Source organism: Borostomias antarcticus, assembly GCF_949987555.1.
Source record: "Borostomias antarcticus genome assembly, chromosome: 10".
Lineage (NCBI taxonomy): Eukaryota > Metazoa > Chordata > Actinopteri > Stomiiformes > Stomiidae > Borostomias > Borostomias antarcticus.
In genome coordinates, this window is record NC_140243.1 from 16,121,025 (window position 1) to 16,193,113 (window position 72,089).

General features: G+C 43.5%; 3 protein-coding genes across 3 annotated transcripts in view; 1 reads left to right on the plus strand and 2 right to left on the minus strand.

Annotated features, from left to right (window-relative positions):
- LOC311314425 (TGF-beta receptor type-2-like) overlaps nucleotides 1–4,835 on the plus strand; it is a 25,360-nt gene extending 20,525 nt beyond the window's left edge. Inside the window, exons 7-8 of the mRNA XM_084444776.1 lie at nucleotides 3,598–3,725; nucleotides 4,256–4,835. Coding sequence (XP_084300902.1) covers nucleotides 3,598–3,725; nucleotides 4,256–4,558 — 431 coding nt within the window. The 3' untranslated portion in view covers nucleotides 4,559–4,835. The remainder of the gene's footprint in view (nucleotides 1–3,597; nucleotides 3,726–4,255) is intronic.
- Nucleotides 4,836–7,056: 2,221 nt separating this feature from the next.
- Nucleotides 7,057–31,731, minus strand: LOC311314194 (acidic amino acid decarboxylase GADL1-like; the record flags this gene model as incomplete). Its single annotated transcript, XM_084444530.1, has 17 exons — nucleotides 7,057–7,230; nucleotides 7,403–7,492; nucleotides 7,578–7,629; nucleotides 8,295–8,494; nucleotides 8,766–8,847; nucleotides 9,044–9,108; nucleotides 9,412–9,528; nucleotides 9,635–9,689; nucleotides 10,055–10,134; nucleotides 10,869–10,984; nucleotides 11,297–11,406; nucleotides 11,811–11,901; nucleotides 13,236–13,362; nucleotides 13,712–13,890; nucleotides 30,895–31,063; nucleotides 31,197–31,324; nucleotides 31,632–31,731. The coding sequence occupies 17 exons, from the start codon at nucleotides 31,729–31,731 to the stop codon at nucleotides 7,057–7,059; spliced, it is 1,935 nt and encodes a 644-aa protein (XP_084300656.1).
- Nucleotides 31,732–53,630: 21,899 nt separating this feature from the next.
- On the minus strand, nucleotides 53,631–65,942 carry ncam3 (neural cell adhesion molecule 3; the record flags this gene model as incomplete). Its single annotated transcript, XM_084444531.1, has 15 exons — nucleotides 53,631–53,730; nucleotides 54,263–54,376; nucleotides 54,619–54,817; nucleotides 55,055–55,226; nucleotides 55,650–55,774; nucleotides 56,586–56,705; nucleotides 56,968–57,135; nucleotides 57,615–57,753; nucleotides 59,512–59,648; nucleotides 59,842–59,996; nucleotides 60,245–60,347; nucleotides 60,948–61,091; nucleotides 61,704–61,841; nucleotides 62,373–62,564; nucleotides 65,882–65,942. The coding sequence occupies 15 exons, from the start codon at nucleotides 65,940–65,942 to the stop codon at nucleotides 53,691–53,693; spliced, it is 2,007 nt and encodes a 668-aa protein (XP_084300657.1). The 3' UTR covers nucleotides 53,631–53,690.
- Nucleotides 65,943–72,089: the final 6,147 nt, after the last annotated feature.

Here is a 72,089-nt window from a genome sequence, read left to right on the forward strand (position 1 = left end):
GCACGCATGCGCACAGGCCAGCGCGCAGACTGGCTATTCTCCGGCTCACATTCTCTGCGCTACGATCGTTGTTGGTGTCGAGAATATTGTCGTCGTCATTCGTCAGCAACAATCCGATCGTAGCGCAGAGAATGTGAGCCGGAGAATAGCCAGTCTGCGCGCTGGCCTGTGCGCATGCGTGCTGGAGCAAGTGGGGGAGAGGCGTGTAAAGATCATATTACAGAGGCTAAAGACCTCGTATTTGAAAACCACTACAATGCCTCGCGTTGAGGAATCTCAACTGTCGATTCATCCAATCTGATTGATGAAAACAACCGTTTAGCGGCCGAAAATGGATTTTGAGAAACTGCATTCCCGTTGCCCCGTCCGACGCCATTACATGGATATACTGGCTCGCGCTGGATTTTAAATTTCTTCTACAGGCCTCCGAACAACACAAAAGTGATCTCGGTGAGTCAAACTTCTTATAATATGTCGTAAATAAGGTCCAGGTTGTCAAAAACGAGCATTTTCCTTTAAAGCTGGAGCTGGGGCTGGGGTTGAGATCTGCAGGTTGTGGTTGCAGTGGCACCATCCATTTCCACCGGGGTTGGATTGCCTACTGACTGGAGCCCCAAACTCTATTGTGACCTAGACTGACCTCTGACCTCTATGGGCAGCGGGAGAACCTCCCGTCACATAGCCACTGCTTCATCTCAACGGCGTCTCAATGTCTTCTGTCCAATGACAACCCACCTAACGCAAATCACTCCCACCACCTCACTCCTTCCTGAATCTTGCACCTGCTCCATCAGTGTCTATATTGTCCTGTACCATGTAGTAGTTGTAGTAGTAGTAGTAGTAGTAGTAGTAGTTGTTGTAGTAGTAGTAGTAGTAGTAGTAGTAGTAGTAGTAGTAGTAGTAGTAGTAGTAGTTGTAGTGGTAGTTGTAGTAGTAGTAGTAGTAGTAGTAGTAGTAGTAGTAGTAGTGGTAGTGGTAGTAGTAATAGTAGTAGTAGTAGTAGTGGTAGTAGTAATAGTAGTAGTAGTAGTAGTAGTAGTAGTAGTAGTTGTAGTAGTAGTTGTAGTAGTAGTAGTAGTAGTAGTAGTAGTAGTAGTAGTAGTAGTAGTAGTAGTAGTAGTAGTTGTTGTAGTAGTAGTAGTAGTAGTGGTAGTAGTAGTAGTAGTAGTAGTAGTAGTAGTAGTAGTAGTAGTTGTAGTAGTAGTGGTAGTGGTAGTAGTAATAGTAGTAGTAGTAGTAGTAGTAGTAGTAGTAGTGGTAGTAGTAGTAGTAGTAGTAGTAGTTGTAGTAGTAGTAGTAGTAGTAGTAGTAGTAGTAGTAGTACTTTATTGATCCCCGGGGGGAAATTGTACTGTCACAGCATCAAAGGTCAACACAGTAACACAACCCAGACTAGATACACATTTACATTTACAGTAGATACAAAATATACAGAAATCCAAAATACAGAAGTGCAATAGATAAATATACAGCATATGCTATATGTGTTTCGCACTGACGCCCCACCCACTTTAAGGTCAGTAGAGGGTAGTGTGGAGCGGACAGCGGTCCGTGCCCCTTTTCTGTCGGAGCCGTCTGCTGTAAGCGTTACTCCTGACAGACGTCAGGCCCGGGCAGGTCTGCTATCGCCAGCATACCGCAGCCTTGCTCGGTAAACATGGCCTCTCTGCAGGTCTGCGCTGTTTCAACAATGCCACTATATAATGCTAAAGTTAAATGTTAGCTAACTGGGTCATTATGCGTTAGCCGCAATGCAACCTCAAGAATTTGTTCATAACTTTCTCCCGAGAGGGAGGAAGTGTGTGTGTGTGTGTGTGTGTGTGTGTGTGTGTGTGTGTGTGTGTGTGTGTGTGTGTGTGTGTGTGTGTGCGTGTGTGTGTGCGTGAGTGTGTGTGCGTGTGTGTGCTTGTGTGCATGCTTGCATGTGTGTGTGCGTGCATGTGAGAGAGAGAGACAGAGAGAGAGAGAGAGAGAGAGAGTTGGGAGGCATACAGGCACGGGGGAGGCTGTAGACAGCAGAGACAGGGAGGGTTCAGACACATACTCCAAAAGGAAAACTAGAGTAACTGCTCCCTTCCTCTGTCCTCGGAGGGGTAGAACTGGTTTCTGCCCCAGCGAGTAAACGCTGTGACATCTGTTCCCTAAAACCATGGCATTCTTGACATACTGTAGCTAACTAGAGGCCCAGTTTGTGTCAGAGACAGACAGAGAGATAGAGATATATGACAGATAAACTGACAGAGACAGAGATAAAGACGTGGACTGATAAACTGCCAGAGACAGACAGTTAATTTAGGCACACCACGTTTCACCACATCTACATGTATGCCGACATCAAAGTCAGTTCAACATGTGTGGGGTTCATTCCAACTCTGCAGAAGTTAGCCAGAGCTGTAAACAGCGGAGAATGAGGGACAGTCCCAGTCCTAGAAGTATAAATACCACCCCAGGGGGTGCAGGGCGGGTTCTGTTTAAAATCTGAAACAGGGGAAGTCCACTTGTCAAAAACAGGAAGTGTGGACTTGTGGAGTCAGCTTCTCCACAGGGTCCCAGATCCCGGCCTTGGACTTCCTGTCCGGGGGTTCCATGCTGGCCTTGCCACCTCCTGTGGGTCAGTAAAACTAGGCAGGACGTCTGAACACTCCGAAAGCACAGCTGAGGAGGGTTTCGATAGAACTGACCAATGTTAACTGACAACGCAATTCACCACTGCAGCAATACGCTGTGAACCGTGACACTTCTATTCAAAAAGTTTAGGACTTAATAGCCAATACTGAATCATCAAAAGTCAATAGTATTGCTGACTTTTGAGTACTTCTGGTGGTAGAACATTAATTAATGGAAACATCACAATGTGTGCAGTAGAATTGGTGTTATTAATCTAAAGAGTAAAGTTTCTGTTTATTTGGATTGTCTCATATTTGGAGACTGCTTGTCTGTGCTGGGTGGTGATACTGTTTTCTCCTCTGCTCTGTCTGCACTGCTCTTAGACCAGTTGCTAGATGAGAGGACCCGCAGCTTTGGGCTGGACAAAGTTTGCAGCTGTTGTGAGTTCAGTTTCATGAGGTCTGGACAACATCCCAGAACTGTGTTTTTTATGCTCTTTGGCTCAGTGCTGTGATCATTCCATTTCCTCGACAGGTTTTTGAAAATGAAAAAAAGAAAGCAAATTACAACTTCAGTGTTTTGATCGGTCTTGGACTTAATTTGGAACTAATTGCTTGTTAGTGCCGCTTGATTTGTTGATTTTAAAACAACCAGGAGCTCACTGCCAGAGCAAGCATTCTTCCCTCGGAGGCATCGTAAAACTTATCATATTTTCCATATTCAGCACTACTTGCGCCAACACATAAACTCTAGCTGCTCTGAAAATATGCGTTCTGGGGGGATGAAGTCCATCTTTCTCTTTTGAACACGGAGATGGACTCTCTTTGTACCTAGTTATTGTGGTAACTTGCATTCAATTCACCAACACGAGAGAACCAGAGTCCACTTAATATGTACTTGGAGAGTTAAGGGGATATGATTGAGATACAAATGTAGGGAGCTGTAGTTCAGAACTGTGGTCTGACCCATTGGTTGTGTGTGTGTTTGCAGAGGTGAAGGACTACGAGCCTCCGTTTGGCTCCAAGGTGCGTGAACACCCCTGTGTGGAGAGCATGAAAGACAACGTCCTGAGAGACCGAGGTCGACCCGAGATCCCCAGCAGCTGGATCCACCACCAGGTACTGTACTTACTGTATGGGATACTGTACATGCATGGACGGGGGGTGAACACAGTCTGCTTGATTTAGTTTACCCACTACTATCATTTTCATTTATCTATTGATTGACCAGGGACAGTACACATTAATCAACCAAATAGAAGTACAAAAACATATACATATACAGTACATGATAAATGTGCCAGTGTTAGCGGAATGGCTAATTTTCAACAGTTGTCCCTGCAGGCAGATGTAATAAGCCATACACTAAAACAAAAGAAAGAAATCATTATCTATTTACAAACAGTTATCACAACAATGACTTAACAATATGTCATCAAACCAATGGATGTCTGAGGTAAATGAATCCTAGTCCTTGGGTGAATATAGACAGATATACTATTTGATATGTAAAGATAAATATACTAATCATATATATTTGTGCATTACATAAAAAACACGTAAATACATGTACTCTTTTGAGAACTATTTACTAAGCTCTCTGCGCCCATTTTGGCCGTCTTATTGACACTCTTTGGCGCCACCTACAGGGCGTGGCGGTGGTGTGCGCCACCATCAACGAGTGCTGGGACCACGACCCCGAGGCACGCCTCACGGCCCAGTGCGTGGCCGAGCGCTTCGGCGACATGGAGGAGGAGCTGGACAAGCTCTCCAGCCGCTGCAGCTCCCAGGAGAAGATCCCCAACGAGCTGAAGATACCGACGGAGGAGCTGAAGATCATGGAGGAGGAGGTGAAAGACCCGGAGGAGGAGAGCGGAGTGGAGAACAGCACGGAGGAGAACAGCGCGGAGGAGAAGATCCCAGAGGACTGCTCTGTGAGTGAGGAGAAGTGAGAGAGCGAGCGAAGGAGAGAGAGAGAGAGCACCCTGGCTACTTGGGCTCTGAGGGAGAATGTCACCGAGAGCACTTTTTTTCACTGCTCTGGGATTTACACAGCAGCGTCCTTGTAGCCCCAAAACAACTGGAAGATTTGGAGATGTGTGTCTCCTCTGAAGGAGAGGACTGGACATGGCAATGTAAGCGTTTTATAACCAAAGACATTTGATTTGCACTTTAATGGAAATACTTACGCATAGCAGATGGGTGTGTTTATGTCATATTGTAACATGTAAGGGATTGGTTGTAAACAGGTTTTCCCAATGTATGTGTAATGAGCCAAATCGGAGCAGAAATGTTGCTTTAACACTAATGATGTTGTGGCCATATGCAGGTATTCATAGGTGTGTGTGTATGTGTGTGTGTGTGTATGTGTGTGCGTGTGTGTGAGTGTGTATAAGTGTGTGCCTGTGTGTGTTTGTGTATGTGTGAGAGTGTGCACGTGTGTGTTTGCTTGTCCATACTTGTGAGTTAATGGTTGCTTGTGTGTGTGTGTGTGTGTTTGTTATTTTTACATGGTGATAGTCTTTACTTGTTTGACAAATAAACAAGCACAATGTAAATACGAAACTGTACATAAAAGAAAGGAGTTCATCAAAGGGATAATTATCCTCTTTTAACAGTGTGTTGGACTAAAGACAGACCCACACTGTCTGACTGCATATACCCACCAACAGATCAGGAATCTTGCCAAAGATCTTGTACCCAGGCACCGATGTATATAAGATATTGTAAATCTGTTATGAATAAAAGATTTCTGCATTTACTCAGTTACTAAATCTTGTTGCATCTTTGTTCTCACTCCTAACTTGCAAGAGGGATGAGAGAGAGAGAGAGACAGAGAGAGAGAGAGAGAGAGAGGAATAGAGTGTGTGTGTTGTGTGTGTGTGTGTGTGTGGGGGGGGATGGGGGCTAAGGTAACCAGGCAGTCAATGGATAGAGCGCTAAGAGTCAACTGACAAAGAAACTCGATCGAAATCCACTTCACGAATACAGTGTCTTCCCATTCAGTGGAATGTCTGTTCCATTAACAGTGCACTGTCTTGTGTGATACTGGGTATTTGCATGTCTAGGCAGCACTGTAAGCGCCAACTACTCTCAACACCAGACCCATGAGATTTCTTTCGCTGATACACTATGTAAGCTACGCTAACTACGTTACTGCAGGTCTCTCTATGGGTCTGGAACACTTCATGCAAAAATCTGGTGCTCAAATCCTGGCAATTCATTGGTTTCGCAGGAATCCCTGTGACACCAATCAGTAATGACTCGCGATCAGGTGTTCCCACCCATAGATATGCCCCGCCCATCTAACCTGGGCTAGCATCTCTCATTTGCTGCTACAAACTGTCACTCTTTCAATTTTGAACTGTCGATACGCCCTCAGAACACCAGCTTGAGTGGCGAGGTGGCACAGACTCTATTATGTAGTATGCGGAGCGCAGTGATTCAACGTAATACTGTATTTGAGTCTGAGTCTAGAGAGAGACTAAGTGCCAACTAACTCTCTTATTGGATGAACTTGAATTGCTGCTGTATTGCTACAGACCAGAGTCAGAGTTTGACAGGTGAAACTCCCTGGGCGTCTCTGGTGAGGCTGTCCACTGCTCCTAGCTTGGATGGGTAGCCATCAGGACACTTTACACTTTTGAAAGTGATGATAAGAAAGCAAAATCGGATTTTGGTAAACAATACCTCTGTTTTCATCAAATCAATCAAGTATCAGTGTATATTGTCACATTCTTACAGTACTCAGTACAAAACATGAAAAAGTCTGGTCATATACAGTATACCTATTGACCCCACTTCACTTATCAGTGTGTTTCTTTATCGAGGTCTAAAACAGAGAGCAGTAGCCTAAGAAAAGGCTATGTATGAATATGAATATGAATAACATTGTGCACAGAGAATATAAAGTGCTGTTCAACACAGTATGCAATCCTAGTGTTAGTGAACAAAAATACGTAGCTCTTTCAGTAAATAAGTAGCAGTACACTGGATGGAAAGACTGGATGAATTATCATAATGGAATGCCAATGAAGACTGGGTGGGTTTCATACAGTAGTAGCCCAGTGCACTACACAAGAGTGTCATTCCTCAAGAAAACGTTGCTGACTGGAAATCTACTGGCCGACGTGGTCCCACAGTAGAGGAATATAGGCTGCTACTCGAACACTGTGCATCATATAGGAGATCTGTCCCTGTCTCCACTGCTTGGTGGAGGTTGATGATGATAATTCAGGGGTGGGGCGTCCACTAGTCAATATAAATTAAAACAGCTCCGGTGGAATATCTTTTTATATGGGCCCAAAATTCCCGGTGACGCCAGCGTGAATAATATAATATTATCCAGGTACCATTGAAACACTGTCCTGTCATGGTGATGAGAGTCAGTCAGCCCGCCAGCCAGGAGGCTCATGGGAGGACGGCTGAGTCTGGGCATGGCGCGCTGAGCTCACAGGTCCTTCCCCAGGCGGTGGATCTCATCCAACAGCGAGTCCATGTCTTCCCTGCTGACCTGCGGGCTGATGATGATCTGCCTGAAGAAGTTGGCCTTGTTCCCGAGTGGCTGGTAGCCCACCATCATAGACCCCCTCTTCATCATGCGCTCCTTCACCACTGGCGCCACCTGCAGGCGTAGAAGAGGACATGTGGGTTAAAGCTCCAACCCTCAACCCTGCTCCTCACCATCAGCCGGTGCCAGTAAACAGGGCTGTGTGTGTGTGTGTGTGTGTGTGTGTGTGTGTGTGTGTGTGTGTGTGTGTGTGTGTGTGTGTGTGTGAACGCCCTGTTTTGCTCACCGCATGGACCTTGTCCCAGAACTCCGGGCCATCTTGCATGGTTCGCAGACTTGGCGGAATGTACCAGAAGCAGACGTTGGCATATTCGGGCTGAAGAGTGAGAGAGTACGCTTGTATCAGTCTGCACAGTGCGATGCAAGTATTCAGTTGACAATAACGTGTGAGGAAGTTTTACCTCCATCAGAAGACGGAACCCTTCTCTTTTCTTGACCTCCTGTGAGAGATACCTACAACTCAGAAGAGATTATTTCATTTAGTACCACTAGAGGGCACTGCCTACCAACCAGACAGCCAACATAGTGTGAGTGAGTGAGTGAGTGAGTGAGTGAGTGAGTGAGTGAGTGAGTGAGTGAGTGAGTGAGTGAGTGAGTGAGTGAGTGAGTGAGTGAGTGAGTGGGTGAGTGAGTGAGTGAGTGAGTGAGTGAACGCTAAGACAAAACATGACTTGAAAATTAATAGAAATAAGGAGAGATTGATAACTATCCATCCCAGAAAACTGTAAATCTCTCTCTCTCTCTCTCTCGTTCTCTCTCTAAGGATATTTCTAGATAGCCTAATTCTGGACAACCTTCTTCAGTATTTTTATTTTTTGTTTATTTTATGTCTATTTTTATGTGAAGCACTCCGTGCATGCACACTCTCTGTTGTAAAGCACTTTGAGCTGCATTTAATTTTATGAAAGGTGCTATACAAATAAAGTATATTATTATTATTATTATTATCATCACCATTATTATTATTATTATTATTATCATCATCATCACCATTATTATTATTATTATTATTATTCAGTACTTAAACCCCTGGGCTCCCGCTCCCTTTGATCTTTAGCGAGAGACAGCCAGGGTGGCGGGCCAGCCCTGCCCCCGGGGGGCGAGTCCACGGGACTGACCTGGCCATGGCGAGGGCTCTGTCCACCCGCTCTTCCAGCCCGCTGGTCCCCAGAGCCTTCCACATCAGCCAGAACTTGAAAGCGTCCGGCTTGCGACTGCACTGGATGGACTTGTCCCCCGTGTCGTAGCTGATGTCATAGAACTTATCCTGCTGGAACAGATAGGAAGCCTTGGCCGAGTGGCACCTCTGGAGGAGACCCTGGAAGACAGGAGAGGAGAGGAGGAGGGGAGAGGATGAGAGGAACCTCAAGCCACAATCATCCCCTAGAGGCCTTGCCTTGCCTTGCCTATAGCCCATCGGTAACTGAATGGGATGTCTCTTTGTAACCGAATTGAAGGAACGTTATCAGAAACCCACCTCGGTGTCAACTGATGGGACAGATTACTGAGCAAATCTAACACCACAGCACTGGTCAGACTGAACCAGGCAGACAGGGGCTTTGAAACAGGCAGACAGGGGCTTTGCTTACTGTTTTGTCACGGACCATGAAGGCACAGCACTGCAGACCTGCCATTAGCATCTTGTGAGGATTCCATGCTACAGAGTTAGCCCTGACACACACACACACACACACACACACACACACACACACACACACACACACACACAACAAGAAAGGAGAGAGGAATAGGCATCAGTGTAGCTATAGTCCATGTTCAGGATGCATGTAAGCCTGCATATGGGTCTTCTACAGTACATTCCAATGGACAGGAGCTCTGACTGTGCTTTATGCCCCTGGTGACTCACCTATGGATGCCCTGGAGAAGGTGTCTGTGCTTCTTGGACATCAGTGCTCCTCCGCCCCAGCATGCCTGAAGGGAGGACAGGTGGAAGATGGAGAGGAGGGAAATGAACGACCGATAGGGTTAATGATTCATCTTCTATTCAATTCCCAGACTGTGGGATCTCAAGTTAGAATTTGGCCCCTTGTGACAAATAGAATGACAGGATGAGTGAAAAACTGGATGGATTGATGGACAGATTGAGGAATTGACGGATGGACGACTGTGTGACTGACCAACCGAATGAATGAATGAATGAATGAATGAATGAATGAATGAATGAATGAATGAATGCAAATGATTGTTCAAAATGAAGGAAACCTGTAGACTCACGTCCACATGCAGCCATAGCTGATGTCTCTCACAGATGTCTGCTATCTCCTCCAGAGGGTCAAAAGCTCCTAAAACGGTGGTCCCTGAGGTGGCACTCACCATAAACGGTAGCGCCCCCTGTAGGCAGCAACAAAGCAGCAGTATATCACCACAGATCATGGTAAGAAAGACCCCTCAACTTACTGCTCTCCACCCCTTGTTCAAGTAACATCCTCCTCCTCACCTCGTCCTTGGCTCTCCTCACTTCTTTCTCCAGCTCCGCAGGGATCATCTTCCCTCTGAAGTGGGTGAAAAATGAATGAATGAATGAATGAATGAATGAATGAATGAATGAATGAATGAAGGAATGAATGAATGGATGAATGGATGAATGGATGAATGGATGAATGGATGAATGAATGTGGAGGAAACAATGCATGCATGAACAAATTCACTTTTAGGACATTTCTTTTATCCAGAGATAATGGGGAGAGGAATGATGGATCACAAACAAGTGTCAAATATCAGACTGGTTTTCGGTCAATTTCTGGACACTAAGTGAGGTTCAAGTAGAAGTGGCCTTGCTTCAAGTGTCCACACAATTTGTAATGTTTGTTTTTTTGTGTTTGTTTTTTTTAGGCACAGGTGGACGTAAACAGCGTACCTTTTGTCTGAAGGGATCACATAAACATTATTAGTGCCGATTCCCAGGAAAGCTGCTGCTTTGGAAACAGAGTAGTGACACTAAAAAGAACAGAGGCAGTGATTGATGAAAACAAGAAACATGAAGAACAGTCCACAGGTTTGATGGGATTAACAACGCCATGCATGATCTAGGTATTACACAGCATTGAATGATACTTAAGGTGGCATAAAAAATAATAAATAAAAAATAATTATGAAGCCACTTTTATGTTTTATCTCTAGCAAATCAAATCATTGATAGGTTATTCATACATATGGCAGTATACAAAGTGCAGTAGGCAGGTCTAATCACCACACCCACTGGGAGCTTACTCTGTAAATACTGTTTGTTCCTGAAATTAACCTGTTGGTCATGTTGCAGTGCCTGGGGTTGACAGGAGTAATTATAAAAGTAATTGGTACAGTAGGTGTGAAGCCCCAAGTTTACCAGGGTTTGCCAGTCTGAGCTGATTGGCGCCCGACTGACATCACACTCTTTTCAGAATCAACCCTTCAAACGTATCAGTAAAGATTTGCAGCATACTATATTATACTGTAGTTACAGTACACCGATGATTGCTGTGTAAAAACACTGTTCTTGATCTGACCTGACCAATTATTTACTTCAACAGGAGGAGTCAGCCTTGTTGAGATACTGGAGTAACACATAAGCTATTATAGATTAAAGAATATAATTATATATAGAATATTGGTGATGTATGGGCTAGTGCTGTATTGTCTCTCGGACTAATGCTAAATCAGTAACAGGTGACCTGATTGGTTTATCTGCCTACCTCCTGTGAGGTGAACATGACGAGGCGTGGCATGCCAGACAGACCCAGCTGTTTGACGTCAGGACTGTGGTGGTGCCGGGCCACATTGACGGCATACATGTTGGACACAGAGCCGCCTGAGGAAACACACAACACAGAAGCTCCCTCAGCTCTACAACAACTTTGCTTAGAGTTAAGTCACAAAGACTGTATATGTAGGACAGTAATGGGTTATGTGCACCACAAACTGCGGTGTACAGTGGTGGAGACTTTTATTAAACAACAAAAACAAACAGAAAAGACTGGACACAGTAGATTTTTCAATGTGGTTCAATATAATGCATAGTCTTTCAGAAATGGGTCCGACACTTTATCCAACCACCCCAGACTGGTATTAATCCACACCCTTATTGTTACAAGACAGAAATAGTCACGGTTGACATAAATACCTGGACTGAAGATGCCGTCCCCTCCCTCCTCCCAACCAATGATCTCAATCATCTTCCCCAGGACCACCTCCTCAGTCAGAATAAACACTGGTGCTACTTCGTAGGTATACCTGTACAACCAACCAAACACACACACACACACACACACACACACCCACACACACACATACACACAGCATGACTCATCTGGACTGGCCAGGCAGATCTCTACCGTATATCCCGACTCGATCAATCATCTTTGAAAGTACACTTTACATTACATTACAGTCATTCAGCAGACGCTTTTATCGAACTCATTAGTGCATCTCTTTCTAAACAAAACATCTTTCTAACAAAAATGTGATATGTTGTTAATATATGTTTTTGAGATGAATAGTGCTGATTACCTAATACCTTGTTTTCTGTTTCAAAAGTAAATTACCTTATGTCTTTTAAAAAATTGTATGCAGTCTTTGAAACCAAGTCTTTCATGAGAATAACCCACTTGAGACCATTCTGAAATAAAGGGACTCACAGACTGGGGTTGAGGGCCTCCGTGATGAATCGTCCCACCAGAGAGTAGGGGTCCATACCTGCATACAGCTGGTTGAAGAAACGAGGGTGACCTACACACACAGGAACACACACAAGGGTTGTTAGATACGGAAACACATAAAGTAGTCAGAGGCAGTAAAGTGAATGATAGAAGCTGCATCTTCTGCAAAACTATTGTTTTTCCACCTGTCTCTTACAAGCCAAGTAACCACTTTAACCAGGGAAGACCTGCGGACAGGCTGGTAACACATGGGTCTGGATAGTTTTACATTTAGGGTGGTGATGAAAGTGGCCTTTACAGAGAAATGTCTTGGTTTAACCTGATCCTGTTAGCTGTTTCTAATAATGATGTTAGGCCCTGAGTGTGTGGCTGTCGGAGGGGTTCTTGGAAGAGAAGGTCACAGCGGGGGGGTCACCCAGTTGATCCCACAGGGGGGTCCATGCAGGGAAAGTGTCTCCCGATCAATAGATTTACATCCCATATAGGTTAAAGGTGACATTCTTAGGGTTTGAACACACTATGAAAAACACCAACTGTTGTGGTTTAAGATAGAGACCTGGGCACAGAGGCATCGGCCCGGCTATCTTGACCTCAAGGCCATAAGCGGCAGAAGAGACCAGAAAACAGCCTTATCGGGGAGGGGACGACGACACCCGAAAAACTTAAGAATCTTGCTCGAACTCAAGTGCCTTGATTTTGGGGCCAGACACGATGCAGGCAGGGAAGCTGACATTAGACTAAATGCCATTGTCTTTTGTATGCTTTAACCTCCTGTAATAAACATATTTTGATTGTCGCTCAAATCCCGTGTTAGAGAGACTCATTTTTGGAATACACCTGGAGTAAAGGGACACTGAAACTGTGGGTATTGTGAGAGATAGGCTGCAGTCTTTTATTGAAAACAAAACACAACACAGAGCTCAATAAGGACATTTTAAAAGACAACGAAAGTCAACAGTGGGTGGGTGGGTAGGTACTGTACAGTAGGTAGATAGGTAGGTAGGTATGTAGGTAGATTTAATAATCTGTTTTAGTGACTTCCATTAGCCCCTTGTTAATGCCATGACTTTATCGTAGTAATGCAGTCCAGTAAACAACATAAGACCTGAGTACAGTATGAAGCCTGCTTGTCGGACGGATACAATATTACCATTATTTCTCCATATGTTCCTAACCCCCTTGAATAGATGCTACATGGAGGGAATGTGCCAGATCTGTATGCCAAGTCACAGTTTCTATTTCAGGCTGGGATGATTAGGTTAACTAGAACTGGGCAGCTCTGGTATCAGCCAGGACTGGCTTGGTTCACAGTGTAATAAAGATTTGGATACAATGACCACAACATGGACCATAAAGGTTATATGTACATGTGTTGCAAAGCTATGGAGTGGTTCTGGGTCCTACCGGTCTTGACGCTGTATCGGATGGTGTCTCGGCAGCGTTGCAGGACCTTGGCCTGGGTCTCACCTGCCTCTCTCAGCTCCAGGTCCAGCAGCTCCTTCAGCTGCTCTGGGGAGTGCCACTCACACACCTGCTCACCGGCAGAGACAGGGACAGAGAGTTTGTTTTGAATTGTTTTAAATTAGCGGTAGGAAGGACAAAGCTACTTTGATCTCAAGCTTCCCTGTGTACAGCATAAATCAGAAAACAATAACGCCTGGCTTCGTGTAAGAAGAGAGAACAATTAGATGAATGCTAATACTAATACTACCTGAACACACTGCTGCTACAGATCCCTTCAACGAGAAAAAAAGTCTTTCACTGACTGGATTTATTTTTTTCTTTTCTTTCTTTCTTTCTTTCTTTCTTTCTTTCTTTCTTTCTTACTTTCTTTCTTTCTTTCTTTCTTTCTTTCTTTCTTTCTTTCTTTCTTTCTTTACCTTCTCCTTTATGTCAGTGGTCTTCTTCACTGCCCCCTCCATGATGATGGACATGGCGTCCGCCAGGAAGGCCTCAGTGGCCCGCAGGTCTAGTGTGGGGCAGTTCAGGGTCACCCCGTTCACCTGCACCGGGAACCGTTTACCCCCGGCATGGCTCTGGCCCTCAGAAGCGGTCTCCCCTGCACACACACACAGAGTCAAACAACCACTTTAAAAAATATGTGAAACATGTTTTTGATTTGAATCATCCAACAGTACATCTGCCACTTCTCCACTGATGTGAAGGTGGTTGTGCACTTACTGTTTCAATCTAAGGCAGTGATTCTCAACCTTTTTTGGGCCAGTGCACCCCTATCCATTATCCAGGTCCCCTACCGCCCCCCACCATTAAAATGTAGCCTAGGCTACATTTTATATAATACTGAATATTAGGCCTAATGTTGATTATTCTGTGTTATATCATTAAAAAAAACCTGCATTGAAACTAATACCATGATAATAGAAATTGTATATGCAATGCTTAGCAGTATAAAAATCAAACTTTAATTAATTACCTTACTTACTTAAATTAATTAATGAATGTTATTATTAATGTAAATGCCTGTCTTTGATAATTTGTGATTGGATGTTGTGAATATTTATTACATTTTGATTAGTCTGGGGCCTTTCTCGTTCGGTGTTGTTTCGCCGGTCTAGAGCGGAAGCGCGATGACGCATCGCATAATCATCCAGTCTGGACCGGAAGACGAACAGTTGTTGTAATGTTTTTACTGTAGGATGCACATGGTGAAGTTTCGAGTAGATAACATTCGCGATGGCATCACCAGGAATAACACCGACGAAAATTGTAAAAGAAGATGTGAGGAGAACTACCGGTTAAGGAAAAATAAATCAAGCGGATTTTGGAGGCGGGCTCTACAGGCTCGAGCCGGATGATGGGGCGGGCTTAAGGCAGTGAAGTAAATAGATACCAGGCTCTCCTCCCCGAGGAGAGACTGGTGACGCGAGGCTACATTTTGATTGGACGTTGTGAATATTTATTCATTTTCATTTCATTCAAAAGTAGCGGCATACAGGTCGGGTTTTAAATGTAGCGTAGTGAAAAACGTCCACCCGTTACCCCTTGGGGGAAAGTCCCCAGTTCCCTTCCATTAGATGGGATCAACCAGCAAGCCAGCGACACTGAAAAAAAAAAAAAAACTGATCTCAGATATTCACCTAGTCAGCCACCTTGCTTCGGGCCGCTGCTACATGTATGTATGGCCTTTGTGGTTGGCTCTTAATGACGCAATACCGGTCTGATGACAGTGTTGCCAGGTTGGTTTGATGTTTTCCAGCCCAAGAAGTGCTCAAAGTCTGCCCGAATGGATACAAACCTGCCCAAATAATTATAGTATATATATCATAATATAGGCCTATATTTACAGATAAACTACCAAAGCATATGCTTTATGGGTTTTAACTAATAGGCCTATGGTAAACTGCAACACAAGCCTACACACACACTTGCATAATCCCATCAAAGAGCCAAATAAGCATGCAACACAACTAAAGTGGTTTCTCTTACAATGAAAATAAGCAATAGCCTACCGTGCTATCATGGATATCATAGGCACAAGAAGATAACAAGCTATGCACCAGTTACAAAGCTCTGGGCAACTGACCAACATTAGCCTAATGGTAGCGGTCAGTGGCTAAAGCAGTTACACTGATGATAACATAAAGTCATCCCCAGGTCTGGTACCCCAGTCTCCTGGGTGGGAGTCCAATGCTCTCACCACTACTCTACTTGTGCAGTGGAGATCAGCAGGTTGATTTTGGTGTCCTTCTTGATTTTGGTGTACTGGGACTACTGTCTCCTGTGGTTAATTACATAGCGTTTCACTTCACATTATACATGATTCTGTGTATAGTTTTTGTATTTTGCTATTCTGTATATATTTAGACACTATTATTGTACTTACATTTTCATAAGCGACTTACATAAATGTTTTCTTCAATTATTGCTCTTTATTGCTACAATGTAACAAATAAACTGCTTTGTATTTGTAAACTCTGTGTATGTTTTTTGTAATTTTATATTCTGTAGGCTATATGTTTAGAATTTAGTAGGAAAGGAAGGAAGACACCATTAGGGCTTTTGATTTGTATTTTTAGACTTTACCCTGCCTTGGAGAATAGCCTACTCTCACATAGGAGAGGTAGGGGTACACAGGCTTCCCGTTTGTGCCAGTAGCCAAGCGGAACCTCCGATCTGCACTTGTGTGAGATGAAATAACTTCACACCACCAGGTGGTACAGTAGTAGTCTAAAACGTAAACAACAGTGTTTGCTTAGCTACATAGACTAGAGGAGTTTCGCTCAGCATAGACGGTAATCTCTGAGAATGTCCCGCATGGGAGTCCAATGCTCTGACCACTACTCTACGTGTGGAATTTAGGTAAGGGATAAAAAGGTTGGAGTGAAAGGATGAACGTGTGGAGGTTTGGGGTATAGTCCCATAACGTCATCCCCACCAGGTCTTGAACCCCTGTCTCCCAGGTGGGAGGCCAATGGTCTGATCACTACTCTACTTGTGCAGTGGAGATAGGTGATTTGGTTTTGGTGTCCTTCTTCCAGTCCCTAGTGTGGGTTGGGGTTAGAATAAGGTTGGGGTTGGAACAGGATCTGGGCCCGTATTTATTAAACTTCTCAAAATTACTCCTAAGATCACTGCTAAGAACTGACTTGAGAGTTTAAAAAAACCTTGGCTTAAAGCTGCGCTTAAAAGTTAGTTATCAAGCATCTAGCTCTCACTTTAAGCGAAGTGTAGGACTAAATCTTAAGCGTCAGTCTCAGAGCTGATTTACGACATTTGGTGTGCCGCAAAGGGGATCCTGGATGACATATTTGGAAAACCCCAGGCAAGGACCAATCACTGAATCGGATTTCTTATCTAAGAGTATTCTCAAAGAAATGCCAAAATTCATTGTGAGAAACTTCTTAAGATACGTTCACATTCAACACAATAAAGAATAAAGAATGTTAAATAAGGAACTTTCGAAATAAACAATTATATTCACTTAGTAAATACCACTGTTTCCCATTTGTTTCGACCATTTCCTGATGACAAATTTGAAACTGGTGTGTTAACTGACTTGTGTATATAAAGCCTACATTCAATGATGTAATCACAGACACCATGGATTCTAAAAGAAAGGCGAACTGGAGAGAGGAAGAAGCGCTGCAACTTGTGGAGTTAGTGGAGCAAAGGGCACATATTATAAAAGGCAAGTTCAGTCCCACATTAACGAATGCTGACAAGAAAAAGGCATGGGAGGACATCTCCACACTTTTGCGTCACAGATCTCCTGCATTCGCTCACCATCTGACTGTGAGAAGAAGTGGTATAACATTCTTTCCAAAAGCCACGCTGAAATAGCCTCCTTTAACCCTAACCCTCCTCTCCTAGAAGTTTCATGCACGCCTCTGTCTTCTCAGTGCCATCACAGGCCTCTAGTGGCAACTCCTAACCAGTTGAGAGACCTCTGGAGCCGTCTTAAATAACTGGGAGAGTAAGAGTGATTCTTAGTCTTAAGAAATTTGATATCTTGCTTTTATACTTAAATTTGAGAGTAGGAGGAAATTTCTGAAATTCTCAGCACTTAATATAAAATTCTCAGCACTTAAGACTAAAATGGCACTTTAAGAAGCTTGATAAATATGGGACCTGACCTATAAGGCAAGGGGTAAAGGTTGGAGTGAAAGGATGAACATGTAGAGGTTTGGGGTATAGTCCCATAAAATCATCCCCACCGGGTCTTGAATCCTGGTCTCCCGGGTGGGAGTCCAATGCTCTGACCACTAATCTACTTGTGCAGCGGTGATCAGGGATTATTACGATAATTACGATTTTGGTGTCCTTCTTGATTTTGGTGTGCTGGGACTACTGCCTCTAGTGGTGCCAACAGAGAGATGCAGGCCAACATTGTCCGGAGTAAGAGAGGGAGTGATAACCGGACAAACGCTACAGTATACTAGATGTGCTGGCTTCCAACCAAGCTCAAATAAAAAGAAGCGAGGCAGCCTATCTCGGCTCGCACGCAAGCAATTCGAATCCTTATGGGACAAAGCCTTGTCGGAAAATAATATTATTTTAATAATTATTTTAATGCAATATTCCATTTGCATTAAAATAATGTCAGGAAAACTGCGTAATGTCAGGAAAACGGCATGGGAATGCAATTTCATTTAGAATGAACATTTTGAATGAATATTTAGAATGAACATTTGATTTTTTTCAGCTCCAAAGTGGATGTGTTTACTAGAACATGGAAATGCAAATGCTAATCACATTATTGCATTACAATTTTGTCTCAAATAATGGAGGCAAAAGTAGAAAATGAAAATGCTATTGTGGGATTTCATTTTAGAATGAACATTTGAATTTTGTCAGCTACAAAGCCTGGCATTACCATTACCAAACTGGCAATATTGACAGCGAATGTGCATACCACGTACATGAAAAGGCAAATGCAAATCACACAATTGCATTTGAATTTGAATATAGGGAGGGAAAGTGAAAACATGCGCCCCTAGCGGATTTGTTCCTATCGGAGAGGAGTTTCAATGTAAACTCCCATAGACCAGATTTTCTAATAATTACTAGGAAGCCATTTCGGTGAAGTTCTCAAAACAAAAACTTGTGAGTGGCTTTACAGTAATAACCTACTAACCGTGAGAATTTCAAACAGTATTTCGCCTTCTTTCAAATTTTCGAAATTGCCCCATTGCTCCAGTCAAAGTCAATGGAATTTAAGAAAAATATTTTCTTAATTCGGATTGTGATTGAAAATCAACTATGATCACCAGAATCAATAAAGTTAGTCTCCAAGTATTTGCCGTTTAAGGCATTCTACTAACTTTTCGATGTCGACCAAGATAGACCCTTTTCTGTGCAACGTCATCATGTTTCAAAATTGCGCACGCATCGATGTAATGACACCTGCCAATAGCATCTATGCGCATCCGTAGTTCATTCTTTTGTTCCAAAAATGTGCGCGCACACTTAATTGTTTACCATTACCCCCTAGTGGTAGCGTTCCTAATGCCGAGAGATTAATGGAATTTCTCATAGACACGTCTTTTGAAAAATTATAGACCCTTCTACTGTTCAACAGTAGAAGACACGTAGACACGTCTTTTGAAAAATTATAGACCCATTTACTGTTCAACAGTAGAAGGGTCTATAATTTTTCAAAAGACGTGTCTATGAGAAATCCCATTCATCTCTCGGCATTAGGAACGCTACCACTAGGGGGCGATGAGATTACTTTCCCTCCCTATTGAGAATGCATGCAAAAGTGGAAAATGAAAATGCAATCCCAATTTGCATTACATTTGATTAGGCTAAGTCAACTATATGCTTCCATATAGCCTATATAGGCATAGGGCCTATTCTAAAAAAGCTTGCCAGTATTCTGTGCAGCAGTGTTAATTTCGTTGACGAGAACTATGACGAAAACTATTCGTCAACGACATTTTTTGGGTTATCGTCACGAGACGATAACTAAATAAAAATGAATGTATGATGACAAAAACTATGACTATATCTATTCACATTTTCGTCAACAAATAAAAGTCTAGACTAAAATGGTTATGGAGGGACGTATGGGAAAAGTTCAAATCAGAATGTCGAGGTTCGGGATGTGCGCAGTTGGATCATGGATGTATTAATAGACGAGTTGGATGCAACCTACAGGTAGCCTGTTGTGTGTAAGCCTACATTTGAATAGTACCGTTGCTACACCGGCCGGCGGGAAGTCAACTAACAGCATACGACTGCTGCGCCTGAACTGTTCAGTAAATTACAACAGTTCAGAAATGTCTTTGTCAACGTTCGCACACACCGGGAGAAAGAGGAGAGCAGACATCTGGATAAACTTCATATTTGATGCAAAGGAAAACAAAACCATTTGTAAACCGTGTGGGGTGAAAATGACTGGCAAAAATACAACAAACTTAAAGCGACATTTGGAGAACAGTCATCCCGAAATTCACGAGAAGGTAAGCACCCCCCCACCCCCGGCTAACGTTACTGTATTAGCTAAAACCAAGCTGGTGTGTTTCTGAAATACTTCAAATACAAAACAAGCTAAAAGAAACCAGTGTTTCACGTAGGTTTGTGGCGGGGGAGAACTGAAGTGTCTGATCATTGCAACGCTAACGTTAGTGGCTAGCTAATGTTAGGCACAGGTTAGCTAGCAACAAGTGGGGCTATGCTTGTGGCGGCTGGCGGGGGAATCTAGCGTTAGCTAATCTGGGTAAGATAGCTAAGCAACTACTGCTGCTGTCTCATGTTATACTGTAGCTAGATGGATAAGACACGAACAGTTAGCTACCTCTGGCGCCGCCATAGCCCCTCTCCTCCGGTGTGACGTTAGCTAGCCTGTGCCTGATGTTAGCTAGCCTGACTAGCCAACTAGTGCTGACATGATAATGTTATAGCTTGCTATATCAGGCACAAATACAGTTAGCATCAGACTGGGGGAGAGGAATGCTTCATTATGAAACTGTCTGACAGAAGCAGCCACGCTTCTGTCAGTCTGCCCCAGGGCAGCTGTGGCTACAGATGTAGCTTACCACCACCGGTATGTGTCTGAATGAATACTGGACTCTGTAAAGGAAGGGCGCTATATAAATCCAACTTGATTGATTGATTGAACTAAGCCTGTTAAATTTGAGTTGTCTAAATCTATGGTAGATTTTGTCGACTAAAATCGTTATGATATTTAGTCAACTAAAACTAGACTAAAACTAAAACAAGTCAGATGACTAAAATAAGACTAAAACTAAATGGCATTTTAGTCAAAAGACTATGACTAAAACAAAATCATAATTTGCTGTCAAAATTAACACTGCTGTGCAGAAAGATTTAAAATTCGGGATTCATGCTTGACCAATACCCTTTTTAGCCAGCCTGTCTGTGCCTGCGCACACATCCGTTACGAATGGTGATAAGCAAAATGACCTACCGTTTACATGTCTGTCCATCGTCGATGCCATAGTTTAATTTGATTAACTTAAGTTAGTCTCGATCATCCGTTCTTCCACAATATCATTATATGAATGAAGTTGCAAAAGAATCAAAGGTCTCATTTATAAACTGAAGGACGTACCGGCGTGACGTGCCTCATAGGGAAGTTGGACGAGATCCATTACCAGAATTCGACACAATTCCGAAAGGGCACCTGTTACGTCACGGAAGAACACTAGCAGATATGTGAAACCTGAATGGGTGAGGTTACATTTTTGAGTTAGACTACATGTGATGAGTGTCAGTGGTGACTAATCATATCCGCTGTTTCAGTCAAGCCTAATACTGAATCATTTATGAATCCCAGCAAACACATGGTTCCCAGAGAGTTACATTTTCTTCACATTCTACGAACGTATAGGCTGCGGAACTCTGGTTGCATTTGGCAACGTTCTAGGGCAGAGGATATGGCATGCGCACCCAAATTCTTAACGGGCGCGGATTCTAAAACATGCAGAATCAAATAGGGTGAAATCCGCACTCACGAATACGTTTACATGCTTAGTTTAATGCATAGGCGATAACACCAAATAACGAGCCCGTTTCAGCGCCGAGGCTGTAGGGGTGAAACGCTTTAATCAAGTAGGATCATTTTTAGCCTACAGCGATAGACTACTCTAAACAACGTGGGCCTACACGCCTAGATTGTGCAATCATGATTGTGCAAGATGGGACATTTATATATCGTCATATAAGTAGACTAGTCATAATTCAAGACATCAGGTGATTTTCCACCTTTTGAATATATTTTATAAGCTATGGAAATATCCTCGACAGGGCACATATTCTCCCAACTTATTTGATGGCTTTACAGAACTACTGTCTATTTCCACTGACTTTGACTGTCTAGTTAATAGATGACTTTAATATTGTAGAGAAGGACGGGGGTCCTAATTGGTGGAACGGTTACGTTTGGATTTTCTTTAAGCTTAAAACCGGGATAACCACTCATTTACTGTATTTCTCCGTCCAGCTTTCAACTGATTCACACATGCGCAGTCAACCCATTTACCCACTTTACCCAATCAGATTTGCATAGGTTCATCCTGAATATTACATCGTTCTTTTAAATGAGAATTTAGATAGTCACATAAACTAAAATAAACGCTTAAATGAACACTATGTTTCAGCCCCGCCCACCACTCGGCCTTTCTGACCATTTTGGTAGGCCCTATTTTGGAAGCATGCTGCTTCCAAAATGCAGACAAAAATTGAAAACAGACAACATACAAATAAAAACCATTCAAGTATGGAACAAGGACTCTGTGGAAGCATAAGGGGCTGCATGGAGATCACAGACTGGGGACTATTTTTCCAAAGCTGTGAGGGGGACCTAAACCTGCTGATAGTCACTATCTCCTCCTACGTGACCTTCTGTGTTCTCACTGTTTAACAGGTCAAGCTGTATCCTAACAACACACCTTGGGTCACCAAGGACCTGAAACACTGCCTGAACAACAAGAACGCAGGGTCCCTACAGGGAGACACACACAGAGTCAGAGAGTTAAATAGTGAGTTGAGGAGAAAGACCAGGCTGGCCAAACTCCACTATAACCAGGCCAGGTCCAACCTGGCTTATGTGCGTGGCTGGCTTGTTTCTGTTCAGGACTGGTAGGACGGAAGCTAGTCATGCCACTGAAATAGCTGTGAATTGAAATGACACAAAATAATAAAGCATTATGGAACGAGAAGCAGTGGGATGTCACGGATATCGCCACGGCTAGTGGGAGTGGTTAGGCACGACGCGCAGCACATCTTTGTAAACATTGATCTGGACACTGCCACCGCTACTAATAAGAGGTGGATTGATATTGACACATTTTAGTGTGGGGATATGACGGCTAGAATGCAAACTGACCAGTAGAGACAATGGACCGGATCTATACCGTTGTATAATGTCTGATAAATTAAGATAGGTCTTGTCGCCTGGACACATCATTTCCAATGTTTCCAATGCTAATCCAGCACAATAAGAGTGGGATAGCCAGTTAGCTCATGAGCTCACAACAACTAGCAGCAGTTTCCATAACATTAATGGTAGCGGTCAGTGGCTAAAGCAGTTACACTGATGATTCCTGTAACGTTAGCTATTTTGCTGCAATTGGTTCAACTTCTGTTTCTGGACAAAGGTAAGGGATAAACCCAGAAAACACAAGGCTAGCGGACCTACAGCGGGTCCCCGACAGACGAGCTGGCGGACCTCTGGCCGAATCCGCTGGCCGGTTCCTGGCCATTTGCACATCATATGGCAAGCGGACCTCTGGCGGATTATTAGCGTCAGGGACAGCGGTCCACTAGTAATCCGAAATGCTCCCGCTATTGCTCCACCACCATTCCACCGGTAGTTTATTGTCTATATCCTATGTCCATTGGCCATAGGATTATGGATTATATTGCTAAATTAACTTACTCTGAACATTTTTTGGGTAACCCTTCCTTTCATAGTCCCCCAATTACTAAACCTTTACCTGGTATGTATAGCCTAATACAGTATATGTGACTGCCACCAGAGGTTTGGTCCTGATGTCTGTTTTTTTCTTTTTTTTAACAGATTATGAAAGTGTAAATTGTAAGCTTTCAGATGATGTGCCATGTATTGAAATCTGAAAATATTTGAAGAAGATATGCTTCTGTGAATGCTGGTACACCTGAATTCACTAAGCAGAGAAAAATGGCTTCAAAGATTCAGAGCTGTTCACACTTCTCACAGCCAGGTAATGGGTGGGAACAGGAGCTGGTTAACCCCGCCCCAAACCACTCCCCCACTGGACTAGCTGTCATTATCTGTCAGTGGCTGTCAGTGGTGGTTTGATGGGCTTTTCAGTGACAATGTTGGCTAGAAAGCTTACTAAATAGTAATACATTAAATTGATTAAAGGCAGCATTCATAATTCTTTTCTATATGGTTATATATGCACAATGCCCATGTATTATTCTATGAATTGTTCCAAAATGACAAACCATGATTCTACCAACAGTCCTCCAGCAACCCAATTTTTTTACAGGCCATTCTGCCCGAACCTGTAGAGCCCCCGTAGCGGGGAAGATGAATGTCAATAAACATTATCAAATTGGACATTTCTATTAGGGCTGGGTTAAAAAAATCAAACGAATCCCAGAATCGATCTTTTATTTGATGAATGAATGAATAATTAAAGGAATGAATAGTTCATTCATTCATTCATTCATTTTTGGAAATCAGTATCGATACCCAGCCCTAGTATTGATGTGTTGCATAACTTGGCAGTCATGTAATTAAGGTTACAGCAAAAAAAAAAGAAGAAGTTTTTAGTAACACTAACCGAATCGATATTGAATCGAATCGAATCGAATTTCATCGTGATAATCGTTTCTGAACCTTGTGAATCGGAATCGAATCGATTCTTGAAATTCGAATCGATACCCAGTGTAAGGGGGCTGGTTGGCTAGCTGACCCAAACGCAGGACCACGGACACAGACGGACAGTTCCAAGCCCAGAGGGCGGTTTAATACAATAGCGACGGTACAGAGGGCAAGGCAAAGGGTAGTCAAGTTCAGGCAGGGGTCAATCGATCAACAAACAATGTCCAGAAAACGTAATCCAAGCCGTGGTCGAGGTCCGGGGAGAATGGGTCGGGGAAGCCATGTGTCAGTCCAGGGAAAGAGCAGCAAACAAACCGGAATCTGGAGGAGTGGAGAGTAGAATGAGTAACACAGAAAAAAACAACTATAATAACCACTAGCACAGGAACTTAGAAAACCACAACTTGCCACAAGGAATCTTAGGGAAGAACTGGCGACGAACGTTGGGAAGACCGGGTTCTTATAGGGGAGGTGATTGGATGATTAGTGGCAGCAGGTGAGCCGCGCCCTCGGAGCTGGTTAGCAGAACCGTCTTCAGGTGTGCGGGGGTGATTACGTCGGAGGGCGCGCAGAGCGCGCACTGAAGTGGAAGGCCGTGGCGTGCGCGCTGCGGGAACGGTGGTGGGAGCTGGAGAGCGCCGAGGCGGAGGCGGAGCCGTAACACCCAGCCCTAATTTCTATTGGCCGGACTACGATAGGCCTCAATGGGGTTTGGGACTGCAGTTTGAAAGCAAGCTGGAGGGTTGGCCATTATAACAGGTAAGCCTACTATGAATATGAATACAAGATGAAGTTTCAAGTTTTTTTATTGTGACATAGGTTACCTAGGTTACATGATGCAAACATAAGTTGTAAAGGTATATACAATATTACAATATGCATAGCGAACAGGTACATTGGAATTCTTGTCTTCTCTTGTCCTCAGTATCAGTGCTGACCAGTTCAGTATCAGTGTTGATCAGTTCCTCATTCCAGTCCTAGACATTTAAAGGCTATTTACTGGCAATAGCATTCTATCAGTATCACACTCATCTACTCATCCCATCTGATCATGGATGGCTGTGACCGTGTCCATGATACAGGCAGTGCAATTACATAACGTCAAGTATACTGTACAGTAGTATACAGTAGTGCAGAGTCAGTTGTCTATTGTATAGACAAGGTGTTCAATTGCTCAAGTATTGTCAGGTGTTGGTTCGAGTGATAGAGTGTACAGTAGTGCAGAGTCAGTTGTCTATTCTATAGACAAGGTGTTCAATTGCTCAAGTGTTGTCAGGTGTTGGTTCGAGTGTACAGTGGTGCAGAGTCAGTTGTCTATTAGACAAGGTGTCAAGTGTTCACTTGTTGGTCCAGGGGGTGGCAAGTGTGCCATTGTGATAATGAGAGTGAGGGCCTATGTATGGCACAACCAGAGTAGCCTACTAGACACAGACAGTCTTCTTCTGAGCTGCTGGTTGACAATTATAACTGGATCCACTCAGGAATCTGGGAGTGGGACAGAGAACAGGAGGAGCAGAAAACAAAACACAGAGTTGCATACACAGAGAAACATAACAGTAAGCACAAGTCTAATATATCAATGGTACTTGTAATTGGTCACTTAATTGGTCACCCAGTTTCTGCAATCGGTTTGACACAGTTAATTCATCTGCAAAACAGACTGTACACTTCCTTAAAAATAAAATCTTTCCCACCTTGAACCTCTGATCTCCCGCATGGGAGTATATACACACCTGTGCTCTTTTTTAATCTATTCTATGTAAATCACTTTGAATTGCCTCGATGTATGAAATGTGCTATACAAATAAACTTCCCTTGCCCCCCTTCCGTTACCTAGTCTGTATATTTCTCAGAAGAATGTATTTTCTTGAGGACTGCTCTGTCTTTGGCCAGCATTTCCATGAACTCCTGGCAAGGAAGGTTGATGTTTGTCTTCACAATAAGCATGGCCTTGATGGTAGTAACAGTGAACCTATTTATGGCTTCTGTCCATATATCATTCCAGGGCTGCCAAGTTTGACCAAAGGTTTGCGTGAGACTTGGCAGCCCTGATCATTCTTTTGGGAAACACCCTCTCTACTGGTGCATTACTTCCTGGTAAGCATGTCACAACAGACACTAATCTAGCCAGGTTAGTATGTGGGGTGTCATTCTCTTGGAAGTGGGTAAACACTGCTCCATCTCTGACTAAGCGGTGTCTCTTTCCGCTTCCATTCTTCAAGCGATCCTCCTTTTAGGAACTCTTGCAGAAGAGTCATGGCTCTTTCAAAGAAGCGGAAAATGCCAGAAAATGCAGAAACGAAAATACTCAAACTAGGCTACTGATGCCACAAATTAGTGTACCGACAATTTGTGACATGCTTACCAGGAAATAATGCACCAGTAGAGAGAGTCTCTACTGGTGCATTACTTCCTGGTAAGCATGTCACAACAGACACTAATCTAGCCAGGTTAGTATAGGGGTGTCATTCTCTTGGAAGTGGGTAAACACTGCTCCATCTCTGACTAAGCGGTGTCTCTTTTCGCTTACATTCTTCAAGCGATCCCCCTTTTAGGAACTCTTGCAGAAGAGTGTCGCAGGCTGATTTTACTGCCTCACAGGAATAGTTTGCGGCGGCGTGGGCGAATGCTAATCTGCTGCGACAGACGATGCTAACGCGTTAGCTGGCTAGTACTCTTGGCTCATGGTAACGTTAAAGGAGTAGCAGGAAAAGCATGTTTAGCCCTGTTTTAAGGTTACTTAAATATATATATATATATAACTATGATATATACACTACATATACAATGGTTCAGATCCAAAAGTTGACAAAACTAGCACTTTTGAGAAAGTCTGATAATTGCTCTACCACCGTTTTGGTCATACAATGGATGTGGGTGGGCACTGGAAAAATCTTTCAAAAAACATATTAAACTCTCAATTCAGTTTGACAGCACAATCAGTTTGACAGTTAATTCATCTGCAAAACAGACATGAGAGATGTACTTTTCTCAAAAAAATGTTTTGTTCCCATGGGATCTCTCCCGTCTCTTACCTGGTAAATACATGCAAAGTAAAGCATAATATATAATGGGTAATTACTGAGACACCTATGCTGTAGGTATAATTTAAAAACGGGTATTTCAAATGTTCAATTGCTGCACATAAATTCAATAACTGACAGCACCACCAGATAACCACACTTTTACATAACTTCTATAACATCCAGTGACAAAACATTGTCCACATCAAGGATTGAACCCACAACCTTTGGCATGGAAGGCAGACACCCTAACCACTAGGCCACCAGGAATCTGGAAAAACTGTGGTGTCATAATGTTTTTGTTTTGACTTTCTGGACCACTGCCTCTTGTGGTAGCAACATAGAACTGCAGGTCAACAACACAACGAAGGAAGGGAGGGAGGGAGTGACAACCAGACATTTGCTGTCTTTGGTGCGCTGGTTTACAGCCACGTAAAAAAAACAAAAACGATTCACCCCTCCCGACAATCGGAGGAGAAATCTGATCTGGAACGTTGGTCGGGGCCGATGATCAGCCCAGATTATCTTGTAATGTGAGGGGTTTACAGATCCAATCTTACACCTCCCGATCGGCTCGCAGAACCATCGGGGCGGCCCCGATAATATCAAACATGTTTGATATTTAAGATTATTACGTCCCGACTTTACAAGTGAGACGGCGAGACCAGTGGTTCGTTGCTCCCTCGGGCATGATAAGATCCTGTAGTGTGTGATGAGCCGTTATTTTCAAATCTTGCTGTATCTGTTAAGATTCTCCTTATGTGCGTGATGTAACCCGATTTCGAAATTGGTTAGGATTTTAAATATCCTGTAGTGTGAGCCCGGCATTAGGTCAAGCCTTTTCTTTCTTATAAGGATTTTGAGAGTCTCATTCATCCTTTTATCTACTCAACTTGACTACTGCAATCCCCTGTATATTGGTGTTACACAAGAGCACATTATTCCTGTTCTGACCTCCCTCCATTGGCTCCCTGTGCACTTTAGTATTCATCTCAAGATTTTAATGTTTGCCTTTAAAGCCTTGAATGGGTAAGCTCCTTCCCACCTCTCTGACCTTCTTCACCCACATGTCCCTCTTCTGTCTCTGAGGTCGGCTGACCAGTCATTTCTAATTGTCCCCAAATGTAGACTAAAGCAAAGAGGGGACAGAGTCTTTGCTGTAGCAGCCACATTATTTCTCCCTGGTGTTTTAATACCAAGTATTGAGCCACATGGTTTTCACATACATGTATTGTCTTATTGTTCTTTCTTATTTGACCTGTATTTGCTAGTGTTTCTGTGTTTGATTGATGTAAAGCACTTTGGTCAACCCTGTTGTTTTTAAATATATATATATAAACTCTATAAATGTTGGATTGGATTGGAAGAGGCTGTTGCCTGGGTGGTCGGTGTCCTTCCAGATTCTCTTGGCCCGAGTTCTGGCCCACCTTTTGTAGATGTCCTGGAGATGAGTCCTACTAAGATAACCCTTAGCAATGGGGTGAGGTGCAAGTGGTACAAGTGAAATACAGTTGGCACACAAGACACAGGGGTGCTGCTTGTAATTGAATAGTTTAAATGAAAAAAATACAATGTAAACACAACACATTACACTACATCTTAATTTCTATTTCCCATTCATGTTATATAATATTACTGGTAATTAAATAAAGGCACTTTACACAATTACTACTATTATAAACATAACTCTTTCATGAAAAACACATTGCCATTCACAGAACTGCATGTCGGCTACGGCTCTGTCTCCAAGTAAGCTACTCTTTTCAGTGCAAACAAACTACTCCTGGCAACACTATGCCAGCCCTCACAGGAAGTTAAACTGCTGGTTAGCTTCATCAGCTTAGCATAAGTGCAATTCGCTATTTGTACTGTATATGCTATTTGTACCTCTATTCGAGTTAATATAATATCTATATCATTTCCGTTACCCAGGTTTCCCCAAATGGGCATAGCAAATACACATAAACACTTTTTGTAATCGCTGGAGTTCACTCCAAAGCAGCTTTCTCAAGAACCGCAGACATACTGTACATTTTAGGCCTAATACATGTTTTCTGAACAAACATATTTGACGTGTCTTCATTTGACTGTTTTTTGCTTTGCCTAATCAGTGAACAAGTTTATTGCAATGCCACCTCAAATCCATTCAATGGCCTGTCAGTGGCCCCAACTTGCAATTTTGTAACCAGTTCCACAGCTCGATTTAGTTGAGGTGCCCAATGTGTTATTTCGAGTAGACTGAACTTATGAGACAAGTTGGGCCAACTTTAATTATGAGTCAGAAGAAGTAGATTAAACTTTAGCTCAACAAGTTAAAATTTTGGCTAACTTGTCTAGTTGAGATGAAGCTAGTTTGGCAGACCTACTGTAAAATGTGTTGTTAATGCAAAACTTCTCCCAAAAGTTGAGTAAACAAAAAAGGCTGTGGAACTGAAGGATCTTTAGTTTGGAGTTGTTGTTTTTTACAGTTTGGTTTCATCCATCTGTTCCAGGGTCCTAAGGCCAAAGAAACGGACTGACAGGAACATGAGCAGACCGTTGTGGTTGGTATAGCAACAGGCGACGTCCACTGCCAGCAACAGCATCAGGAACATCAACATGGCGATGCCAACCCCTGTACCCATTATGATTGCCTTGGTAACTAGGAGAGGGAGAGAGAGAAAGGGAGAGAGAGACATGAATACAAGCCAATATATATATAGACTATCCCTATGGGCCTAGGCTATGCTGTTTTGCCAGCTGCAGTCTCCTGCATCCGGTAAATCTATTGATGACTTTCGTTGTCTTTTATTGTTGTCCTTATTTCAGCTCTGCGTTGTGTTTTGATTTCAATAAAAGACGGCCCCCAATCTCACACAATACCACACAGTCCAGTGTCTCCTTTTCAGGTGTATTCCAAATGAATCTCTCCATCACGGGATTTGAGCCTCAAGCAAAAGCGGTTTATTACAGAAGGTTTGACATACAAAAGACGATGGCATGGCCTAATGTACAGTTGACCTCTCTGTATGCTGTCTGGACCCAAATCAAAGTATTGGTCTCGTTGCAACGTTCTTATGTGGTTTGAGTGTCCCCCCTCCCTCGTCTCTTCTCCGATAAGACTGTCTCTCTGGTGTCTTCTGTGGCCTTGTTTTGTCACGTTAACCTACGCCGCCTCGGCGCCCAGGCCTTTATTTCTAACCACAACAATGGTGTTTGGCACAGAGTGTACCAGCCATGTAATGTCTTTATCTCATAAGTCTATGGAAGAGGGACACCGTTTCTTACCGAAAACTCAAGCCGACAGCCATACTCAGAGGTCAATCATCATAATTAGAAAATAGCTAACAAGATCATATTAAAAGGCATTTATCTGAAAATCAACCATATTCAACACTATATTGTATAAATAAATACATATATTTAATTAAAATAATTAAAAAGAAAAGTTCCTATTTGTAAAGTTGCGATAGCCTATAGGAATTTTAACAACACCAGCATGTAAAATTCTATGAAATAGTCAGGGAGCCAGAGGGGCTGAGCTTTAGCTACCATTTGCATTCCTAATGCTAAATTTGCTTGTCTTCCAGCGGTGGTCTTCCAACATATCTCCAGGCTCTCCACATACTGTGTGACGTCACGTGATAAGCTATCAGGTCGGGGTAACGTGGAGGCTGGGAGAGGCCAGGTGAATCATACCAGGAGGAGACTAGGGGAGATACCGTAGAGGCTGAGGAGATGGGGGGTACTGGGTGATACCTACCATGTACATGCCGGGGGGTGCTGAAGTCCAGTGTGGTGGGGATGGAGAAGCCATTGGCGTTGACAGCCAGCAGTTCCAGATGATAGCCAGTGTTGTACTGCAGATCCTGCAGCTGCAGAGCTCTTGAGTCGGAGGGCAACTTCTTCTCCATCCACCCCTCGCCCTCCTCCTGTGCATGACAGCATAGAGAGGTCAATCATAAGTCTTAAGTAACTAGCTAACTACTTATATGCGAAGAGTAATCTCGGTTACACAGACACATGCTCATCAGTCTTCTGGCAGACAGACAGGTGCAGACTCACCGGTCGGTAGAGGAGGATGTAGTGTGTGATGGGGGAGCCACCATCGTCCAGCTGTTGGAATGGGACGGAGACGGAGTTGCCGTCCACCCTGGCCTTACTGGCAAACAGCTCTGGGCGGTCTGGCTCACCTGGGGATTTGGGGAGGCAGGGGGTAGAGACAGAGACACAATGATGAGGTGTATATCAGACAGACAGGCACATAGACAGACAGATAAAACTGACGGGAGCATAGTCTCAGGGTCCTATGTTCCCCATCTCTATGTTCCCAGGGTCCTATGTTGCACATCTCTTTGTTCCCAGGGGCCTATGTTCCCCAGCTCAGACATGGACACAGGAGTCCAACATGGACACAGGGGTGAGGCAGATTTTGTAGGCTGGACCCAGGAGTGGAGCAACTCAGATGGCGCCGAGTGGGCGCGCTCCGCATATCGCAACCCTGGCTGGACACGCTCGCCTGGTGGCCTGCGGGCGGGCAGGGGGATTTCTTAATGCTCGCTACCCGCACGCCTCTACGCTGGACACAGGCACCATCCATGTGGACACATCGGTCAGACGTGGACACAGGTGTCAAATGAGTCCCTGACAACATAAAACCTTTTGAAAAGTTTACTTAATATTGAACTGGGGAACATAGGACCCTGGGGAACGTAGAGCCATGAGAACATCAGACCCTGGGAACATAGGAATGACACCAAACTGACAGATCAACTGTCAGACAGGCAGGCAAACAAGCAGACAGACAGACAGACAGACAGACAGACAGACAGACAGACAGAGACAGAAAGATAAACTGACAGGCAGACAAATAGGCAGACAGACAGAAAAAGTTGTATCTTTACCTTCTGGATGGGTGGATGCCAATGGGATGTAATGATGTCATCATGGTTGGGGTGGTAGAGGAGGATGAATACAGGTGATGATGTCATGATGATGGAATGAATGAAAGGAAGATGAGCATGTGAAGCCAGAAGAAACATATAGCTACACAGGATCTGATGAAGTTAATGAAAGAATAATGATTGATGGAATATCTGGAATATGTAGGGGTGGGTCGTATGCCCACCTCCCTTGTTCTCTGTAAAGCGCATTGTGTTGCCTCTTGGTAAGAAATGCGCCTTACAAATAAAGCTTTGATTGATTGATTGATTGATTGATTGATGGTGTGTGTGTGTGTGGGTGTGCACAAGTGATACTCACGAATGGCTTGTGTTTGTACGGTGCTTTGGGTTGAGAAGCTCCCCTTACCAAGATGGTTCTTGAGGGCGAGGCGTACGGAGTAGGATGTGTAGGGTTGCAAGGAGGTGATTGCCACATGGTCTACACACAGTACACACACACAATCCATACACATTAAATATTAAGTACACTGAACTCAGATCAATATTGCATAGACAGTAATGTGAAGCTTCTTCTTCGTTTGGGTGTGATGTGTCCTCTCCCCCTCCCCCCCAGAGTGAATGTGAAGCTGTAAAACAGTGAGGTTTGCACTCAAAAATCTTTTCGATTTATGCTCTTTTCACATTTATTTGAGACGACAAGACAGAACAGACACACACACACACAGTTCGAGTACAAAAACACATGCAATTAAAAATGGCAGTAACGTTACCAGTCCTGAGTTTCTGTGGCATGTGTGTATGTGTGAATGTGTGTAGACATTGACACGGTGGGGAGGCTAGTGTTTACTCAAGGAACCCGAGAGCGATGCCGTCTGGAGCTGTGCTCCTGTGCGCCACCCTTGGCGATAAGGCCGAGGGGAGGGTACAGACAAAGCGCAATCCAACCAAGTCCTCAACGGCGGGACTGATGAACGATGTGGCTGTGAGGAGCACTACAATGGCAGCAAAGGCGGAAGAAGGCTGCAGCAAAGAAGGCTCCCCAAATGTCTTGGTCTCCATGTCATAGGATCCTGGCCCTCTCTAGGCCAAGGACTGTGTGGAGGCTGCCACCAGTCTCCCCATATCAAAAGATTTTTTGATACACAGGCATTCTCCTGAAGGACCCACCAACTCTACAGTAGGAACCCCCCTTCCCACAAGTTCTATGGCGATCAGGAAATGGTGACGGGAGCAGGACAGTGAAGTCTCGGGGCTTCTAGCCATGTACTGGCACATACTGTAGGCGGTGGGTGCTTGATTCAAGAGCCTTGCTATCGGACGGTTCATTAGGGCGATATGGGCGGTGCACCGCCAAAGGGAAAAGAGAGAAGGATTTTTTTCTATCCCGTTTTACTGGTAGCTTCTATTTTGTCCCGCTTCTGAATATCTGTCCAATCAGCATTAAGTTGTGTTCTCTGGAGTACCGCCCATTTTGGACGATTTCAGGGTGGCTGAAAATCGTCCGGATTGTTCTGATAGACTTACATGGATTTTTTTTCTTTTTTTTCTGTAAGGCCTGTAATGCAAACTATGGCTTCCGGAGGGGCTTGCACTAGCGTGTTTACGTTATACAGTACGTACAATCACACAGCTGGCGCCAAGCTAGAGTTACATTCAACATGGCTAACATTAAGAGCAACTCAAACTCAGTCAATAATTATTTGGATTAAATGTCGGCGGACACTGCATGAACACCTACAGGTACAGTAGGTTATCATAGACATGCATCATTTCTCAGAGAAAGTGAAAAAGCATGAAACATCAAAGATGCATATGGTCAGTTGACACTATGCAGCAGTAGAAGGTTGTCAAATCAAATGAAATAGAAAGTAACCTACACAACAAACACTCCCACTTTTAGATGTAAATGTAATAATGTTTTATCCATTGCACATTCAGCCCCAGTGCCACTGCTCTTTGTTCCGGATTTGCTGCCTCTAAATAAAATGTAGGTCTATGTGATAACTGAAACAGATAATTGTGAGAGTCCATTTATTTTTCATTGATGCTTAAGTAGTTGCCTTTACATTCAAAGGTGTATTTGAAGGTGAACTGATAAATGGCAGCAACCCATATTGTTGATGATCACTGTGGAATGTTCATTCATTTTTCATTCATAGCCATTCGTTGTAGAGCCACACTTTTCAAAACTGACAATGAACTAGCTGTCCACAAATACTGTAGGCTATGTAAAACTAAGGAGCAATCCTTGTCTTATATTGCCATCTGGTGGTATTGCTATGTGAGATGACCAGAGAAAAAAAGTTCAATGCAATGTGACAATCTCAAGTTACTGTAGATGATTTAAGTTAATTTACAGGTCACCTTAACCATAATCACAATTGCCTCTCCTGGAAGATTTGGCAGGAACCGTGCTCACCCCAAGGGCTAGAAAAAGTGACCTAAAAATAGCCTGCATCAAAACCTGACTGGAATTCTGCATCCAGTGGGTTCACCTCATAGCTTTCAAAAACAAAAAACAATGAATTTTAGAGCCTGAAACTTATGGACAGTGCCTCCAGTGATCGACCTGACAGAAGATCTGCAATCATTGCCAGGGAGCTGAAAAGGTTTAATATCGATATTGCTGCCCTGTCCAAAACCCTCCTGGCCGAGGGAGGGCAACTGATTTTTTTTTTGATTTGCCATAAAAAACCAGCTCCTCACCCAATCAGCTCCTCACCCAATCACCCAATCTCCAGTAGGCATCAGTGAGTGCCTCATGACTCTTCGCCCGAAGCTCTCGAACAACCAGATGGCCACTGCTATGAGTGCCTATGCACCAACCCTGCAGGGGCGTAGCCATACTGTTTTCACGGGTATGGCACAGGGGGGTACAACAGTTACATTGGTGGGGCCACCCAAAAGCGACAATAAAAATTAAGGCCAGCAACGTCCTCCCTTCAACATTTAGACTACTATGTGGAAACAATTATTTTCCCTAAATTGTACAGTTGTATACTACACACAGTGTATTTGTCTTCTTCATATTTTATTGGCTACTTTAACTCTTCATTTTGTAAGGAAGGTGCATATGACCTTTTGCACTGGCAACATTAAAATGCTGATGGACATGTCCCATTGTTTATGATATTCTCATCAACATCTGGCTCTTATGTGCAATTAGTCAACTCACCAACAGTAACCTAGGATTAAGCGGGTGCAATGCATTGTGCAAGAATAACACTATTTACAGCACTGCACATTTTATTTTTAATAATGATAAATACTCTCAACTCTTCAACTCTTTAGTAAACAAGAATTCTTACATAATAAGCACTCAATACATTCTCACAGTCAAATTGAGAACAATAATAACACTATTATATAGGGGTGACTTCAGATAAATTGAGCCATCAGGTAAAATGAGCCACCTAAGGTCTGAGCCTCCTAGCTCTTTAAATTTTAACAGCCAATGGCTGCAAATGATTTCAAATCGTTGCCACAACTGTACTTGACAAAAATCTATTCATTTGATTGGTCTATGGTTGCTATGGTGGGCGGGGCAATTTCACACATCCAGACCCCTGAGGAAAACTGAGAGGTAAGTGTCCTGACAGACAAATCTTACTTGAAAATGATAAAGTTGATAATACAGTAAAAAACAGATGTACATCTATACAAAATGATGTATAATATATGTGGTAATGGCCTTCATTAAATATAATGCCAGATTTTTGCTTAGCTAACTAATTTCTTTATAAAAAAAACATTTTTGTTGGTGGCTCAATTTACCTTAATGTACTGAGGTGAGCCATGCATTTCAGCTAAATTGAGCCACCTTCAGAGTTGAGTTTTAGCAGATATTTTGATGGTTCTTATTAAAGAGCATCAATATATGAATATATCAATGTGTTATAGCATCATTACATGCCTCTTCACATTTTCTCTGTATTTATGTTGGTCCTGTGTGTGTGTTTTAGCTGTGATGCAAGGTGCATCATGATCTACGCACACACGCAAACCCACACACATACACACACATGCATGCATGCACACACACACATGCACAAATGAATGCATGCACACACACACACACTTGACAGGAAAAGGTGAAAGAGGCATAATGTGATAGTGGTAGGCTACATGTTAAGTAACATGAAACTATGATTACAGTATGGCAAGCAAGAAAGAACAGAGCAGAGGAGAGGAGGAGAAATGAAGAGAGAGAAGAGGAGAGGGGGAGACAGGCAGAGAGACAAAAGAGGGAGAGAAAGGAACAGAGAGGAGACAAGAGCAGGAGAAAACAAAAGAGAGGAGAGGAGAGGAGGAGAGAGAAACGGAGAGGAGAAGAAAGGAAGTGGAAAATACAATCAGTGGTTAGAGGAGAGAATGTGCGGAGCAATGGAGGAGTACAAGCAAGCGCTTGAGAAAGGAGTGAAATTAAGTGTGCGCTTCCTCTCAAGGGCGTGGAATCTTCTCAGGCCCACGCTGCAGAGACGAATAAATGGGAAGGTTGCTGGCAGCGGCCATGCTTCTGGAAGGAAACAGTACCTCCCCGTGGCAGCAGAGGAGGAGCTGGCTGCGTTGCTGAAGACCATGGCGGAGAGGGGGTTCCCTCTCACCAAGCGCGATGTCCAGCCACTGGCCTTCCAGTACGCATCTCAGAACCAGATTAAGGGCTTCTCTCAAAAGGCTGGCCAGGCAGGGTACTACTGGTTCAAAAATTTCCTAAAGCGCAACCCAGGGCTTGGGATGAGGAAGCCTGAGGTACTGTCAGCTGCAAGGGCCGCAGGCCTGAACAAGCAGGTGGTCAGCCAGTGGTTCCAGGACTACGAGAACCTGCTCTGCACGCTCGGCCTTCAGAGCATTCCATCGCACCTCTGGAACTGCGATGAGTCTGGACTCCAGGACCAGTTCTCGTCAACCAAGGTGGTAGGACAAGTTGGCCAACCCTGCATGGAGGTCTGCTCAGGCGAGAAGGGCAAGACCACCACCTGCCTGGCAGCCTTCAATGCTGAAGGGACGTACAGCCAAACCATGGTCATCATTAAGGGGAAGCGGCTACGGGCTGCATGGCTCCAGCAGTGCCCCGAGAAAGTGACTGTCCGGGTCTCGGACAATGGCTGGATAAATGCTGACCTCTTTCTGGAGTGGGGTCAGCTTTGTCCAGTCACTACCCAAGGATGATGACAGGCCCCACATTCTACTGCTGGATGGTCATAGCAGCCATGTATATAACCTGAACTTCATCAATTTGATGAAGGCAAAGAACGTCCACATCTTGTGCTACCCTCCCCACACCACCCATGCTCTTCAGCCAGCAGACAAGGCTCTGTTCCGGAGCCTGAAGCACCACTGGGACCAAGAGGGAAGGAAGTGGACCAGGCTGATGGCGGGGCAGAAGCTGCCAAAATCAGAGTTTTTCTCTGTCTTCAGCCGGGCATGGAAGAGAGCTGCCACAGTTGAGAATGCCCAGGCAGGGTTCAGAGGGACAGGGATGTTCCCTCTGAACAAGAATATCATCCCAGAGAGTGCTTTTGCTCCCAGCTACACAATGGAGAGACCCCTGCCACCCACTCTCCCATCCCAACCCATCAGACCGCAGTCACTGACCGCTCCACCCAGCAGACCGCAGTCACTGCCCGCTCCACCCATCAGACCGCAGTCACTGACCGCTCCACCCATCAGACCGCAGTCACTGACCGCTCCACCCAGCAGACCGCAGTCACTGCCCGCTCCACCCATCAGACCGCAGTCACTGACCGCTCCACCCATCAGACCGCAGTCACTGACCGCTCCACCCAGCAGACCGCAGTCACTGACCGCTCCACCCATCAGACCGCAGTCACTGACCGCTCCACCCAGCAGACCGCAGTCACTGACCGCTCCACCCATCAGACCGCAGTCACTGACCGCTCCACCCAGCAGACCGCAGTCACTGACCGCTCCACCCATCAGACCGCAGTCACTGACCGCTCCACCCGCAGTCATCTCCAGCCCTCGACCGGCAGACCCCAGTCACCATCAGCCCCACCCATCACCCTGCTGTGATACCCGAGGCACCCACACTACACCTATTTCAGGATGATGAGGTGGTGGTGTATAAAGAGCTTGTGCTAGGCGGCGCTGAGTATGTTTCAGAGGATGAGATGGCCCTCTTTAATCTATTCACACCACAGGAGGAACAGCCTTCAACCTCCACCGTAAGTGAATAACCATACTATTCAACACTACTCTATATTACATTAAGTCTGTAACCATATCAAACGGATGATTTATTGTTATACCTTATTGTTTTCTTTTGTATGTTGGGCAGTCTGTCACATTCAGCGATCTCTGTTCCCTGCCTAAACGAGAGAGGACCACAAGGAAGAGGACAAAGCCACCATAATTTGTTCTAACAAGTCAGGAACACCTGGAATATATCTCCTCAAAAGGGAAACCAAAGAAGAAAGAGAAGACAAACACAACAAAAAAATACGGCAACAGGACAAAGAAGGAGGACAACGAACCCTGTCGAGGATGTCAGATCCTCTATGGCAATCCCAGTGACCCAAAGGTAGGCTATTGTTTCACTGATGTTACCGTTTCCTTGTGCCCTTGGGTTGCAAACGCTGTAGGCCTACATATGTGAGCAAGGTTGTATGTTCTTACCTGACCATGACTGTTGGATACTACTGTATTGTGTATTGTCTTGAACAGTCTGTATTGCCCTGCAATGAAGAATTTACTCATAGCGGATTATTAAAATTGATATCCGTCTGTTTGTCTTAGGCCACTGAAGACTGGGTGAGCTGTGAGACTTGCAGGGCCTGGTTCCACGAGAGCTGTGGAGAAGACAATGGGATTTGTGATGATGGATTCTGTTGTCAGGCCTGCCTATAGAATCTGTCCCCCTGCCGACGGATAGCGGAGCCCCTCACACACACACACACATGCAGATACAGCGCACACGCAAACACACACACACACACACACACACACACACTTTTCATGTTTCAATGTTTTCATGTTTCATGTTTTAATGTAGGCTAATGTTATATACAGCCAAACAGCTACTTGACACACACACACACACATCATAGTTCCAAAATTGCAAATTATTATAAATTCTTAATGCTTCAATATTATTATTCATGAATTATTTAAAAGTGATTTTAATGTTATGTTATATTGTGTTTTATGTGTGTTAAAATGTAAGTAAATGTTATTGTTTTATCAGAAATGACTCTGTTTTGCTTTGCCGTTTGAGTGGCTCATTTTAGCTGATGAGGGGCTCATTTTAGCTGATCAGGTGGCCCATTTTACCTGAACACCGCTCATTTAAAAAAATGTCGGACAGGTGATGTTTCAAATGCTGTAACACCTGAACTATTATATTTTATTACATCAATTCAACACAAAAATATTAACAACAATCCTTATTAACTATGAAAACACAATTCAGTGTCATAAATTGCTTTTTCTTAGTTTCATAAGCGATTAACCAAAAAGTGGCCCAATTTAGCTGATGTCACCTCTGTCAGTAATAGTGCTCAGCTCTGTACAGTAAACATATCAGTCTTAAGCAGAATGATCAGAAATCAAGCAGCAGTCATTCTCACAGTGGAATTTCAAAGTTCTGAGGTACACTGTACAGTAAACATCTAGTAATCAGTCTTAAGCATAATGATCAGAAATCAAGCAGCAGTCAATAAATTATCACTGTGGAGTTTCAGTTCTCATCATTTACTGTAGAGGTACAGACACTTCAAAACACCTGTATTTTGCGATTGCCATGTTGACTATTAAACAGCCTTATGAACCCATCTATATCCAAGGCCTTTGCTAAGTGACTCCACCCCCCAAGACCAGTCAGTCGTTCGTTGTTCATGGTGGTGGGCACTGAAATGTATCAATTTCATTGCAGAAAAGCTGTGTTGGCATTTTTCGTTCCCCGTTAATGGACTTCAGGAACACAGACGTGTTGTGGACATGTAGATTAGCCTACTTGACCTACTGTATTTGTTAAATAATAGCCTACAGCCCACGTTAGCCTACATCGGTTGACATAGAGACACGACAACTTCTGTCATTTCATTTATTTATTTATTGATCATTTGCTCTAATTGTTCTAATGTTGGGTTGTTTTTAGGCTATACCATTTTGTTCTGCGAATACAGTAGCCTATCGATGCAGCGTAGGCCTCATTTGAGAATAAAGTACTGTATTAGATCAAAGCACGCACTCAAGTGGAGATTCGGTTATTTTATTATAGGCTACTTTAGGTCTATTATAGCTATAAAGGCTATATGAGTTTAGTTGGCTATTTGATTGCAATTTTGATGCATTTTCACAAGTATTTAAGGGTATTTATTGGTCTATTATGAGTCTATATGAAACAAGTATATACCACCTATTGAATTTGGTGCATTTTAACATAAGTTTCAGTCATCCGGACATTTCAGAGATACGAACGACCTTCGGTCCCGTTGGGTTTGGATAAGTGGGGTCCTACTGTATATATAAAAACATACAGTATGTCTGCAATGTCAGGGATAAAAGCGAAAAGTCCAAGACTTATTTCCATCGCTGTCCCTGATGTACAAGGAAGTGAAGGTTGACATAGTTAACACTTCACTTCATTAACCATATTTTACATTTCATTTAGCCTACATATAAATTCTACTTTTAACAATATACAGTAGCATGAAGTGCAGATGGTTACCAAAGGCACAGTGTACAATGCCATCAGTTTAATTTAGTAATTTCAAGTAGGTAAATTAGTCACTTCATTCACTGAATTGTACAATCAATAAACAAAAAAACAACAAACTATATAATATATGTGGTATGAATATGACATCATATATTAAATAGCCTACTTTTCTTCATTATTTTCAGCTGTAGTTCCATCGGCGCTGGTCTGATCCTGGATGTTTTGTTCAACAGGTATTATACAACAGGTAGTTACGGCCCTTGATTATGATTGGCTGAGACGCGTTCCAAGCCGTTGTAAAACCACCTATGACGTTGAAGCCGTCACTGGACCCGTAGCTATAGTTCGCAATGTTGCTAGCACTGGCAACCATTTCATAATCAGCAAACTTCTTGTTTGGGCGGAAGAATGATTTTGTTATTAATAAAGTATTACTTTCTGTTGATGTTTGTTTATTTTTATGAAACAGAACCGTTATATGTAGGAACTGTTTTAGAAAAGCAATAAGCCCCGCAAGGCTGTGGTTTATGGTGGTTTTACAACAGCTAAGAGGCGTTGTTGAAATTTAACATTGAATGCCTGGGTGACATAAACAAGATACTTCCTCTCCAGAATACCCTGCTTAAGAGACTCCCAAAACAATATCCTGAGAATGTTGAAGAAAACTGGAAGGCTCTGAAAACCACAATTGTCAGGACCGGCAGGATCTGTGAATCAAGGATTGGCCTCTACAGCCATCTGAAGACCCCAAACGACCAGACCAGCCAACAGGAGGACAATCATACTCTGCTTAGAGTGATCGCCGATTATGTGCGTGCATGTGTGTGTGTGTGTGTGTGTGTGTGTGTGTGTGTGTGTGTGTGTGTGTGAAAAGGTGATGGGTTTTTACCTCTGGCACCAATTGTGACTTCACTCCAGGTGTCCTGAGTGCTTCTCCTCCACTGCAGGGCATAATGTGTGATGGGGGAGCCTCCATCCACCTGGGCCCCTCCCAGGGAGAAGATAACCGAGGCAGGGCCTGGGAAAGCACAGACCTGGCTGGTGGGGCCTGGATGTGCTGGGGTGTGGGGGACAGTTGATAGTCCACGGTGAAAACAGACTCTACAAACATTTAACAAGTTTACTAGTGGCTTGTGTGAGCTTGTGGCCCTACAGATGACTGAATGAGATGTTTAGGCTATTGAGGTCAACAGGAGGTTTCTGGTAGAAGAGTTGTGAGGGTGAGCAGATGGGAGAGTGAGAAGGTGTGAGGATGAGGAGGTGTGGCAGTAAGGAGTTGTGAGGAGGAAGAGGGGTCAGAGAGAGAACAGAAGGCTTCGACAGAGAGGGTTCTAGTGGGGAGGAGATGTGAGGTTGAGGGGCAGTGCAGTCTGGTCTTACTCTGCAGGCTGAAGTCACGGGAGACGTTGCCAATTGCGCTGAGGGCCATGCAGCGATACACCCCACCATCGGAGGGCGTCACCTGCTCCACCACCAGCACTGAGCCATGCTCCACCCTCACCCGGCCTTCACTGGAGTTCTGGACACACGCACACACACACACACACACACACACACACACACACACACACACACACACACACACACACATGATCACATAGAGAATACCATAGACATGTCAATGGTGTGTGTCTGTCTGTGTGCATCTCACCAGAGGATGTCCTGTGTTGCTGACCCAGAACATTGAGGGAGGGGGGTGTCCAGTGACATTGCACGCAACTGATACATTCTGTCCTAGCTCCGCCTCTTCCTCCTCCTGACTCAGGAACACCTCAGGATGCTCTGAAAACACAAGCACAAGGCTGATTGGTTAATATATACTGTAGCAAACAGAGATCTGATAGGACAGAATAAATAGCAATACACATAGATAAGTTGAATTTGAAAGGGTTTATTAGCCTTAATAATGCACTGCAGAATGCATAGCAAAGTCCATAATCTATGCATAATAAGGGGTTTATTAACCTTAATAAGTTCTCACATTAGATCTGGTAGCTGCAAAATCTATAGTAATGTGCATAGTAACTGCATAATTAACAGCATAGGCGATTTTACCCTCTGAGAGTAGGGGGGGCAACATTTTGACGTGAGAAAAAAAAAAGTTCTGCCGTCCCGTCCCATCTATTTACAAAGAATGCCAGTTGTGAACAGTATGCTAATAAGGAATCCGTATGACAATTCAATATGCACAACACATCAAACTTCATCTAGACACCACGAGCATGTCAATGTGACTTTATGACCGAGCACTAGGCCATACCCAACATCACAACATCAAACTGCAACTGCCTGCTGGTGCTAGCTTCCTCGCCGATGGTGATGTTGCTATTGCTAGTGCTAGCTTCGATAGCCTCTGGAGCATTTCTTCTTCTGCATTTGATTGCACCTGCTGCGATGTAATTTCGAGTGGTAGCTTCTTCATTAGCATTGCCAGTTTTATTTTTTTTATGAAGAAGTGGTCAATTGTTTTTATAGCTCTTTTCGCCATTGTGAGCAAGTTGGCTAGTTGTAGCTTGTTGAGCACTGAGCAGTACAGTCAGATCTCTTTTTTTTGCGGTAACAGATGAGGTCGACGGACGAGTTGTGCCATTGGTGTATTATGAATATATATATTTTTTAAAGGTAGCCTAGTTTAAGTAATAAATACACTTTTAAAATGAATGATGACCTAACACAAACTGGTACAAATCACAATTATGTATTTAATAATTGTGTTAATTAGTAATATATATATATATATATAGGCCTATATATATATATATATATATATATATATATATATACAGTATATATATTTATTTATTTTTAAGAATTTGAGCAGAGTTGGGCTGGCCACTCAGGGGGGGCACTTACTATAAAATACTTTTAGCACCCCTATAAAATCGCCCATGATTAACAGCTAATCAGGATGTATAAGAAAATAAAAAGGCTTTTATTACTGTTCTTAAGCAATTTATAAACTTATAACTCTCATAAATGTCTTATAATCTAACAATAAACATATGTATGCTATTATGCTATTATTAACACTTTTACATGTCTAATTAGCACATATTAAAATACGCATCTTATGAGAATACCTTATTACCTATTAACTAATGCTTAATAAGAGGTGTAATCTTTTTGTTGTAGTAAGATACAGTAAATAGAAAGAGATACTGTAGATAGATAGATAGATAGATAGATAGATAGATAGATGGATAGATGGATAGATAGATAGATAGATAGATAGATAGATAGATAGATAGATAGATAGATAGATAGATAGATAGATAGATAGATAGATAGATAGATAGATAGATAGATAGATAGATAGATAGATTCTTTGCTGTCCTTTACGGGAAATTGTTCTTAGTGTATCGTACATTGGACACATGAAGCAAGCCTTGACTGTGTGTGCATGCGTGCGTGCGTGCGTGTGTGTGTGTCTGACCTGGTCAGGTCTGACTTACCGGAGTAATCCAGCAGGATGGCTGCAGTGTCCTCTCCTATCTTGTTCTTGGCCATGCAGACATATTCCCCGTAGTCAGTCTTCTCCATGGGGATCAGGATAAGCTCACTACCAAAATGATGGTCCGAATTGAATTTGAACCGGGAGGTGTCTGATGTGGCTGGCCTTTGGGGGGGGGGGGGGGGGGGGGTTGGAAGGCACACACACATATAAACACATAAACACACATATACACTCCCTCTCCACTCATTATCACACTCACACATACCAACAGACATACAAACATACATAGGTGCAGTATGCACACAGAGATACACACCCACACACAGACTCACGTGATCCAGGTAATGTTGGGTTTGGGGTGCCCCTCCACCAGACAGATGAGAGAGATGGCTTCATGTCCACCCGTCGCCTTCTCCATCTGTTCGTGGATCTGCGCTGTAGGGGGATCTAGAGGGGGGCAGAACAAAGCTTCATTATGTGGGCATATGTGTGTGTGTGTGTGTGTGTGTGTGTGTGTGTGTGTGTGTGTGTGTGTCTGTGTTTGAATGTAGGCTTTGGAAAATATGAGTTCCTGTAGAGTCAGTATGTTCAAAACACCATCTTATTTTTCACATACTGTAGATCAGAATTAGATGATACCCCACAGTCCCCACCCATTCTCAGCCCCTCCGCACCCACCAAACACATCTCCCCTGTCCGCATGAACCTCTCCCCAGTCTCCCCCACCAGACTTGTATCCCCAACACTTTCCCCACCTCCCCAGATTTCTCCCCCAAAACCTTTCCACCCAACCCCGCCCCAGCCCTCTCCAAGCCCAGTGGCCTCACAATTGACGGTGATGGTGATGTTAAGCTGCTTGGCTATGTTCCGGCCCTTGATCTGGCCCTCACACACGTGGAGGCCAGAGTCTGTCCTCCCGATGTTCTTGATCTGGAGAGAGTTGTCACTCAGAAAGCTGACGCGCTTGCCTGGGAAAGGAGGTGGGGGGAGGGGGAGGGGGGGGGGGGGAGAAGAGTGAATAGAATAGAATAGAATAGAATAGAATAGAATAGAATAGAATAGAAAGTGTATTTGCCATGTGTAACAAGTACGGGTACAGGTACATTGGAATTCTTGTAATCGCTTGTCCTTACAGTACAGCGACAGATGAACAGTCTAGCATCAGGATCATATTTTCCTTCAGTGATCATAGAGCAGGAGAACACACACACACACTGCACACAAATGGCACACACAGGTATACACACACAAACACACATACAGTAGGGTCTCTGTCATGTTGTCAATGGTGGGGTTCTGAGCCAGGGTCAGGTCGGGTAGGGGAGAATCAGTCAGATGTTTCCCACAATGAGCCAGAAAAACACCTTTGATTTGCCGCCAAATCTGATTATCCTATCAGCTGAGAGCTAAGGTTTCCCTGCTCCGCCCCTCGGCGAAGTGACACATCCACCATCTCTTTCAATCACAAGCCAGCCAGCATATAGCAACACCATAATACTCCCCATACCATTTCGCCTCACAAACTCATCCTCCTTGATCCACTGAACTCCGACCTCTGGCTTCCCCGACACCTCGCACGGCACCACCGCATCTGTGCCCTCCAGGAACTCATGGTACACCGCAGTGTTCCCAAATGATAGGGGTTCTAGAGTGGGCGACGGTAAGGTTAGTGTGTGTGTGTGTGTGTGTGTGTGTGACCTGGATACAGTCATTTGATATTTTCTCATATTGAGATTTGTGTGTGTGCGCACATGCATACATGCCCGTATGTCTGTCTGTGTGCAGTTTTTACCGTAAACGTATATCTGGTAGGATATGCTGTCTTTGTGTCCATTGTCAAAGTCACACATGCAGACATAGCGTCCGGCATCCTCCATCCTGGCATTTTTAATGGTCAGCTTGGAGGAACTCTCATCCACCCTCTCCACCCCTTCCTCCAGGTCCTGCCTGTCCTTCTGCCATGAGATGTCCCCTTCTCCACCCGCTGGTCCAAGAAGGAGATTGGGGAGAGGAGAGGTTGGAGGAGTATGTGAATGAGACAGAAGATGATACAGGCGTTTCTTAGGACTCTTCTAGTTAGCTTCAGTACTTCAACAACTCCATTTGAGTTGGGTTTGGCTGGGTCATCATTGTGGTGGTGATGATGGTCACTATAACTTTGATGATGATGATGATGTGGAGAATATTCACAGAAATGGTGATGATGATTATTATGCTAAGTGTGGTGATGATTTCAATGTCCATACAAATATGTGTACCAACCTTTACAAAGCAAAAGGTGGTCTACTCCAAGCTCCACATCAGATCTGGTGGTGATAATCTCCATTCGCCTAGCCTCTGTGGAAGACAGGAGGAGAGGGAGGAGGGGATATGTTTCATGAGTGTTTTGTGCCTCATGTGGTCAATTTTCACAGTCAGTTTTTTACAGGTTATGAAAGCACAGACAGTAAGCCTCCAAATGTAATACTTTATATACACTGAAATCTGACAAGAGCTGAAGATATGTCTATTTGAATGTTATAAAATCAGCTAGCTTAGAAATCTACCTTCAAAGGTTTGAGCTTTTCACACCTCAGACAGGCAGCTAATGTGGGTGGGAATAAAACAAGCCTACTTTATGCACAGAATAGTATTTAGTGATTTTACAAGTTGTTATATTGTGTGCCTTCTTCAAAACTACTAGTTTCGTAATATGCCAAAAAACAAATCAATGGTTTGTTTTTATTTTTCGCGAAAGGGGTGCTTTCTACAGGGACATCGCACTGGAACCAGTCACCAATGTTAAAGCAACCAAGTACAGTTGAGTACAGAAACACTCCCTTAGTTAGGACCTGAAATGGGTTGGACCTGAGAGACCCAACTCAGAAGAGCCAAGACAGCCTGTCATAGGAGTAGGGTGTGTGTGGTGTGGTGTGTGTGTGTGTTGGGGAAGGGGGGGTCCTATTGTCTAGCTTTATAAATAAATAGCCATGGGGGGCTAACTGGAGCATGCTGATAAGCGTCAAGGAAGACCAATCCAGGGACCTTGGCAGTGCATTAGTTCCTCTGTAGACTACTACTCTTTCCTGTATTATCAGTAATGCAGGTAGGATGGCTATGCCATGGCTAATCAGTCTGCCTCATTATAAAACAAATAAACTAGTTAGAGGGAGGGATCTCATGGAGATCTTGGTGGCACAGTACCAATTTAAGTCCAACACACCCTCATCCCAGAGTGCAATGACTGCACTAAAGGCTACTGTATATCATGTAATATATTTGCTGTTAATGCTTTTCTCAATTTGGTTCAGCAAATTAGTTTGGGAATTTGTGCAATTTGGATATGGTTAGCTTTGGACACTCAACACAAGTCGTTTGTCAAGGTTTAGGGCTAGAAAACGAATATTTATAAAGGGTGAGGGTTAGCATTAGGGATTAGGGTTGCTCACATGTTATGCTGATATACACTGGTATGCTGATACAGTGTATTGTGGTGTAGATACATGCGGCCTCTGGTACTAGGGGGTGAGTCTGATGTGGTGTCTGAGGCAGCAATGTTTTATGGTGAGTCAGCATATACCATCTATACCACTCTTCAGGGCTTTTCACACCAGCTCAAAGTGACTAAGCTAGATAGTCCTTTGCAGGATGAGTACTGACTGTGGAGGAGACAAGTAAGTAAGTAAACTAACTGCTTTAATACTAATTAACTAGTTAAGTATGTTGATCTAAGAACACTGCATGGAAAAAGCAGATAATTAGTTGAATTCCACAAAGCTGCTAAGTGGTTGAGGAAATTAATTTAATTTAATTATATCATAATATAAAAAACAGACGACAAACCATAAAATAATCTAAACTGCATATTAAATGTGGATGGTTTGCACAATTAAAATGCCCCACATAAAAAATTAATCCAAGCAAATGTAGATACAGTAGGCTACCAAAGAGAAATCTACCCAAATTTTGTGAAATTTCTTTTACTAGGCTATAACGTATATAAAATTACTATAACATTCAGCTAAACACATTTTAAATGTCCATTTATAAAAAATAATTGTGTTGACCAAGAAATTAGCATTTTAATTAATTCCCCAATGACTGGTATTAGAAACACATGGAATCAGTTGAATAATTAGACCATGGCTTATTATAAACAGACAATTGGCAAAGTATGTATTCTCACCTGTTGATCCCAGAAACAGCATCAGGACCGCAATTCTCAGAATGAGCATACATTGATCCATCTCTATTGTTATTTTTTGTGTTAACGTATCCTCACTGAACAGACACCTGCCGCGTACTGCGTGCTTATACTGGAATTCAACAGCATAGGGCCATGTGTTCGCTGGTTTTATAGTTAGGAACCGGGGAGACAGACAAAACCTGATAATGATCAGAACACTTTCTGTTTAAGACAGATACATTGGCGCGTCCATCTGGCTTTTAAGCAGAAGATCATATATGCTTACGGAGTACCGGGTTAACATAGCCCACACAAACCCTCTGGGTCCTAAGTCCCTCAGTTCACTGCCACCAAGCCAATAAAGAGCAAGGCTGCCCACCAAAGTAATAATACGATAATAATAATAATAATAATAATAATAAAAATCATCATCATCATCATCATCATCATCATATTAATAATAAAAAAGCATAATAATAATATTAATAGTTGTATTATTCAAATTACAATTATATGGAAAATAGTAAAACAATACTTTTCCAATAATAATAGGCCTAATAATGATAATAATAATAATAATAATAATAATAATAATAATAATAAATATGGGTCTAGTGATGTGTTATCTCTAGTCCAACTGGCCTGCTATCATGTTATATGTAATTTTAGTTAAGTTTACATCAGTCAGCCAGCTAATGCAATGGTGAGGTCATCTTAAAGGTGCACTTATCCAATAAGTTCGATAATATGACCGAAAGTAAAGACTGAAGTGTTACTGTGGCTGGACAGGCACAGATGTGTACACACACACACACACACACACACACACAGTGATGTGTTATCTCTAGTCCAACTGGCCTGCTATCATGTTATATGTAATTTTAGTTAAGTTTACATCAGTCAGCCAGCTAATGCAATGGTGAGGTCATCTTAAAGGTGCAGTAGGCAGTTTGTGATTTCCTGTTGGACTTTTTGAAAAATACAACTGAGAAAATCCCTACCCCTCCCTTCAAACATCCCTCCAAAGCCACTCCTCCAAACTGGGGGGAAACAAATGACACTGTGAATGTTAGATCCTGACATCGGAGGTTAGAGTTTGATTTGTACACACATCACCCATTTAAACCATGCCAAATGCACCAGTTTAAACCACGGCATATGCATTAGGCAGGCTGTATTATGCTTAGTTATGGAAAGGCTTAAAGAGTCATGCTATAGCTATGTTCCTTGATAGGCCTATGATAGTATACTTAGTCCAAATATGCAAATGAGACCAGGTGTGTTGTTGAGCAAGATACACCGCTTTATCCTCATCCAATAAGTTCGATAATATGACCGAAAGTAAAGACTGAAGTGTTACTGTGGCTGGACAGGCACAGATGTGTACACACACACACACACAGTCAGCGTTCCTGACCGGTGCACCACACTTTTTGGGTTGTGAAGGCCTCTGGGTTGATATCATGACTTTGGTTTGGTAGTACCCATGAACAAAATAATGTATTCTTGTTTTCTGCCTCCCAGACAAAATGTGAAATGTAAAATAAAACAATCTGATCTGAACAATGAGAAAACAAGCTATATTCTTGTTACTGCCTCTAAAAATCTGTGACAGGCTTCAGCGGTGTGACTTGGTAAGCAATTAATACTTTGTCCTGTCTGTTTAAAACAGGTCAATTAATGTTCAGGAAAATGGTAGTCAGGTTGTCTGGCGTCTTATCTATTTTAAGCAGAAAATGTTATCTGCAAATGTCCCACCCCAGTTCACATAATAAACTCTGGGTCTGGGTCATACAGTAGGTCCCTCAGCCCAGTGACTGTCAGCCCTCTCCAGTACCTCTCAGCTGATAGCTTATCAATGGCAGAATTTGCAGCCTGTCACCCAGCCAATAAACAGCCAGTTTATTGTGTTATACCAAGACAACAACTCTACTGTCACTTCACTCTTCCCCTTTTGAGGCTTAGCTCCTAAAGGGGAAGTGTTATTGCTTTCTTCTGTGATTTGTAAAACGTTTGTTGTATGAATGCTACCACCGGTTCTTAAAGGTTGACACTAGACCCACATAGACACTCTCTTACACTAAAAGTATACTTAGTGTTAATCAATATCCTAGCAACCACACCAACTGTAGTCTTAAAAGAGTAGAGCGGTCGTTAACTAAAGTGATTTTTGGCTATTGTGCTGCTATCAGGTCACAGCAGAGTGTAGTTATATGTTGAAGCAGGGAGGGCTTTGGGATAGGAGACCGTTAGGAAGACTAGGTGAGTCTACTCAAACCAGTTTTATTCAACATTCTTGAGAAACTCAGTGAGGGATAATATCCTGTGAGCTGAAGAATAGCGATATCCTTAGTGATAACTGGTTCAGGCCCTTGTAAGGGGCCTCTGTGGAGACAATGTGTATGGCTCTTTTTCTCTCTCAAATATGGAAGTGATTCAAGTTCAGCTAGCCTGCATATTTCAAACATCTCATTTACAGGAAATGGTTTAAAAGCAGCAATTGTAGTCCTGGTCAAAGCTGGCCTGTGTCAGTTTGCACCTGGGGTTTAAAAGGTTTCCGGTTTACAAAAACAATATAAGTACAATGGGTTTAATTAAGGATAACAAAACTATACAAAAAGATATATACTTAAATAAACGTTAAAAATATCTAAAATAAAGATAATATTATTGCTCCAAATAGTATTCTATATGATCATCATTAATTAATCATTATATAATAATGTTTGTGGTCCATAAAGACGTGTCCTTCGGTGTAACGAAATGTTGTCCTTCGGTGTAACACCAAAATTGGGTTTAACTTATTTTTTCAGATTTTCTGACTTTGCGTTACACCGAAAGACATATTATGAAGGTATACTCATTTGAATCACAAAAAAGTACAAAAAATAATGTTATTTTTCAATATATAGGGGCAAAGGTGACATTAATATTAACATTAAAAAAGCCCTTTAAGGACCTGTAATTGAAGTTTTATTTTTTGCTACTTGGAAAACCTTATACGTCTTTGACCCCAATGTGTTCTTTACCTAATGTTTTTGGTGGCGTGTGTTGGCTGGGTTGGTTGGTTGGTTGGTTCTTTAGCAGGATTACGCAAAAACTACCAGACCGATTTTCATGACACTCAGTGGAAGTGTGTAGCATGGTCCAACTTTGAACCCATTACATTTTGGAGCGGATCCGAACCACAGGGCAGGTCCACAAGCCTCCCAAACATGGCCAGCCATTCACCTCCATTCATTTTTTGGACACAAGTGAAAAATTCATTCATTCATTCATTGTCAATGGGGGGATTTGAAACGGCCATATCTCGTCATGGGAAGGTCACAGACATGGAGTATGAGCTGGCATAAAGCTCTTGACCTAATGAATGCACCAATGTCCTGCTCGCACACACCTGCCCACACACAGACCCACAAAATGCATGCATTAACTGAGGTCTGTGCTCTCCAAACACCATTTTTACAAATGTTGAATGAATGAAAATATCACCAATTTTATCTTTTGTATGTTTGTGTGAGTAATGTTTGTAACATGTTTTCCTTAGGAATGATCTGAATGCACATGGGCAGACTGAAGCATTTTATTTTGGCACAAATATATTTCTCTCACAAATCAGTAGACACATTAATTTGTAGAATCATATACAATATTAAAGACAAAAAAAAAAGCTGTACATGTGATTTGGTGTATTCTAGGATGCATTTAATCTAATCCGATTGTGATGTATTGTAGGATGTACAGTATTTAATCTAATCTGATTGTGGTATATTATATGATGTATTTAATCTGATCTGATTGTGGTGTATTGTAGGATGTATTTAATCTAATCTGATTGTGACGTATTGTAGGATGTATTTAATCTGAGCTGATTGATACATTATCTCAAACCATATACTCTGTTTTCTCTAGAGGTATTTTGCTGTGGGAATTTTGTGCTGGATGGACGAATACATGAATGCCCATGCTGTGGCTCACCGGCTGTGGCTCAGTGGTAGAGCAGTTCATCCAATGATCAGAGGGTCGGCGGTTCGAGCTGTTGTCGAAGTGTCCTTGGGAAAGACACTGAACCCCAAATTGCTCCCAACTTGCATGGCAGCTGCTGCCATTGGTGTGTGAATGGGTGAATAAGAGGCCATTGTAAAGCGCTTTGGATAAAAGTGATATATAAGTGCAGTCTATTTACCATTTACCATAGCTAGGGTATGACAATTTGGGTGAGCAGCTTTGGCCAGTGTGGCACTGACACATGAGCATATCAGACAGCTCTTGTAACTAACAAAAATTCATGGATAATGGTCTGACATTCATTGGGCTACTGACAAGTAATTGAGGTTGTCTGCTGTCAACAACAACAACAACAGAGCAGTCTAGCCAATCTGGAGCCCAGAGAAGGCCTCTGGGGGGCCTCAGTCATAGCAGCAGCTTCCTCCGGAGGGACCCAGAGGCCAGAGGAGATAGCGTAGGGCTCTGGCTGCACACATACTTGGTTTAACAGTTGCTGTAACAAAGAATTCCTTTCCTACTTGAGCTTTTATGACATCCCATTCTAAATTCATAGGCATGGATATGGATTTGTTCCCCCCTTTGCATTTGTGAGGTCATTTCCACATGTAATCAGCCACAAAAGTTTCAATTAGCCTATATACAGTGTACTGTAAATATGTGTGTGTTAAAGAAAGGATACAAGTTTTCAAATCTGTTTTAAATATTTACATAATTGTAATGTGTATATACAAACAAGGATTTAAACAAACACAATACTCATTTCATGACACTACAGGCTTTGTAAATGAAACAATAATTATACAGACTGAATAATACAATAATGGTGTGTTAGATATAGTCTGCTACTGTAATTATCAAGAGTACAAGTGGTTTCACTAGTAGTGTTTTCTTAAACTGAATGTAGCCTATATAACTACATTAACATAACGTGTGCATAATAACCTGTCCGTTAATTGAATCTTAATGTCACTCACTATTGAGTAATGTTCAATATCAATAAATAAAAAGTTAGGGTTAAGATTCTATGTATAATAAAGGTTTTAAAGCAGCCCTGAAGAACTGAAAATGAAATGAAATACTTCAAGACTGAGCTGATGTTTGATATTACATGTACATTTCACAGATAAGTACAATATTGTAAGTGCCTTCATATCCAGTTCAGACATGTTTGAACTTGGTCTGGTCTTGGAACACTGTGACTCTCTTCACTCCCATCCATCAGGTCTCTCTGCTGTCGCCTTCCATGATCCATGCCATGAACTGTGTTCCCTCTGTTCTGTTCACCATCTTTTAGAATGAAGATTGAACGTGTTCTCTTCTTGTGATGTCACTACCTGAGCCATGTGTCTCAGGCATTGGTGGCAGGGTCGCCATTTGAATGTGTTTTCCTGCAGGGGAGGGGGACGTTGGGGAGGGGATGAAGAACAGGAGATGGGGGGGTTCAAGTTAGAGGTTACAAAGAGGGGGATAATGTCTCGGCCAGATGAAGAGCAGAAGCCTTGGAAAGCTTGTGGTCAGAGGCGTTAATTAACACAGTCTGTAAACATGCGACAATCGGCAGGTGTGACAGTTGTGTATGCTGAAGCTACAGTACCAGCCCATTCCAGTGTCTGTTAGCCCATTGGATCTATGCTCACTCTTTCTTTCTCTCTCTCTCTCCCTCGCTCTCTCTCTCTGTCTTTCTCTCTCTGTAATCTGTGTCTCTCTTTCTTTTCTCTCTCTCTCTCTGTAATGTGTGTGTGTGTGTGCATGCCTGTGTGCTAAAAATGGCCAAAGCAGTCCCTTTTCACATTTAGAGCAGCTAGGTCCAGAGCCCTAGGACTGAGCTGGCTAATCATTGCAGGTGGATCTGACAGCCATTTTTATGGACTACAGTTCATAGAAAAAGGAGTGTGTCTTAGTCTAGAGTTGGTGACCTACTCGGACTTGGTGAGGGGCACCTTGTCACAGGTGACTTCTGCCTGGCCTCCATTCACAGACTGCTGTTTAGACACACTCCCCCTGGGGGCCTCTAGCCCATTCAACTTGAAGTTTCTGCATTGAAAACACACACACACACACACGCACACACATTACACGCATGAACTGACTCAGTCTGGTCAACAGAAAGAATGACCTGAGTAAAATTCTTGCTGTCACTCATGTCCACTTAATCATCCTAATGCTTAAGATCGGTTTATTCTAGCCCTCTATCCATGGCACCCTCCCCTGGGCTGATGCTTCAACTCACAAACACACACACACACACACACACACACAGAGAGAGAGGCAGGTACCCGTTAACGCTGTTGTCCCCCTCTTCTAGGGTCTTAAGGCCCGGAACCTTCTGACCACAAAGACGGACTGCTAGGAACATGAGCAGGCCACAGCGGTTGGTATAGCAACAGATGGCATCCAGTGCTACCAACAGCACCAGGAAGATAAACATGACAATGCCAACCACGCCCCCTTTACCCATTTTGGTCGACTTGGGCTCTGGGAAGGAAGGAAGGGGAGGGTGATACAGAGAGAGAGAGAGAGAGAGAGAGAGAGAGAGAGAGAGAGAGAGAAAGAAAGAGACATGATTACAACCCCAACTTCTACAGTTATTCTGTATGTTTTCCATCTATTGGTTCCTGGGTGATACCTACCAGGTGGAGGCTGGGGGGGGTTAGAGGCTGGGTGATACCTACCAGGTGGAGGCTGGGGGGGTAGAGGCTGGGTGATACCTACCAGGTGGAGGCTGGGGGGTGCTGAAATCCAGCTTGGTGGGGGTGGAGGAACCGTTGTGGTTGACAGCCAGCAGTTCCAGGTGATAGCCAGTGTTGTACTGCAGATCCTGCAGCTGCAGAGCTCTTGAGTCGAAGGGCAACTTCTTCTCCATCCACCCCTCGCCCTCCTTCTCCTGTGCATCACAGCATAGAGAGATGAGTCAGTCACTAGTACCTATGTAACTAAGTAAGTAATAAGTACGTAGCTAACTAACTAATTAACCAACTAACTAACCACTAAGGCCGGATTCATAGTCGATGCAAACTACTGTACATAAGCGCAAGCAACACAAGCTTCGCAAGGCCAGGCAAGATCTCGTTGCATCCTTGCGTATGTCACGCCGAAATGTGTCACTTGACGCAAGCAATAGTGCAATTCCTTGCGTTTCCACAAAACAAAACACAGAACGCAAGCTCTCGAGTCATGTTGGAGCTTGCGTTCACAACGTAGCTTGCGTTGTTTATGTCGACTATGAATCAGGCCTAAAGCTCAACAGTAATCTCTGTCACACAAACACACACTCAGTCTTCTGGCAGACAGACAGGTGCAGACTCACCGGTCGGTAGCGGAGGATGTAGTGTGTGATGGGGGAGCCACCATCGTCCAGCTGTTGGAATGGGACGGAGAAGGAATTGCCGTCCACCCTGGCCTTACTGGACAGCTCTGGGCGGTCTGGCTCACCTGGGGATTTGGTGGTGGAGAAAGAGAACCCAATGAGGACAGAGAGACAGAATGATAAACTGACAGGCAGACAAAAAGGCAGACAGATAGGCAGACAGACAGACATACAGAGAGACAGACAAGACAGACAAAAAGATAAACTGACAGGCAGACAAGCAGACAGACAGGCAGACAGAAAGACAGCCAGACAGACAGGCAGACAGACAAAAAGATAAACTGACAGGCAGACAGACAGACAGACACAGAGACAGACAGAAAGATAAATTGACAGGCAGATAGACAGACAGAGAGACAGACAGACAGGCAGGCAGGTAGACAGGCAGACAGACAGAGAAAATGTTTTATCTTTACCTTCTGGATGGGTGGATGCCAATGGGATGTAATGATGTCATCATGGTTGGGATGGTAGAGGAGCATGAATGAGCGTTGGAAAGCAGGTGATGATGTCATGATGATGGAATGAGTGAAAGGAAGAGGAGCATGTGAAGCCAGAAGAAACATACACAGGATACACCACAGTGATATAGTTAGCTGAACAGGAAACATGGTGACATGATTAAATATGGATAGAACGCATCGTTCTGCAATGAGCAAAATCTGACGTGAAGCTATAAGAAGAGTTGAAGTTAATGAAAGAATAATGATTGATCCTGTGTGTGTGTGTGTGTGTGTGTGTGTGTGTGTGTGTGTGTGTGTGTGTGTGTGTGTGTGTGTGTGTGTGTGGGGGTGTGTGTGCTTGTGGGTGTGTGTGTGTGTGTGTGTGCGTGTGGGTGTGTATGTGTATGTGTATGTGTATGTGTGTGATACTCACGAATGCCTTGTGTTCGTACGATGTTTGAGGTTGAGAAGCTCCCCTGACCCAGATGGTTCTTGAGGGCGAGGCGTACGGAGTAGGAGGTGTAGGGTTGCAAGGAGGTGATCACCAATAGGTCTACACATACACACACACACACGCACAAGAACAAGCGCACAGTTTCAGTACAAAAACAATTGCAATGCCATGGGCTGCTGTGGCATTTGTCTGTGTGTGTGTGTGTGTGTGTGTGTGTGTGTGTGTGTGTGTGTGTGTGTTTGTGTGTGTGTGTGTGTGTGTGGGTGTGTGTGTGTACGTGTGTGTGTGTGTGTGTGTGTGTGTGTGTGTGTGTGTGTGTGTGTGTGTGTGTGTGTGTGTGTGCGTGCATGATGGGTTTTACCTCTGGCACCAATGGTGACTTCACTCCAAGTGTCCTGAGAACTTCTCCTCCACTGCAGGGTGTAATTTGTGATGGGGGAGCCTCCATCCACCTGGGCCCCTCCCAGGGAGAAGACAATGGTGGTGGGGCCTGGGGAAGCACTGACATGGCTGGGGGGGCCTGGATGTGCTGGGGGACAGTTGATAGTCCACGGTGAAAACAGACTCTACAAACATTCAAGTTTACCTGAATGGACACTAGTGGCTTGTGTGAGCTTGTGGCCCTACAGATGACTGAATGAGATATTTAGGCTATTGAGGTCAACAGGAGGTTTCTGGTAGAAGAGTTGTGAGGGTGAGCAGATGGGAGAGTGAGAAGGTGTGAGGATGAGGAGGGGTCAGGGAAGAATTTTTACAGCTCACTTATCTGGCCCCCGGTTGATTACAGTTTTTTTGCTTTCCTCTGGAATATGTAGAGAGTGGGTCGTATGCCCACCTCCCTTGTTCTCTGTAAAGCGCATTGTGTTGCCTCTGGGTATGAAATGCTCTATACAAATAAAGCTTTGATTGATTGATTGATTGATTGATTGATTGAACAGAAGGCTTCGACAGAGAGGGTTCTAGTGGGGAGGAGATGTGAGGTTGAGGGGCAGTGCAGTCTGGTCTTACTCTGCAGGCTGAAGTCACGGGAGATGTTGTCAATTGCGCTGAGGGCCATGCAGCGATACACCCCACCATCGGAGGGCGTCACCTGCTCCACCACCAGCACTGAGCCATGCTCCACCCTCACCCGGCCTTCACTGGAGTTCTGGACACACACACACACACACACACACACACACACAGCAGTAGTCAAATTAGTGATGACCACCATAGAAATCACCATAGACACGTCAATGGTGTGTGTGTGTGTGTGTGTGTGTGTGTGTGTCTGTCTGTCTGTGTCTGGGTGTGTGTGTTAGTGTGAGTCTACAAGTCTACTGTGTCACACCTCCAAAATAATTAATTGAAAGAAGGAGTGAGATAGCCCAAGCCAGAGCCTGCTGAATATGAAGTATAAAAAAAAAAAAGCCAGGAAGGACATAGATAAAGAGGAAGAGACTGTGGCTAAGTCTCAAAGCAGTCTGAAGCACTATTTCTTGTGAAAGGTTAGTGTGTATGTGTGCAAAACCTTATTATTTACCCAATAGGCTACATGGGCTGCAGCCCAAGGCCCCAGCCACAAGGGGGCCACGCAAGCATGATTTCTAAATGTGAATTTACGTGTTTTCTGTCCTATGAATGAGGGCCAGTGTGCTTCCCCCTCATGGTTCGTAGGTTTGAGGACGCCTACATTCTACTACTAAGGCTAAAGAGGAATTCACTGTGTTGCTTATGGGATCTCAGCGCACGCCCTTGCCTTGAACCAGGTGTGGCCAAATGCCTGTATGGGAGGAGGCATCCTCAACCCAACACCAAATGATAATAATGATTAGAGCCCAACAGAACTCTACAAAGACATAGTTTTCACAGAGGAGCTTAATCACTTATGCCTCTCAATTTATCATAGCAATTGCAATATTGAAATGTTTAAATATTTACTTACTGCAGCTTTAAAAATGTATATACTGCAGCTTTAAGGTAATTGAAAATGATTTATGTTGATGGGCTGGTGCCCTTTCTGGTCATCCAGGTTATCTGTGTGATAAATTAAAGGAGTAGTAAAGGGAAAATGCATGTTTAGCCCTGTTTTAAGGTTACTTATGATCATATACAATGCTTCAGATCAAAACGTTGACAAAACTAGCACTTTTGAGGAAGTCTGATAATTGCTCTACCACCGTTTTGGTCATACAATGGACGTGGGTGGGCACCTTGAAAAATCATTCAAAAAACATGTTAAACTCAATTTCAAAGATAGAGCAATTATCAGACTTTCTCAAAAGTGCTAGTTTTGTCAACGTTTTGATCTGAACCATTGTATATGATCATAAGTAACCTTAAAACAGGGCTAAACATGCATTTTCCCTTTACTACCCCTTTAAGAGTTATGTTATCCATAGGCCTAATTAGGCCGCTTTCACACCACTGGGGATTTTTCTCTTAAATTGCGCATTCTTCTGGTCCCTCTTATCACTTGTCTAGATAGTCATTTTGAAAATATTAAATAATCCATCAGTGAGAAAGTATGAAACTGACTCACAAAAGCGTCATCTTGCACAGTGTTAAAAAACACCATCATCAACTAATTTATAAATAATCCTGCTAGGTCTTCTGCTGGTAGCAGAAGAACTGAACCCTCAGTAGTGAGTTTAGCCTTTATATTGATTTATATATATGGTTGGCTTGTAAAGGTGACTGAACTGTGTTGGTAGGCTATATGGTTGTAAAGCTGACTGAACTGTGTTGGTAGGCTACTGTCTATGGTTGTTATAGTAAGGTTGGGTGTCTTGCTTTGTTATAATACCTCAATGTATTCAGGAAATCTCATTTAGTTCGCTCAGGAATGAGCATGCGCGTGTGCGTGCTTGTGCGTGTGTGTAAGCGTGTGTGCGCATGTGTTTGTGTGTGTGTGTGTCTCTCTCACCAGAGGGTGTCCTGTGTTGCTGACCCAGAGCAACGTGGGAGTGGGATGTCCAGTGACGTTACACCCAACGGATGCGCTTTGTCCTGGCTCCACCTCCACCTCCCCCTCTTCCTGACTCAGGAACACGTCAGGGCGCTCTGAAGACACAACAAACACAAGGCTGATTGGTTAATACAATAGCAAGGAGAGATCTGATAGGACAGAATAAATAAACGGCTAGACATTACAGCAGAGCACAATGTCAAATACATTACACATACATAAGGTATATTACACACATGAAGCAAGCCCAGACAAGTGTGTGTGTGTGTGTGTGTGTGTGTGTCTGACCTGAGACGTCCAGCATAATGGTGGCACGGTCCTCTCCTATCTTGTTCTCGGCCATGCAGACATACTCCCCATGGTCACTCCTCACCACAGAAGTCAGGGTCAGCTCACTGCGGTCCGAATTAAACTGGTGCCCGGAGGTGTCCGAGCTGGTTGGCCTTTCGGGGGTGGGGGGGGGGGGGGGGGTGGGTTGCCAGACACACACACACAGGTAAACACACAGATAAACACACATGCACACCGTCTCTTCAGTCATTACCACACTCAGACAAATACAAAAGAGATACGCACAAACATACAGAGGTGCAGTATGCATGAACACAGACACACACACACACACACACACACACACAGACACACACACACACACACACACACACACACACACACACACATGCAGACTCACATGGTCCAGGTGATGTCGGGTTTGGGGTGCCCCTCCACCACACAGATGAGAGAGACTGTTTGTGGTCCAGCTATCACACTCTTCACCTGTTCATTGAACTTCACTGTAGGGGGGACTGGAACGGGAGCAGAACAAAGGTTCACTGTGTGTGTGTGTGTGTGTGTGTGTGTGTGTGTGTGTGTGTGTGTGTGTGTGTGTGTGTGTGTGTGTGTGTATATATGTGTGTGTGTGTGTGTGTGTGTGTCTGTGTATATATGTGTGTATGTGTGTGTGTATGTGTGTGTGCGTGTGTGTGTGCATATACAGTACGGTATGTGTGTGTGTGTGTGTGTGTGTGTGTGTGTGTGTGTGTGTGTGTGTGTGTGTGTGTGTGTGTAAATCTGTGTGTGCGCCTGTGGAGTCAGTATGTTCAGAACCACAATAAAACCATCCTGTTCTCACATACATGCTGTAGATCAGAATTAGGTGACCATACAGCCTCCAGCCCAGCCCAGCACCTCAACCACCCCGTCTCCTCTGTCCAAATGAACACCCACAACCACTCCCCCCGCCACACCCCTCCTCAGCCTCCCCTACCTGACTATGCCCAACTCTTTTCTCTCTGCCCTTTCCCAGCTACCCCCCTTAAACCCTTCCCCAGACCTCTCCCCCCAAAACAACCCCACCCATCCCCAGCTTTCTCATCCAAGCGTAAAGGCCTCACCGGTGACGGCGATGGTGATGTTTAGCTGCTTGGTTATGAGGCCCCGGCCCCTGATGCTGCCCTGACACACGTAGGAGCCAGAGTCTGTCCTCTTGATGTCCTTGATTTGGAGAGAGTTGTCACTCAGAACGCTGACACGCTTACCTGGTGGGGACGAGAGAGAGGGAAGAAGGAAGAGAGGGGAGAAGGAAGAGAGGGAAGGAGGGAGAGAGGGAAGAAGGAAGAGAGGGGAGAAGGAAGAGAGGGAAGGAGGGAGACAGAAGAGCGACAGATGAGCTGCTGGCTGGCCTCAGTGTCATCCTGTCCTTCAGTGAGTCAGGGAGAAGGAGCTGGGGGAAGCTAACACACACACACACACACACACACAAAAGGTATCCTGGCACAAACACAGGTCGACAAACAAAGACACGCATGCACACACGCAGCCTATGTCAAGTTGTCAATGGTGGAGTTCTGTGCCAGGTTCAGGTTGGGTTCAGGGTTTGGTAACGGTTTTAAGACCCCACAGGAGGAGAGGGGACAATCAGTCAGATGTTTCCCACAATGAGCCGGAAAACATCCCTCGATTTGCAGACAAATCGGATTAACCTACTACCCGAAAGCTTGGGTTTCCCTGCTCCACCCACTGGCGCGTCCACCATCGTCACCTCTCCTTCAATCAAAAGCCAGCCAGTGTGCGGAGTCATAGCAACACCAGAATACCCCCCGTACCACAGAAACAATCAGAAGCTTCTGTTGCGCTGCAGTCCCTCCTACCATCTCGCCTCACGATCACATCCTCTCTGGTCCACTGAACGTCGACCTCCGGCTTGCCCGTCACCTCGCACGGCACCAGCGCATTCGTGCCGTCCAGGAACTCACGGTACACCGCAGTGTTCCCAAATGATAGGGGTTCTAGAGTGGGGGGACGGTAAGGTTAGTGGGTGGGTGTGTGATCAGACAATGCATGGAGGTACCTTGTAAAGTCACAACACATTGGACTGGTCTAAAACTACAAGGACAGCTATCTTGCCTCCCTGCTACAGATCATACTGTCTCTCACTCAATATTCAAGAATTTTGCAGTTGATGAGGACATTGAGGACACTTTTACAGTTAAAGCCAGATTCCGTCCTTCCAACTAGACTAATTTTTCCTCTCTGGTAACTCTCTCTCCGAACACGTTTTCTCCTCACTGTCCTCACTATCACCATAATTCAGTCACTGAAACTTTGCCATGTATTCTAAATGTCTGTTATGCATATAAGGGGATATAAATTGCAAGGCATGATACAATTGATGACATAATTACATAGGTTCCATCTTCTGTCAAAATCTGTCTCAGCTACTATTTTCCTGTCCAATAGTGATATTTATGCCTTTTCAGTACAGCCTACTTCTAAAATGATGCCTTTTCAAACCTTTTCAACCTTTGTGCAGTTTTTACCGTAGACGTAGATCTGATAGGAAACGCTGTCTTTGTGTCCATTGTCAAAGTCACACATGCAGACATAGCGTCCGGCATCCTCCAGCTTGGCTTTTTTGATGATCAGCTTGGAGGAACTCTCGTCAAACTTCTCCACCCCTTCCTCCAGCTCCTCTCCGTTCTTGTGCCATGTGATTGTCCCTTCTCCACCCGCTGGTTCAAGAAGGAGATTGGGGAGAGGAGAGGGTGGAGAAGTATGTGGAAGAGACAAGAATACAGGCCTTTATCAGGACTCTTCTAGTAACTTAGCTAGTCATTAGGTAGCCGACACAGAGCCTATTATACTGGCTGCCATTCAGTACTTTGACAACTCCATTTGAGTTGGGTTCATTTGGGTAGTCACTAGTGATGATGATGATGATGATGATGATGATGATGATGATGATGATGATGACAACAGTGATGATGACTTGTGGAGATGACAATCTTGTGGTGATGCTTTGCATGTCCATACTTTAGCCTACAACCTATCTGTATTATGTAACTTCACTGATATTGTCTACCAGTGGCAAATATGTGTACCAACCTTTACAAAGTAAAAAGTGGTCTGCTCCGAGCTCCACATCAGGTTTACTGGTGATGATCTCCATTGGCTTAGCCGCTGACGAAGGAAGCAGTGGTAGAGAGAAGGAAAGGGAGCAGGAGGAGTGCAGGGAGAAGGGGAGATGGTGTGAGGATGGGGAACAATGTTAGAGCAAAACATTACTTTATGAACAGGAAATACTACAGAAATACTCCCTTAGGACCTGAAATGGGTTGGACCTGAGCCCCGTTCAGAAGAGCCAAGGCACCAGGCGTGTGTGTGCGTGTGTGTGTACGTGCATGCGTGTGTTTGGAGTGTGTGCCCTATTGTCTAGCTTTATAAATAGCCACGAGGGGCTATTTGAAGCATGCTGAGAAGTCTCCAGGAAGACCAATTCAAGGACCTTGGCTGTGCAGGAGTTCCTGTGCCGCGTACTACTCTTTCCTGTATTGTCATTAATGCAGGCAGTACGGCTACGTTCCAAAAATCTCCACGTGCCCCCTGTCCTCCTCTCTGCTTCTGAAGATTACTCTCTCAACCTCAGCACCATCCATCTCAGTCTATTTCATTATACAACAAATAAACCAGTTAGAGGGAGGAATCTCATGGAGATCTTGGTGGCATAGTACTAAGTCCAACACAACCTCATTCCAGAGTTCAAAGACTGCATGAAAGGGCATTAAACATATGTTATATAACTGGATTGGGTTATTGATCTTAGCAGAATTAAATATATTTTAAATATATGTTACTGAATTGTAATAAATTGGTAATATACTTTTTGTGAAAAACAATTGTTCTGGAAGTAAAATATAGGCTAGAACAAGATGCAATTGGGCTGAGGTGACTGTAAAATATTGACAAAATTATTGACAAATTAAAAATGATTGATCTAAGCAGAATTTTATATATGATTAATTGAACTCTCATAAATTGGCTAAAATCTATTCTTGGTGGAAACCAAAGTTTGAGGAAAAAGGCAATCCAATGTACCATCCAATGTACACACGTAGCCTATTTGTTAAATTCCACCACCACTAGTACACCTGCTTTGGCTAATCAATATCTCATTAAATTGAATGGAATGGCTGGGGTGCCTGAGGACAGGTCTGAACCAAACCGATGTTCATTTTTATTTCATTTTATTGGGTTTATTTATATAACTTCCAACTGCAGTCCCTGGGCAGGGTGTTAACTGGCGAATAAATCCATAATAAAAGAAACACTATAACGATAAAACAATACATTCACAGTAAAAGGCGCACCATACACATTTAAAGTAGCCTATAAGGTTAGCTATTGGCGGCAGGAGAAGACAATACAAGACAAAGTGCAGGACAATGCAAGACAAAATGCACTGACGATTTAAGACCAAATGCTATAAAGCAAGCAGACATCCAAGCAACACGCGGACAGACAGGCAAGCAGACAGACATCCAAGCAAGACGCGGACAGACAGGCAAGCAGACAGACATCCAAGCAACACGCGGACAGACAGGCAAGCAGACAGACAGACATCTAGACAACTCACGGGCAAGCAAGCAGACAGACGGGGTTATGACAGGGCCAATTATTATGTCGACATGTCTGATAATCTTTAAACCATGGTTTGAATGTGTTTTTAACTGATCTGTGTTTCAATATTGCGGATGTGTGGCGCTATGGAGTTCACTGCGAATTAAGGCTGACTGGGTAAAGGAGCTTGTAGCCTACTCAGCGCCAGCGGTACGATCAAATCACCTGCTACAACAAGATCTGGTGAATCTGTTGCTCAGCGTAAATAAATCAGAGAGTGGTGTTGGAGCCATGACCGTGAAGGATTTTAAAGACCAGACTGGCATCATTGAGCTTGATAATGTTGTCCCAGCTTAAAAGGACATGCTAGGATACTGCAGTGGTGGTACTGGTAGCGAATGGGTTTCTTATCCAGAACGGTCAGAGCCTGTTTGTAAACGGAGTGAATTAGTTTTAAAGTTGTTTTGCAGGTCTGGGTTCTAGCCATCTCACAACATATCGATAACGTTTAGGAAAACACAAGAATTGTGTACTTTTTTTAATAGTATTCGTGTTTATTTGTATTTATTTTAATGTTGCATAGTGTTTTACGAACAAATAAACACTTGCTGCCCAGATAAATTGCTTTAAACATAATTTTCTCGGGTGGCGCAAGACTTTGCACAGTGGTGTTCTGCTGTCTCTTGAGCCTAATGTGGTGTCAGAAGCAGTAATGTAGTGGCTTTTATGGTGAGTCAGCATGTAGCACTCTATACCACTCTTTAGGACTTTTCACACCGGCAAAAAGCTACAGTATCTAAATACTATGACTATTTCATTTGCAGTAGCCTATTGGCTGTGGAGGAGAAGGTAAGTAGGCTAAATAACTGTTTTAATACTAACATTAATACTAATGTTATTAGTATTAAAGTATTAGTATGTTGAACTACGAACACTGCATGGGGAAAACAAGTCATTGGTGGTTGAGGGAATTAAATCTTTCCGCAGTTTAATTATGCATTAGCATGTAACAACATTAAAATAGCAGAATATGAACAACTAAAGAACAGACTATGAGCCATGAATTAATCTTAACAGCATATTAAATGCGGATAGCCTACATTCAATCTCACTGAACATAACAAACACAACAGAATGTAGATACCAATATTAAATCCTCCCAAATAAAGAATAAATTATTGTGAAATAAATTGTGATTCGGAAATAACAAAAATAACCTAACCATTAGGCTATGTTAGTATAAGGTCTAATAATTCTATTAACAAATATATAATTCATGCTAACGCATTTTGAATTTATAAAACGAATTGGTTTGTCAAATAAAGTATCCCTTAATTAATCCTATGAGTGGCAGTAAATGCCATTTTAGTCATACTTGAACATGGTAGACTTATAAAATGTATAAACAGCTATTGGTCAACTGTGTCCTCACCCGTTGATTCCAGAAACAGCATCAGGACCGCCATTCTCAGGATGAGCATGCTTTGAGTCATCTCTGCTGCTGATCTAGGTTACCCTGACTGAACAGACACCTGCCGCGTGCTGCGTTATAATTCAACAGCTATGGGCACGTGCTCGCTGGTTTTATAGAGGCAGAGTTTTGTATGTATGTAACGAGGGAGACAGTCGGGAACCAGGCCCGCAATCTTTCCCATCTGCCCCATCCCGTCTACTCCATCCCGCCCAACACCCTGACAAAATATCCGGGTCAGATCGTCACTAGGGTAGCATGAGGACTCGTCTCGAAATATCCTATCCTGTCAGGCGCCACATCCCGACCTCCCCATTCTAATCACCGGATGAAAGAAGCTGCGCGGCCTGACATGACCACATGAATGAAGCACTTTAATTGAAAGTGAGATAGGCCTATTTATGTCTCTTGTTCCCCTGAGAAGACGCGACTTCAGTGGACTATATATGCTACGCATATTGCCGTGCATAATAAACTTTGAAACAGTGGTTCTGAGAGACGAATTTGACATAGGCCTAATAATGAAATAACTGTTATAATACAAGCCTACTAATAATAACAACAGCAATAAAAGAATGTATAATAAACACTATATATACAATATATACAATACTGTGGGGGTGTAGCCTACAACTAGATAATTTTTTTTAACGTAAATTTTAAGGGGAATAAATTCACTTTAAATAACTATCCACAATGCATATTAATTTAGAAAACATAGATAAATAAGCCACACATAATAAAGCCATATATAATTGTATATATTTTAATCATATTTATTGTTTGTTATTCATATTTATTACAGCAGTGCACAGTGCCTATGGAGGTGTTGTGGCTGTTCTGCACGTTGTATCTATCTATCTATCTATCTATCTATCTATCTATCTATCTATCTATCTATCTATCTATCTATCTATCTATCTATCTATCTATCTAAAACAGACATTTTGGCTACGCACGTGCATGCGAGCAGGACGTTTCGTATTACTGCATTCATTAGGTCGAGAGCTTTACGCCAGTCCAAACCCTGAGTCTCTGTGACCTGCCCATGTCTAGATTGTCAACCCCCCTATTAACAATGAATAGAATAGGGGGATTTTTTCGCTCCAAAAATTAACAGAGATAAATGGGTGGCCATGTTTGGGCGGCTCTGTGACACCCCCCTCAGCTCGCAGCCAGCAGGGGGCAGTTTGGTGCTCTCTGGGCTCACCCCAGTCCAAACCCTTCTAGCGCCCCCAGACGGGGAGCTGGCTTCACTTTGTGAATTTGACTGTGGATTTAACCCTGAGATTCAGATCCACTCTAAAATTGAATGGGTTTTTCCTTGGCCCATGGTACACCCTTACACAGAGTTTCATGAAAACTGGTCTGGTAGTTTTTGCGTAATCCTGCTTACTAACAAACAGACTAACTAACTAATGGACAGAACCGCATACACGCAACCGTTCACGTTGGATGGAGGTCACAATACTCCTAACAATAATAATAATAATGATAACAATAATAACACTACCAATAGCCTACACATAGTTGTTTTTTATAATCACCCTATTAGGCTTTTTGTTTTAAGAAAGCGTCTAGACAATGGGTCGTCTGCCAGAACAGGTGAGCAAGACAATTGCCCTGGCATCTATCTTCATGTAGCCTAGTAAATGCAATATGTTGGTTACTATAGTAGTTCTCATGGTAGGCTATTAGTTAAATAGCTTATTATAGTTAAATGTTTATTTGTAAATAAAAAGAAAAGACTAAAAATGGCATGCATACAAGCAGGACAAGACTGGGGCCTGTCTTGTTTAATTTTACATTGACTGTCTTGCATACATGCTATCTATTCTGTTCAGATCTGTGAAGTGATAATTACCTCCGCCCAGCAAAAGCGTAGGGTGAGAGGTAATGTTTTTGGTGCTGTGTGTTGGTTAGTTGGTTTATTAATTGGATTATTTGTTAGCAGGATTACGCAAAAACTACCAGACCAATTTCCACAAAATGGTGGAGGGGTGTAGCATGGGCCAACTTAGAACCCATTCAATTATGGAGTGGATCCGACCTGAGGCGCCACAGAGCCGCCCAAACATGGCCGCCCATTCACCTCCATTCATTTTTCCACTTGTGCTCAGGAGCAGTGAAACGGTCATATCTTGACATGGGATGGTCACAGAGACACGGAGTTTGGACTGGCATAAATCTCTCGACCTAATGAATGCAATACCGAACGTATCCTGCTCGCACATTACGCACGTAAGCATGCACAGAGCCATAAAATGCATTCATGGGTGGAGATCTGTGCTCTCTGAGCACCGTTTCTAGTCTCCAGATGTTATTGTTTTCCCATGGCGGGAGGGTTGCCAGACCAACCAGCCACTATAGGCTACCACACTCAGGCGGTTTAAGTCCATGATCCTCTTATACAGTCCCTTCCTGGGCCTAGACTGACATATTTGCATCCCACACATTTTCTAAAGCTAGGGAACAAGGCGACATGAACTGAGCTCATATGAAGAGAAGACAGTTCTCTTCATCTTTCACAGGGGAGTTGGCAGGAATTTTGGGCGCCATGAAAAAGTGATTCCATCGGCCCCTTATAATATTGATCCGTGGTGGCTGGTTTGCTGCCCCCTTGCCCTTTCCTTAACGAATGATCCTGATCTTTTACTCGACAATAAACAACGTTACTTACAACTACATTAAAGTGATGCCACGCTGCAGTCTCCTGTCATCCTTCTCCTGCGTGCACCACACCACCGAATCTGATGATCACACCACCGAATCTGATGATCACACCACCGAATCTGATGATCACACCACCGAATCTGATGATCACACCACCGAATTAGATGATCACACCACCGAATCTGATGATCACACCACCGAATCTGATGATCATACCACCGAATCTGATGATCACACCACCGAATCTGATGATCACACCACCGAATCTAATGATCACACCACCAAATCAGATGATCACACCACCGAATCTGATGATCACACCACCAAATCAGATGATCACACCACCGAATCTGATGATGACTGAAACTGTAGTTAGAACAAATGTGGGATTTTACACAGAGACAGGGTGGTTTTCAGACTTCCTCCAGTTTGATATAGACTGATTTAAGTAAAGAGACAGTTGACATGAACCATCCACTGTGAACTTATGTTAGATCCTGACATCAGAGACAGTGGTAGAGGGAGATTTGTACACACATCACCAGTTGTAACCGCATAATCTCGCAGCAATCTGGCGACTGAGGTTCTGATTGGTCTTCTTTGATAGAGCACATCCAGGAAACGGCAGGATTTTGTGTTTATTCTAGGACAGTATCAAGGTCATCAGAGGGAGATTAAGTATTTAACCTGTCTCATGGAGAGACATCACTCGGTTTCTTTTTTCTGTTTTTTTGGCTGGATAGGCACAGGGGCAGGTACACATACACTCCATGCACACACACACACACACACACACACACACACACACACACACACACACACACACACACACACACACACACACACACACACACACACACACACACACTTGTTCTGGCCAGCCCTGCCACCCAGTATTGTGCCAGCCACACCTCTGGGGTTTGGGTAGGCTGAGGGGTAGATATCATGATCTTTACTTCCCCCCAGACAAAAAACAAGAAAACGTACGTTTCGTTTTAATAAAAAAAAACCTTAACATACACAAACCCTCAGGGTCCTAAGTCTCTTAGGTCCAATGCCAGCCATCACTCCCCAGCACCTCACCACTGATATCAATGGCAGGCTTTGCAGTGCCGCCACCCAGCCAATAATGAGCAAGGCGGTCCGCTAAGGCCCCCTATCACAGTGATTATCGCGGTTTCACTTCTGAAGCAAAAAGTGGCGGTCCCAGTTGTAAGTTGTAATTACAGCTGCCAACACTTCCCTCCTCCCCTCTCACTCTTCGTCTCAAAAGTCAATGTCCTGACAATTCTCTATGATCCTGTTCTGCTAAGTGCTTATTGTGCTTTGTTATATGATTCACTTAAATATCATATTAGAGACTACAGGGATAGCTAACACATAATGGCCCCATGTAGGGAACTTCTTTGTAACTACAGTATTGGTGCACTCTACTGTTAGTCCTGTCTCTCTTATGAAGTATTTAGCCCATGTTTACTGCTCTGTATATATTCTTAGCCAATGGACAAACATTTTCCAGGAGCTTGCTCGATCGTCTCGTTGAGAGAGGTCAGGGAAGAATTTTTACAGCTCACTTTTCTGGCCCCCGGGTGAAACTATTTTTTTGCTTCCCTTTGGAATATGTAGGGGTGGGACCTATGCCCCCCCCCCCCCCCCATTGCTCTCTGTAAAGCGCATTGTGTTGCCTCTGTGTATGAAATGCTCTATACAAATAAAGTTTGATTTGATTTGACATGGTACCTTCAAGCAGGTTGTAAGCAGTGGAGGTATTGACAACCACAGCCACCGTTCAAGTTTAAGTACGGGAAGGGTCCAGTTGAAGCAGACGTCGAAGGGATAACGATTTCCTGAATTTGAAGGGCCCAATCAGCCCTAAACCTTGTGGGAGTGATTGGTAGACTGTGCTGACATAGGGGTTGATCTGCGCAGAATGAATGCTTAAATGAATGCTTATATTGACCATTCTCGGAGTCAGACAACAAATTGCTTCTCATGCTAGAGACTCGTGCTAGAGTCAGAGGACCAGAATAGTTCTGTTTATAACTCCAACTAGATACAAGGTGCAGACACACACACAATTTGTTCTAAGGCTGTTTACATGGGAACAATGGCTTGTATAAATAGCGCCAGTACTACTTGGTTCTGTGTAGTTGTTTGGACTGAACGCTGAGAAATGCAGTGCTGCCTGGGCAATAAAGAGGGTTTCTTTATTCTAGAATGCCCAAAACAAGGACAAAACGAGCCAGCACTTCTTTTGTGCCAAGAAGCATTCAATTATTGAACAGCTGTTGATGCCTGTTGCAGTGATGATGATGTTGATGCGATGATGTTGGTGAGGATGGTGATGACGATGATGGTGGTTGGTGACATTGTGGTGTTGGTGATGGGCGTACATTTTAATGTTTTCTGTATGCTTGATGTGTGCTAAAAAAATTCCCCTCTGGGGCAATAAAGGTTTCAATTCAATTCTAGATGTTGTGAACTCTGTATAACAGTAGTGGTGTGTGTTGTGAAAGATTGTTAATTCAACTAGTCAACTATGTTTTTATCACCAGTTATACAATGGCTTGTGTGAATACTCGATTGTGATTGGCTGAGAGGTACTGTATACATTATTTCTGCACAACGCCCAGTATACGCCCAGCATCAACATGTTCTAAATAAATGCGCAGTTCGAGGTTTACATGCAACCCAAACAAGTGCCGTAGCAACCCAAGCTACAGTAATGCCATAGCACAACCCCCGGCCCCTCGTTCATTGTCCCTTACGTAATCAAAGGTTATGATTTGACATGTGTCAGGCTTTCGCTGCCTATGGCACCCCTCACTTTGCAAGTCCTTCGCGAGAGGAAGTATGCTATTAAGTAAGATCCCACACGTAATTCTGAACAGATTTTTGGCATTCAAACAAGTCAGAATTAGTTCACTTATAAACAGCCAATTTACTTTTTATTTTTATTTTTTTATTATTATTGGGCTCGGGCCCCTAAATGCAGCCAATGGGATGGGCCTGTGCCGGGCTCAGACAGAACGTGCTTTGGCTCAGGCAGGGTCGGGCTTGAGTTTTGGGGACCCTTCGTTCTGTTTGGAGTTTATAGTTCAAAGTGCCATCTCATGCAATGAAAGCAGAACACCAGAGTGCCGAGCCATTCAGAGACTCCTTACGCCTCAACACTCTCATGAGCTCTTCCAGGCGAGGCATACGGGCTGACAGTTGCGGCAACAGTGCCATCCCTCTTGGAGGGACTGTCAGCGCTCCTTTGAGGAGAGTTTTACCAGCTACTGTCTACCACTACCTCAGACTCACTCCATGGGGGTTTATGGGGACTCACGATTCACCAAACACAGAATGGTTCAGCCTTTATAAGATTGAGTGGAGTAACAGGTTTCACCCAGCAGCATGCTGACTGACTGGTTTGGCACCAGATAAACGGTGTTCCTGTGGTTGGCATGAGTTCCAGTCCCCTTGTCTTCACGTCACACCCGTAGTCTAAACA